The sequence below is a fragment of the Ostrinia furnacalis genome, unplaced genomic scaffold (assembly GCF_004193835.3).
Source record: "Ostrinia furnacalis isolate ACB-3 unplaced genomic scaffold, ASM419383v2 OfSCF0900, whole genome shotgun sequence".
In the NCBI taxonomy this organism is placed as follows: Eukaryota; Metazoa; Arthropoda; class Insecta; order Lepidoptera; family Crambidae; genus Ostrinia; species Ostrinia furnacalis.
This window is the reverse complement of record NW_021131139.1, coordinates 1-50613: the sequence shown is the minus strand read 5'-3', so window position 1 is coordinate 50613 and position 50613 is coordinate 1. Positions and strand designations below refer to the sequence as shown.

The 50613-nt window shown below is 41.2% G+C and overlaps 1 protein-coding gene across 1 annotated transcript; it reads right to left on the bottom strand.

Moving 5' to 3' along the window:
* Positions 1-1770: 1770 nt before the first annotated feature.
* On the bottom strand, positions 1771-39974 carry LOC114350456 (protein hu-li tai shao-like). Its single transcript, XM_028301277.1, has 14 exons — positions 39961-39974; positions 37629-37749; positions 33937-33960; positions 28359-28469; positions 27283-27414; positions 26286-26448; positions 24966-25061; positions 24123-24194; positions 22193-22237; positions 21291-21395; positions 20091-20225; positions 9767-9834; positions 8383-8525; positions 1771-2811 (listed from the first exon to the last, which is right to left on the bottom strand). The coding sequence occupies exons 1-13, from the start codon at positions 39972-39974 to the stop codon at positions 8385-8387; spliced, it is 1227 nt and encodes a 408-aa protein (XP_028157078.1). The 3' UTR covers positions 1771-2811; positions 8383-8384.
* Between the last annotated feature and the right edge of the window lie 10639 nt (positions 39975-50613).

Below are 50613 nucleotides of genomic sequence, written 5' to 3'. Positions count from 1 at the left end.
CCTACACAACAACCTCTGATTAAGCTGGGCGTCATGTCTCTGATCATTTTTTCTTCATTTGATTTACATTTTTTTTACATTTCGCCCATAAAAATCAATTTAGTTGCCGAATAAAAACCAAAAAATGAAATAAGTTAAAAAATCTACAAACGTAGGCTAGCCGAATGAATCTTAACCTTACATAGAGTGCTAACATATATTATATTTTGTTTATCATTTAATAATTATATGTATACAGTCGGTCACACGATATTACATCGGGTAAGAAATAAAAATATATGTAAAAATCATAAGTTTTCGTGTAATACTGAAAACGTTAATATCATTAAGTGTTTTTCGATTTTTTTACGCTAAAAAAATGGAAAAAATGAAAAAAATACCGACGAAATCGTGTGATCGACCTTTCTTAATATTTTTAAAAGCACAAATGGCGATAGGGCCTTGTAAAATGGTCTCGGCCCGTAGAAGAAGCATTTCATGCCAGTAACACTAAAGAATGCACCAAAAGGCCATACTTAGGGATTCTGATGAGAAATTTTCATTGTACTTCCAAAGGCGAGGTGAAAATAACCTTCTTATGTTAGTAAATTGCTTAAGACTTATTTTGTGACATTAAAAAAATGAGAAAAAAAGAAATGAAGATTTTTTGGATTAATTCGAAGCTGAAATTTAGTTTTATGGAACGACACAGTGTAAAATTATTGTCAAGTCATTTTAATGCTAATTTATTAAAAAAATGTACTGTCCCAACATTTCTCATCAAAACCCCACTTAACAGCATGTGAACTAAAATTAAAAATTAGTAGGTATTTGTGTAAAAAAATACAATTCCACATAAGACAGACCATGGCAAGTCGCGTGTTTAAAAAAATCGCCTTTTCCACTCATTTCAACGAAATAAATTAATTTCTGCAAATCTTAACTATTTTCATAGCACTAACACCTACGCTGTGGCGATTCAAGCGCCATCTATGAAACCGTAGCTACCCATTTACCGAAATAGGTGGGTAATTTTTGTATTACATTATTATATTTGTACGATTATCAATATTGATGTTCACCACAACTAAAAAAGTATATTTCTTTCTCTCTTAGAATAATAAAAAGACAGATGTACAGTCGCGGAATGAAAAGGTTCGTCACCTTAGTGTCGGTTTTCGCTTGCACTAGGTACTGTAAGAATCAAACCTGCCAACATAACAGTGCAAGAAACAGTGCTGCTAACATTAAAATAAATGTGACGTTTGCTAACGAATAAGGTTTTGCTTGTTTATTTTTCTATCCCATCAGTGCAATGCAATGATGACATTGACCAATTTTATTGACAATAGTTTTTTTTTTTATTTAATAGAAACAATAATGGCAGGTTGAACCAACAAGAAGGTTTTAGTTTACAATCTAATCGTCTTGACAAGATAAATCGTCACACAACTTTGATCTGAATAATTTTGAACTTTACTGACGAACAGTTAAAGATTATTTTCTCTAACTCGAGATTATTCTATAACATAGTTTCAAAAGGTAATATGTGCTCGCGATTCGTTGAAGGAATCAATTTGAAAACTGACGAACCTTTTCATTCCGTGACTGTACATATTCTGTACCAAAAATAAAATAATATTGCAGTAATATTTATTTTAATTACGGTATTACAGTTAACATTTAGTGAACACTAAAATAAATTTAGTGGATCACCACTAAACTAAATCTAGTGGACACTAAACTAATTTTAGTTTCATTAACTTGATATAAGATTTAGTTTTCTCCAAAACTAAAACTTGAACTGATTTTTCATTTTTAGTTTTTCCTTTTTCGTCTTTTTAGTCTCTAAGCAGAAAATAACTAATTTAGTTTTAGGCTTAGTGAACAATCAAGCAATAGAATTCATTTCACACCAAAAACCATACGAAAAGACATTTCAATACAAAGACTTTTAATAAAATTAAAGTAGGTAAATAATAAGTAGTGCAAAATATATGTACGTGTACGCACACACAGCGTTGTAAATACGCTCTCAACCAAATGTATTGGCTAATATTAAAAGCGAAAAATTAAGAAATGTAAATAAAAATATGTTCACTAGATGTCGCTAGTGGTCTGTTTTAGGTTTTTGCAAAGAACAGGCTAATGCATCTAATATTAAAAATATTTGTCAAATATTTTTTATAATAAATTAGTAGCGGCGCAAAAAATATTCACTGTTTCAAAAATATGTTTTAAATAATATAAACTGTTTTCATATTTTAAATGCAAATGTTCATCATATAAATATAATATTGTAATATCATACACACAGCTAAGAGACAGTTTTTGCGAATACAAGACACTACGGGGTCGATTTTACATTTGTTTTTGATATCGATCCAACATATTTTTTCATTTTTTTACATTTGAAATTGCATATTTTGCTATTTATTGCACACTTAAAAAGTAATTTAAAAAATGTAAATCGGGTGTTTTAATTAAAAATACATTGAATTGATTTCAAAATACAAATTAGATTTCTGCGCTTCACAACTCAATCACATGATATCTCTAAGAACCACAGCTAAAATATATTTTAAAATACATAATTGGGTAAAAATTACTAAAAAAAAATTACCTTTTGGACAGTAATAAAGGAAGCTCAAAATAAGTCTTGCTGGTCGGCTGTACCGATTTTGATAAGACTTTTAAGTGGTGTGAAAGAGATAGCATGCGATTGCCTATTAGCTCACTCTAAGCTTAGTACATCGAGGCGAACCAGAACCTTATTTATAAAATACAAGTAAAACTTGAAAGCGAGATGGCAGTGTGTGTTTGTAGTTATATCTGAAAAAAAAAAAGAACAAAAATTATCAACAAGAATTTTCGATAAATTGACCAAAAAAATAATGATCAAAAATAGGGACTTGGACGTCACTAGTCACTACGTTGCAAAAAGTGTAGCACGGTGTGACGTCACGCACGTGGAATAATTTAGTAAATTATTGACTTGATAGACAAAAAAAAATCTCCAATATCTACACGCGCGAGCTAAAGTATGGAATCAGTCTATTCGTTTTGAGTGATCTTTAGAACTAAATGACTATGAAGGTTAAATAAATAAAAATGGTACCAGTTTAAAAACTTTTACTTGATACCATAGATATAGTTATTAAATTTTTAGCGTTTGGAGTCGCATCTCAAACTAATTTGAAAATTATAAATAACTTGAAAAAATCGAACTGCCTAAGGCGGGAATTGAACCCACGAATTGAGGGAATTTAATCGCCCGGCAAGCGGAAGGTCGTGGGTTCAATTCCCGCCTTAGGCAGTTCGATTTTTTCAAGTTATTTATAATTTTCAAACCATAGATATACTTGAATTCTTCAGATAATAACAAACTCGGAATTCGGAACAAAATACAAAAGGGTGATTTAATACTTTTGCTCGTACGTATGTAAGTTTTTTATGTTTGTTTATTGACAAAATTTTTATTCATAAATTTATTTATTTATTCGTAAAACAATACACTAGCTATTATTTTATGAATAAACTAGCTTTCCGCCCGCGGCTTCGCACGCGTGAAATTTCGTTTGTCACAGATCGTCATAAATTATAGCCTATATGTTATTCTGGATTATGAACAATAATACTGTAAAGTTTCATCAAAATCCGTTCAGTGGTTTTTGAGCCTATTCATTACAAACATACAAAAATAGGTACAAATCTTTCCTCTTTATAATATTAGTATAGACTAGCGGCCGCCCGCGACTTCGTACGCGTGGATCCCGTTTTACCCCCTTCATCTATCTTACGCGGTTTAGATTTTTTCATACAAATGTTTTTTCCCGCGAACTCCCGTTCCCGTGGGAATTTTGCAATATCCTGTTGTAACTAAGCTTTAAGTTTACTAAGATACCTGCATGCCAAATTTCAAGCGTCTAACTTAAGCGGTTTAGATTTTTTCATACAAATGTTTTTTCCCGCTTACTCCCGTTCCCGTGGAAATTTTGCAATATCCTGTTATAACTAAGCTTTAAATTTACTAAGATACCTGCATGCCAAATTTCAAGCGTCTAACTTAAGCGGTTTAGATTTTTCATACAAAAGGATTTTCCCGCTAATTCCCGTTCCTTTGGGAATTTTGCAATATCCTGTTGTAACTAAGCTTTAGGTTTATTAAGGTACCTGTATGCCAAATTTAAAGCGTCTAACTTAAGCGGTTCAGATTTTTCATACAAAAGGATTTTCCCGCTAATTCCCGCTCCCGTGGAAATTGGGGGGGGGGGGGGGGCAGTAGCGCTTGCGAAAGGCGATACGGTGTTGGTCCCTTACAGAGTTGATAAATGATAACACTCTTATTCACAAACTATGCTTGCTTAAGTGAAGCAGAAATGCTATGCGAAGTCGAACGCACAGCGTTGGATAGAACTGCGATTGGTTCGTGTGTGTCACTCCGCTACTCAAGTATCGTCTATGAATAGGTGTGAGACTCGCACTGTGAGACCTCATAGTGTTTGTGAATACGGGTGTAAGTCTGCTATGAGCTCCCATCGACGTCCTGATCGAGGAGGTCAAAGTGGACCCTCCAGACGTCGACATCGACGTCGACATCAAGCGCGAGTGTGACGACGACGCGCCGGCGGACGATGACAGCGTCAAGGACGAGAGGTGGGTAGTTAAAGAAACGTAGCACCATGGGCGTACCCAGGAAGACTCCAGAACAATCCCGCTTCCCTCCCACAGCTTGTCAAGCTGCTTGCGCTGGCAAGCTCACCCACCTCACATCCTTGACTGTTGGAGGGACCAACAGTCAAGGATGAGAGGTGAGTGGTCAGTTGAGGCTTATTATTACTAAAGGACGAAGCACCATGGGCATACCCAGGAGGGGAGAAGAGGGCCAGAGTTGTCCCTCTTCAAGTCGCATTGTACCCAGGGGGGCAGGGAGAGGGCAACTAGCCCACCCTCGTATTCGCTTGAGACCCAGGAAGGACAGGGGAGGGACATTTGCCCCCCTGGAAATCACTTAATACCCAGGGGGGCAGGGTAGGGACATTTGCCCCTCCACAAGTCCCTGTACCCAGGGGCTCTTGCCCCTCTCTTGCTTGAGAGGTGGGTAGTTAAAAAATATTATAGGCTTATTACTAAAGGGCGTAGCACCATGGGCGTCCAGAAAGAGTCCAGAACAACCCCCCCTTTCCCTCCTACAGCTCGCCAAAAGCGATGACAGCTCGCAAAACACGATGACAGCTCGCGAAAGGCGATGACAGCTCGCCACAGGCAATGACAGCTCGCGAAAGGCGATGACAGCTCGCCACAGGCAATGACAGCTCGCGAAAGGCGATAACAGCTCGCCAAAGGCCATGACAGCTCGCCACAGGCAATGACAGCTCGCGAAAGGCGATGACAGCTCGCGAAAGGCAATGACAGCTCGCCAAAGGCGATACGGTGTTGATCCCTTTCCGATTTCGATTTAATAAGTCTGCTATGAGCTCCGTGAAGCAGCAACTCTATGCGAAGTCGAACGCACAGCGTTGAATAGAGCTCTGCGATTGGTTCGTGTGTCAACCTGTGCGTGCACACGCACTGTGAGGCCTCATAGTAATGTTTGTGAATACGGGTGTAAGTCTGCTATGATCTCCCATCGACGTCCTGATCGAAGAAGTCAAAGTGGACCCTCCAGACGTCGACATCGACGTCGACATCAAGCGCGAGTGTGACGACGACGCGCCGGCCGACGACGACAGCGTCAAGGACGAGAGGTGGGTAGTTAAACAATTATAATATAACCCAGGAAGAGTCCAGAACAATCCCCCTTCCCTTCCACAGCTCGCCAAAAGCGATGACAGCTCGCAGAAGGCGATGACAGCTCGCCAAAGTCAATGTCAGCTCGCGAATGGCGATGACAGGTCGTGGAAGACGGTGACAGCTCGCGAAAGGCAATGACAGCGCGCGAAAGGCATGACAGCTCGCAAAAGGTGGTGACAGCTCGCGAAAGTTGATGACAGCTCGCGAAACAGCTCACGAAAGGCGGTGACAGGTTGCGGAAGGCGATGACAGCGCGCGAAAGACGATGACAGCTCGCGAAAGGCGATGACAGCTCGCTAAAGGCATGACAGCTTGATGACAGCTCGCTACAGGCAATGACAGCTCGCCAAAGGCGATACGGTGTTGTTCACTTTCCGATTTCGAGTTAATAAGTCTGCTATGAGCTCCGTGAAGCAGCAACGCTATGCGAAGTCGAACGCACAGCGTTGAGTAGAGCTCTGCGATTGGTTCGTGTGTCACCCTGTGCGTCCACGCGCACTGTGAGACCTCATAGTAATGTTTGTGTAAGTCTGCTATGAGCTCCCATCGACGTCCTGATCGAAGAAGTCAAAGTGGACCCTCCAGACGTCGACATCGACGTCGACATCAAGCGCGAGTGTGACGACGACGCGCCGGCCGACGATGACAGCGTCAAGGACGAGAGGTGGGTGGTTAATTTAGTATGACCTCGCGGTTGACAGCGCGCGAAAGGCGTTGACAGCACGCGTGAGGCGATGACAGCTTGCAAAAATTGGTGACAGCTCGCGAATGGCGAAAACAGCTCGCGAAGGGCATGACAGCTCGATGACAGCTTGCGAAAGGAAATGACAGCTTGCGAAAGGCGATGAGAGCTCGAGAAAGGCGATGACAGCTCGCAAAAAGCGATGACAGGTCACGGAAGGCGGTGACAGCTCGCGAAAGGCGATGACGGCTCGCCAAATGCGATGACAGCTCGCCAAAGGCGATGACAGGTCGCAAAAGGCGATGACAGGTCGCGGAAGGCGGTGACAGCTCGCGAAAGGCAACGACAACTCGCAAAAGACAATGACAGCTCGCGAAATGCGATGACAGCTCGCGAAAGGCGATGATAGCTCGCCCAAGGAGATGACAGCTCGCGAAATGCGATGACAGCTTGAGAAAGGCGATAACAGCGACATAATATGACTTGTGGCGACATCTATCTACGCGCCACTACAGTCGTCACCCAACAGATGGCGCTGGCGTACCTTTCTATGGCACGCGCCACCGTGCCAGGCCTGGCTCACTCCGCGCGGTACATCCGATAATTACCTACAGCGAAGCGCCCCGCCGGCGGGTATTATATCAGTCGAGTGTCACGCGCGCGCCCGTCAGGACGCTGGCGTGCGTTGTAGTATGATTATAATTCTATGATCGAAGTATTATTTAAAAATGGACATAAAGAGAAAGAAATATTGTGCGGTGTTCGGGTGTTTAAATTCGAAAAGAAATCTACCGGATTTATCTNAACACGGTGTATATTGTCCCGGCCGGGAATCGAACCCGGGACCTCAGGATTGGCCCGGCACACCTTGAAAACCGGTGTGTGAGCCTCTCCGCCACGGAGGTCGTCAAAAATGTTACCTAAATCCCAACTAATATTATAAATGCGAAAGTAACTCTGTCTGTCTGTCTGTCTGTTACGCTTTCCCGCTTAAACCTCGCAACCGATTTTGATGAAATTTGGCATAGAGATAGTTTGAGTCCCGGGAAAGAACATAGGATAGTTTTTATCCCGGTTTTTGAAACAGGGACGCGCGCGGATAGTTTTTCTGTGACAGACAAAATTCCACGCGGGCGAAGCCGCGGGCGGAAAGCTAGTGTAAAATAAAATAAAATATTAAAACTTCATTTTCTCAATATTCCCATATAAGAGAGAAAAAAAAATGCACGGAAATTCATTGGATATTAGTATGTATCATCTGTGATAGGTTTCGTTTGTGTCCGCTACTTTTCGAAAAGTGGGGCAAAAAGTTCCCAATGTCATTTCGTTAAAATCCATCGAGTAGTTTTTGTTTCTATAAGGAACATACAGACGGACAGACAGACAGACAAAAAGTTTACTGATTGCAATTTTGGCATCAGTATCGATCACTAATCACCCCCTGATAGTTATTTTGAAAATATATTTCATGTACAGAATTGACCTCTCTACAGATCTATATCTATTATATAAAAGAAAGTCGTGTTAGTTACTCCACTTATAACTCAAGAACGGCTGAACTGATTTAGCTGAAAATTGTCAGGGAGGTAGTTTAGAGCCAGTAGTGGAGGAGAAGGACATAGGATACTTTTTATCATCATCAACAGCCCTTTACAGTCCACTACTGGACTATGAGCCTCCTCCACTATGGTGGAGGGTTTTGCCATAATCCCCACGCTTGGCAGGCGGGTTGGAGATCGCAGTTTAAAAGATTGATGTTTGTCAGAGAGCGCTGCTGCCCGTTCTCTGTTTGATGTGTAGTCCCTAAGTCGCCTCTTACGACACCCGCGGGAAGAGTAGGGGTTGCGGGGTTGGTGACAAATGTATTCTACTCTGCCGTCACCACACGGCTTCGAACCTTAAATGAATCCAAAAATCAGTAAACTCACCTCTAGGCGGGCTGTGGCGTGCTGGACTTGTCCTTCTTTTTCTCTTTCTTCTTCTTCAAGAAGGAGGGCGTTCTCAGGCCTTTCTTCTTCTTCTTATCTTTCTTAGGAGAGTCCTCCGTCGACACCTCCTTGGAGGGTGATCCCTGAACCACCAAAAAAACTTATTGAACTACCAATAGGTGAACGGATATTAGGGGCCATCCATAAAGTACGTCACACGAATTTCATGATTTTTTGACCCCCCCTCCGTCCTTGTCACAGGTGGTCACATTTCTGAGACCCCCCCCCCCTCCCTAGTGTGACGTAACATGTTTTGAAATTTCACATCGAAAAATTATTAAATTAACAGCAGTTCCGAAATTAGTTTTATTTCCATTTAAATTAAGTATTTTTTTTTATGAAATCAACATTATATCAAATATTTGAAACAATTGTAATGTGATTTCACGAAACTTAGGACCCCTCCCACCCCTTGTCACACCATGTCACACTTTGTCAACCCCCTCCCTCCCTCTTTACGTGTGACGTACTTTATGGATGACCCCTTATCAATGAGTCCCGGCTTCTACCAAGGAGGAGCAGAGCGGAGCGGAGCGGAGAAGTCTTTTGAATAACCAATCAGATTTCATTGATTCACTTATAACTTTTTATTGTGTTCCAATTTTCTAGCAAAAAAATCGCGTTATTGCGATGTAAAACGGAACAACCCCATCTATTGGTCGTCAGCAGAACTAAACATATTCAAAATTTCAAATTCTGTATGTAGGCCTGTTGAGAAGAAAAACTCTGGAGCCGATTTGGTAAAGTTGTATTTGTACTACACGCAGTAGATGTTGCTTTCACATATTCAATTCTTTCAGGGTTTTAGACCAGGTTTCCATCAAGGCAGAGCAGAGAAGTTTTTTGAATTACCAATCAGATTCCATTGTATGCACATCTCCACTCAACTCCGCTTCGGTCGAAATGGCTCGCGCGGAAAAGAGTGTTTTCTATAGAATTTGACAGCGGCGGCGGAGCTCATAGATATAGATGACCCACGCTGAACTGTCCCACCAAACTCAATGACAGGGGGGCGCTACCATCGTTAAACTATGGTTTCGAACATGGCAAAAATCGGAAACAGAGATCCGGTATTGACGGTGGCGCCCCACTGTCAATGTCATGCATAGGACAGTTCAGTATTTTGGAACTATAGCAATAGACTGACAGCTGACCGCTACGCACAGCTTACATATCTGTTGTCTCGTCTCCTCTCCGCTCCGCTTTAGTGGAAACTAGGCTTTACATCCGCCCTAAACAGCCTACACCACTCCACTACTACAGGAACTACAGTCAAACGCTACCTGTAGGGATAATATAGTTTTTTTATTTAATTTTGACTCACCTCTTTACTGCTATGCGAAAATGTGCTCTGATGCGCATCCGAGTGATCCCCGTTGACAGTGTGCTCGCCTGTGGAAAACCGAGTAAGTCAGAAAAACGAAAAATAGTTTGCGATAATGGTACAACTCAGAAATTTGTAAAAATTGGGATTATCAACTTACAAGATCAATCTATAATTTATAATGTAGTCTTTATTAAAATAAAAGCACTAATTTAATTTAAAAGAATAACACCTAATGGTTGAAATCCAAAAGTGCAAAAAGGTATTTTTCTGTTCTAAAAAAATTACGGGTGTTTACCCGTAATTTTTTTAGAATTTCGTTTGAAATTTCGAATAATTTGTGACAATATTATTTTAATCTACTAAAAAATCTGAATGACTAAAATGTATAAAGAAGTATTAATTCTTCTACTATCTGTAATATTATCTGGCTATTAAAAAAAGTAAAAGTTTCAACTAAAACCATACTCCTTCTAGCGCAGTCGGGTAAAAATAAAGATATTGTGCTATTTATTTCACACTGGTAAGTAAGATTAGTTGTAAAATTAGCCAAAAAAGGGTGAAAAAAAACCAGAAAGTGCTAGAAAACGTGCAAAAAAAAGTGACTTACCCCGAAAAGTAAAGCTCCTCCCCCGGATCCACGTGAAAGCTTCGCATGCAAGCCACAGGCACGGTAGTGCGAGGCCAAGTTACACAAGTGCAAGCATTTATATCATTGATCTACACCAGGGATGTTATGGATATCCGTAACCGTTACCGAAACTTTCGGATATCCGAAATAAAAAAATATCCGTAACCGTAACCAAAACCGGTATAATATTATTCCAATATCCGTAACCGTATCCATAACCGAAACTAAATATCCGTAACATCCCTAAATTTACACCAATTAATTGTAAAAAGTAAGGTACGCAAATTTTGTACAAGACACTGAGTTATAACTTTTATATTGATTAACATTTTCATTATAGTCACCCGATGTTTTTTCCCAAATATAAAAATTTGACACCTCGTGACGTCATTGCACGCGTTAAAACATGTGCTGTAACGCTCAGTTATACAAGTAAAATGCATTTTTTTTTGTTGTTTTTGTTTTCACAGATCAAGCTGTACCATTACTCTAAATTAATTAATTATTAACTGAAATGTATAATATTCTCCATAATATTGAATGATACAAAGTATCTCTGGAACGCTGTGTTTACGAAAGTTTTGAAGGGAAAGGGATCTACTTTATTTTTCTCCGCTCTTGAAATGAAATCATTTGTAGATCAATGATTAAATGTACGATTGCTGTTAGTTATCACAAAAAGCACAAACATAGAACTAAGTTTAAAAACTAAATTTTACTATTAAAAGAAAAAAAGAAAAAAAATTTTGGCAAACCGTTGAAGTGTAAAAATCTTAGTTCTACGTTTTTATTAGATGTTAAAACGTAAAAAATAACACAAAAAATATTAAAAATAGTTTAATACCACAAACATTCTTACAATAAGCACAAACAAAACATATAGCAAGCGTTACATACAAACCGACATTATAATTGAAGTTTTGTGTTAATGAAAGAAGTAAACCCCGTACTATGAAAGACACAATACTTTCAATATACGCAAAGCTTCTTTAATATTATTTTGAGAAATATGTCAATATTTAGACCAACAACAGGTTTGAAAGATATTTAAAGGTATAGGTCCAGCAATTAAATCGGTAAGTGCCTGAGGTATGAGAGCGGCGCGGGAGGGGTGACATTGACATATCGTGACGTGACAAAGTATACAGGGTGGAAACGATAAGTGATCTCACTCGATTATTTCTAAACTACACAAGATATCGTAAAACTGATTACTGATCCTGAAAGTGCTTCACGAGTTCTATCAAACGGTACCGATAATCGGTTACATAATAAACTGGATCTATCCGAAAATTCAATGTTTCTAGCCTCCATACATTTGGTAAAGCCACAAATTATTGAATACTACACAAGATATCGTAAAACTGATTACTGATCCTAAAAGTGCTTCACGAGCTCTATCCAACGGTATCAACAATAGGTTACAGAATAAACTGTGGGCTAATTCAAATGCATTTGTCGAGAGTAGAAATCGTCTGTCAAATAATTTTCTAGTAATCAATTTTGAACTGATTGTCAAGGTAATACAGTTGAAAATTGAATATCAAAGCCAGACTACGCCTAATGTCAGATCAGCCGATGGTAGATGCCAAATTTCCAATATCGCGTACGAAGACGGAGAACTTTGTCAATATAGTGGTACATAAGGGTCATAATTAGTGGATGCCGACGATTTTCGCGCTGTCATCTCAACGACTGCCCACCCTGGATCTATCCAAAAATTCAATGTTTCCATTTTCCATACATTTAGTACTACCACAGTCATAGCACTCATTTCTTGATAATTATTATAGCAAGTAAAGCCTAAAACTAATGTTTTCCATAAATAATTTTAAATAAGAATGCAAATTATGAGTTTATTTTAAGTTTATTATTTAATTTTTTTAAAAATAGACTTTTAATATTGTGTGGTTGGCATACATTTAGTATGGAAGCTGGAAACATTGAATTTTCGGATAGTTCCAGTTTATTCTGTAACCTCTTATTGGTACCATTTGAAAGAGCTCGTGAAGTACTTTCAGAATCAGTAACCAGTTTTTCGATATCTTGTTTAGTTTAGAAATAATCTAGTGAGATCACTTAACGTTTCCACCCTGTATTATTTAGTCACGATAGCTGAACGGTGAAAGGGTCAAACTGGCCGACTCGAGATCCGAGAAACGCGGGTTCGAATCCTACCGCTGCTCGACTATTGTGGTGAGCCCACTCGTAACACAAGCTTATTAAGCTTACTACGAGGGGCTAATGGAACTATTAGTGATTTGGGCAATACAAATTGGTAATAATCTTTAAAAAAAAATGAAGGAAATCTGACGTCTCGCTGACGTTTGACGTAACAAAAACACCCACCCATTCCGCTCCCAACCTCAGGTACTAAGTTAAACATACCAAAATGTCATTTCATAGTACAGGTTTTATAACATGCAAATAAATTATAGAGTGCTAAGAAGAGCATCGTTAGTTGATGAAAAATTAATTACATAGAGTGACAAAAGGACATTTATAAAGCCTGGTCCGTGAGCACGTAGAATTTTGACCAATGACCCCAAGCTACCCATCCTTATCGCTCGCGCGTAATTATATTGCTGTCGCGACTGTGCGACGGGCGCCCGCAGTGAGTGTGCGAGCGCGACAGCAACATAACTACGCGCGAGCGATAAGGATGGGCTCACGGACCAGGCTTTAGCACAATTTACATTGTTAAATTTTAAACACATGATATGAATGAAAAATTAATATTACATTAAGCTTTAAAATATAGCATTTTAGTTGAAGCAATAAGAGCTAAGATCGTTTCATCTACGAAGACGCCCCACCATTCTTCCGCTAATGTTTGAGTGTTATCGGTACACGCTATATCCATGAGTGCACACGCACACTACAGTAATGCCTTACGGATTGCTCGGACCACACTCCCCGCACCCCGCGCGACCGACACCAAACATTGCTGGGGCGCATCCGAGTGGATGAAACGATCTACATTTTGCGACAAAAATATATAGCTGATGTACTGTCACTGTACAGTCTCTGGCAAATAATTCGTGACATCCAAAGTGGCCAAAGAGTTGAATTGAAAACACAACCGTATTCCAATTGTAACAAAGACGTGTTGCGAATTTTTTGGCTACTTTGGGTGTCACGAACTAATTGAAGATGACTGCTATCCTGCTATGTCCAATAGTAATAGCTCACAGAAAAAAATGGAAGAGTTATTCTAAGCATGTACAAAAAAAACAATACAAACACAAATGTAAACGAACCTAACACAAAAACAGACATTCCCTAAAAATAGCTAAAAAATGAGTTGATACACTATTCCACGCATTGAACAGATGTACTTAAAAATGTTTTAATATAGAAATGTTGAACGCCAATTTTTTAATACTAATACTTCCTAAATAAATGAAAACTTAAAAAAACTTACAGTAATATATTGTTTTAAACACCCCATAGAGATATTTTTATTATTTATGCCCATAATGGGCGCAGAAATAGTCTTAAATAACAAATTCAAATACATAGACGCGATGGCTTCGCTATGTCTCTTTTGAACTACAATTTCGCTATGAGAAGCGATCACGCCATCCTAGTGAGTGCAAATACGATAGCACTTATTTCGACGAAATTATGCAATATTGAAATATTTCAATAGCTATTATCTAGTTTTGTAGCCTCCAAATCGCTCGGATCGAAACTCTCTGACATTCTAAACTTCGATATAATTCTATAAAACAACGAATCATCAATCGGGGGCCAACTCGAATACTTCCTCGACCTCTTCAAATCTCTGGAATCGTACAACAATCGCTTCTGATTCGATTCCATCTCGATTTTCGAATCGAAATTCGATTCGCAAGTGTTATAGTCTGTATTGCTAGCGCATGCTGTTGTGAAGCTATCAGTCGTGAACTGGCTATCATTGTATTTTTCTTGCAAGACGCCGGATCTTTTGTACCCTTCAAAATCTTCATCATCGTTTACGCTGACAAAGCTAGCGACTTTATTGTCGTCAAATTGTCTACTGTACCTCTTGACAGGTGTCATTTCTGTCAAACTATTGTCGAAAGACAGCCAGTATTTGATGCCGCCGCTATGTTCGGTCTGGGACATCGAAATTACGGGTGCTTTTTTGACGAATGGAGACCCTAAAATTGTGTCGTCTTTTTCGTATAGTACGCTCAAATCGTCGCCAGCGAAATTTGTGCTATTGTTTCTTATTGGAGATTCAGTGCACGATTCAAATGCTTTGCTTTCTCTGTTAGGAGACGAACATCTACTGTATTGATCTTCAAAAAAAGCTGTGTTCATATCTGACTTAGAATCCATCACAAAAGTTTCGTTTAGGAAATTTTCTGCGTCCGCTATTTGGTTTATTTTTATACGCTGTTCTTCGGTTTCGGTGTCGTTTGTAATATATGGGATTTCGGATTCATCATTCATTGATGAATTACAATCTGTAGCATCAGTGTCTTCATGGTAATTGTAATTATCTATGTCATGCTCTTCACACAAGTACGTCTTGTCAGTTGCACTTTTTTCAGTAACATACGTAATATTAAAATCAATTCCATTGTACAGTTCGCTTTCATTATCAACCTTAACGTCATGCGAGAAGCGATCACTTTCCATTAGCAGTTTATTATTATTGAGACAGGTTTCTAAATCATTTGCATCTTGTAGGTTACTTTCAGTTAAAACATCTTGATTAACTGTTTGTGTGCTTTCAACTTCTGCTTCCAGAATAGCCAAATCTGTGTTTATACCATCATCGTCCCATAAAGGTATGGCAGTCAACAAAATATCTTCTGAATCTACAACTGTAACAACCTTTTTCGTATCTTTTTTAGCCTTATTCTTTTTGGTGCAAGCGAAAAATGCCGCATTAAAAACATAGTAAATTATCGCTTCTACAATTTTATTCGTTTGGTTAATTTCTAACTCGCTATTTTCAGTGGATACAGTCTCGTTTAGACACACATTCGTTTCAATGTCATCAATTATCTTTTTTATTGAGAAGAACTCAGAACTTGAGTCAGAAGACTTCGTGTCTGAATTTTCTGATTCCACGCTTTCTCTAACTTCAACATTTTCAACTATGCTTTCAATATTATTATTATTAATAGCATCAATTTCGAATTCAGTCCTGATCACTCTATTTTCGACGTTATTAAAGAATTCCTCCTCTTTATTATTGTTATAATCAATCCTGTTCAAAATGGAAGCAATGATATCTGAGATTACCTCCAATTTCTCAAATTCTACCGTCGAATCAAAGCTCAATACTTCAACACCAGAACTGACGCTGTATAGACTGGATCTGACGTCTTTATTATCATTGAAATTAGGGTTATATTGCACTGTAGTTGTGCTCGCAGCCTCACTCGCCAAAATGTCAAAAATATCATCGTACACACTCTCTATGACTTCATCTTCCACAGTTTCAGTTTCTTTATAAGCATCTATAGCCGTTTGAATTATATTTGTTGAAATGCTCTCCAAATCGTTAGTAGTTATGTCAGATTCTTCATCATTAATAAAGTATTCTTGTTTCACGTATTCCGTTTCAAGCATTTCCGTTGTTATTTTAATTTCACTGGTAACACCGATTTCGTCTTTCAATTCGACGGCTGATACTGCTTTAGTTATTACATCTTCAATTATATTACTGACATTGTTCACTGGACCTTTTTCTTTATCTACAGAGTTATTAGAATGGTCGTAAGAACTTTTGGATTCTTCCAAAATTGGCTCCAAAATTGTTGCGTTACTTTTAGCAATATCTCGCCTCTTTTGAGGTGACTTTTTCGGGCTATCTTCTTTCTTCGTGTAGTCGTCGCAGTAGAAATTAATAGGAACCGAATAATCTCTAATGTCTTTTTCTACGAGGTCTTTCACTGGACTCTCATACACCGCTTCCTCAAAATCCAACTCATCAGTAAAGCTGTGGTATTCTCCTTCTATTAACTCCACAGTATTGTTATTTACTTCATCTATTTCTCTATGCTCTTCTACTTGAACACACTCAGCTCTATACACGTCATTTTTATAGACAACATCGATTTTCTTATCTTCAGTCAGCGTATCATCGAACTTCTCCTTTTCTGGAGAATCTTTCTCGATTATAGTCTCATTTTGGGACGAGAAACTGTTTCCTAGTTCACCTAAATAGTTGTCTTCATTGAATTCCTGACTTTCGACGAACTCCTCTTCCACTTTAGCCACTTTGAACACTGGGACAACTTTTTCTTCGACTTTAACCACGTTTATATTGGTCGCTTCCTCGATACACTTTTGGGGGATGTCATCGACGGAGAAGTACAACGAATGGCGTAATTTTTTGTTCTCTCTAATTTCCCACGCGTAGGAATTGTTCGTAGCGCCACAAGAGCGACATCTGGGCAGATGATAATGCGTCGGTTCTGGGTCTTTCACATAATTATTAACAAAACCACTATGTGACCTTGTTCTGTACAACTTGGTAAGTTCAGAAACTCTTTGCCTTGGCAGAGACCTGGTTTTAAAGGCGTATTCTGACTTGCATCGTCCGTCCCACTCTATGGAAGGTATAGAGTAAAGACTGGATCTAGAACTAGCATTGCATTGAAGATCTAAAGTTTCAACCTTAACTTCGTCTGAGATTTTGAGTTTGTTATTAAGACTGATTTTGCATTTGGGGTGTTTTTTCGCGTTTTTTTCGGGGGATTCGTACTTTTTTAAAGCGTTTTCGAAGTTGGCATTGCGTGAATAGTCGTGGTAGGATCGTTTGTGCGATGAGAAGGCGTCGTGGCGGCTTCTAGCGTGCGTTAGGCCTGCAAACGTGTTATGGGTTAACGAGCAAGCAATACGTGCAAGGATAAGGTATGGATTGTTTTTGAACCATGAATTCACCGTACCTGTAGAACAAACTAATGATTCTGTATTATCAATAGCTATAGACCGTTTATTCCCGATGATATGTATTAGAATTATTAGTATAAGATTTACTTAAAATGTTTGTATTCATGAACACAAATAATATAATAGTGGAGGACAACGGACAACTTTCTTCTCAGTGTCCACCAGTAGGGCCCAACGGGAAGATTTCAGTAGCGCTGTCCCCCACTGGTGGACATTGCAACTTTTTTTCTCGATGTCCACCAGTGGTGGACAAATAGTGGGGGACATCGGGAATAAACGCTATAGACGAATAAGTATAGATAGTGTAATAAATTTATTAGACTCCAATATTTACAGAAGAATATTGGGGCTAAGATAGGGCTATTACAAGTGAATATACATGGTTCCTTATTAGCTCTTGTCGTTAACTTTTTTAGAAAAATATTTTTTTTTTAATAGATACACATATAATATGTTAACCCAGATGAACCTACCGACCCATACATGGGTTATGAGAAATAAAAAAATCTACTGTCGTTATTTTATTTTATTTATACAAACCAAAGTATTTTTTTTAAACTTTAGGAGGTACTTGTTGATTATAATGACAACTAAAGCAGTAAACTGAATCATTTCTCTTTTTTATTTGCAAGTGAACAAGTGCAGAGAAAAAAAATTAAAACATGTCTTCAAAAAGGTAAGATTATAATTACTTGATGTTATTATTTTCAAAATACGGAATTATTACTCTAAAATAGAATACATTGTAGATTGATTAAGTAAAAAATAAATAAATCAGCGTTATTTTTTCCCTCTTTTATTTAGCCGTAGATTCCTTGGACCCATACATAGGCCCGTAGGCACAACCATAGTACATTTGATCTATATGAGTAAATATGCTTGATTTTGCTGTTTCAGATCGAAACCTTTGTCCTTGCATGAAATATTGAATGATATAGAAAATAGCAATGATCCGGTCCCAGAATACATTACATTTGAACCACCTGACAACGCAAATACCGTTGTAACTGATGAAGATTCAGCCGTTGGAAGGACCCAAAAATGGGCGTAACCCTCTTATAAACTATTTTGACCAATTATTCAATGATACAGCGATAAATGTTAGTAGAACTTCGAGAAAGAGGTCAATCGTCGAATCCAACTCGGTTGGGCAGCGTCTGGAAAGCTTCGCGATATACCTACTCACGTCTGAAATACCGCAGTGTCTCAACCTCAAGTCAAAATTTTTTGACCAGTGTATGTTGCCAGTCATGGTATATGGATCTGAAACGTGGTCGCTTACTATGGGCCTCATAGGAAGGCTCAAGGTCACCCAAAGGGCGATGGAGCGGGCTATGCTCGGAGTTTCCCTGCGTGATCGAATCAGAAATGAGGAGATCCGCAGGAGAACTAAAGTAACGGATATAGCTCGCAGAATTGCTAAAATCAAGTGGCAGTGGGCGGGACACATAGCTCGCAGAGACGATGGCCGTTGGGGCAGAAAGGTTCTCGACTGGCGACCACGGGCTGGAAGACATCNCTATAGACGAATAAGTATAGATAGTGTAATAAATTTATTAGACTCCAATATTTACAGACGAATATTGGGGCTAAGATAGGGCTATTACAAGTGAATATACATGGTTCCTTATTAGCTCTTGTCGTTAACTTTTTTGGAAAAATAAATGTTTTCAATAGATACACATATAATATGTTAATGTTACACGGCACAAATGATAAGGGATATGTAAATGTATGTATATCGATGATGTATTTGATAACGGCACAACAATACAAGAACACCAAGGGATAGGATACAATTTGTAGCTTCATACAACACAATGCGTATAGTCTGGTCTGTGAGCACGTAGAATTTTGTTCAATGACCCCAAGCGACCCTTCCTTATCGCTCGCGCGTAATTATGTTGCTATCGCGCTCGCACACTCTCTGCGGGTGCCAGTCGCACATTCGCGACAGCAATATAATTACGCGCGAGCGATAAGGATGGGTAGCTGGGGGTCATTGGACAAAATTCTACGTGCTCACGGACCGGGCTTTAGTAACATCAATAACATAATAGCGTAACATCAACGTTGACCTAAGACGAACACAATCGATATTTTGTAGCCACGGACTGATTGTTCGAGTAAAACTAACCACAAATAGCTCCAAACTATACAATAACATGAAACAAACAATAACATATAGGGACATTATGGTAAGCTGAACACAAACAAATATTTCGTAGAGACGGACTTAATTCTCTTATAAAACCAACGACAAAGATCTAAGTAATGACAAAAAGACACACGACAACACAATGCGTAATTAATTACATCGTGTAACATCTCAACAATTGAGCTAAGACAAACAATCGAATGTTTTGCAACGACGGATTTATATTCAAGTAAAACAAAGACCCAACGTAATATCAACAAGATATACCATAACATTATTAACAATAACATATAGCGTAACATTTTAACATTGAGCTAAGAACATAATCAAATATTTCACAGCGACGTACTCAATATTAGAGTAAAACCAACGACAAACCCAACGTAGTATTGTCAAGATGGACAATAAAATTAACAATAACATATAGTGTAACATTGAAAGACGAACACAATCAAGTATCACAGCGACAGACTTATATTCGAGTAAAAAGTCAACGACAGAACAACCAAAAGACGTTATGACAAGACATACACTATAACCCACAACCTGACACATAACCAAAAGGACCTCAAAAACACAGCGTTTAATTGGCAGACTTAATCACATCATCTACCAGACATCACCCCCCTTCCCCCTACCTCTAACGACCACGCGTTGAACTGCGGCGACCTGTTGCGACCTGACCACCACTTCTTTGGTCGGCGGCGGCGCGCTTGACACCGACGAATCAAGGAAGACTTCGTCGTCTGATAACAGGTTCGGATCGCGTGGTGCTTGACGTTAAATAAGAAGAAAATTCTAACAATGACGTCAAATATGAATATTGAAGAACGTATTTTAATTTTTAATGCCCGTATTCACAAACGACGCTTAAGTGAAACAGCAAATCGAACGCACAGCGTTGAAAAGACCTCTGTTCATGTGTGACCCTGTGCGTCCGCGCGCACTGCCAGATCTCTGTCAAGGACAGGATTTAAAAAGAAAAAATAAAGATGTCACTTTCAAACAAACGAAACGCAAAACGGCTTTCATTTTGCTCTGTTCGTATTATAAAGAATTATGAAGAGAATCAATATCATAGTAATGTTTGTGAATACGGGCGTAACAGTTACAAAAGTGATTAGAATAGAAACAAAATATAAATACTTAATAAAATAACGACACAAAAGAAGTATTAGTATAAAAGCAGATGTGGATAGAGCTAAGACAGAAACAAAAAGCATGACAAAGACTGAATGAGATATAAAAAATTATGAAACGGTAAGTGACGTTATACGCCAACGAAAATTGTTGGAACAGCCTATGCAATGAATGAAGAAAATGGATACATTGCTCTGTCTAGAAATCAAGTTAGACATAAGTTGCACCTGTCAAGGACTAACAACCTCCTCGTCGCCACTGAACTCTAAAAATAACGAACAACGCCCTAAATTAAAGGGCTAACTGCAAACACTGTTAAAATCTTAAATACTTTACACTCAATCTTAAAATACTCTGACATCAACAAAGAAAGCCGAACTAAAAATTCTTTATAAACATCCATAACACCAAAATATTATTACACACTAGCAAGCAAAAGTATGGAATCAAATAAGAGGTGTTTGCTTCGAGAGATTTTAGAAATTAAATGACTAGGTATGTCTGTATCCATAGTATCAGTTTAAAGTTTAAAATAAACTTTAAAATGGTACCATTTATATTAATCTCCATTAATCATTTACTTCTTAAGATCTCTCGGATCAAATACATTATTCCTACTTTTGCTCCCGAGTGTATAATGTAAATATAATAATATCGTCAACATACACAGCCGAGCCTAACACCACACCGAACCTTACCTCTGATGGGACCTCGGACCACAACCACGGGCGCCGGAGACGCGGTGCCGGAAGACAGGAACACTTCATCATCAGGCAACAGGTTCGGATCCGGTTGTGCCACTTCTTGGTGTTAGTAAACAATGGGGATTTGATGGAAGCCGTAAGGTAGATCTAACCAGTTGTGTAGTTTTTTGTACATAATTATACATTTATATGCTCGTGGTAATTATAATGTTTTACTTATGTGTGTTTTTGATTTATGTATAATGTGAATATAGAAAGAAGTGTAAGATATGCAGAGAAATAGAAAAAACGTGTATGAAAGGTTAGAATCCACACCTTATTAGTAAAAGTAAAATTAGAGATACATAAAATGGCAATTCGAACATTCTAAAGAATATTTTAACATTAATTATAATAATAAAAATTTTTTTTATAAGATATTCGCATTGCCTTTATGGTTATTTAAAAAATGAATGAGAAGAAAACAAAAAACGTGCATAAAATGCAAAACTTGCTATACAAAAACTTTGAACACATATTTTGTAGCTAAAAATAAGACTTCGTATATTTAGTTAATCATCTTACACTATTTGGGTTTACTACTGGTAAAAAAAATTTGTTAACGATGACGAAAGCAATATAATTGTTATTTTAATAGGATAGGATATTTCTTTCCCAGGGTTTTGAAAGGTCCCCTTTTCTCATTGAGAAATTTTGTAAAGATGGATGTTTACTCTTTCACGAAAAAACTACTGAACGAACTTGTGATGAAACTTTGCAGTATTATTTATTATTTATACGTCAGAATAACATAATAATATAAGGCTTTGTGACAAACTGAATTTCACACGGGTGAGCTAGTACAAAATATGTGTTCATTAATATAATAATTATTAAATAATAATAACAAAACCAACCTTTAGTCCTGTCCGCGTGAGCGCGTTCGGCGTTCAGGAACTCATCTACAAAACCGTACCTTGTTATGGCAACACATGCGCTACTGTACAAGATTGAACAATGATAGTGGCAACACTGAGGCTTTAAAAAAATTTCGTTCGTTTCAGCTGAAAGAAGTCCACTGCTGGACAAAGGCACCCCCCAAGGATTTCCACAAAGACCGGTCCTGCACCTCCCGCGACCTTCACCAGATCGTCGGTCCACCTAGTGCAGTCTTTCCCAAAGTGGGCGATAACGCCCCCTTGTGGGCGCTGCAGGCTTAAAGGGGGGCGGTAAGAGACCCAGAAAAAAAAATCGGGACGTTGTGTTGAGGCTTGGGAGGCGTCATCTACTAGGAGGACTCTTAGACACTGACTGAGCTCGACTCTTGGCTACAAAAATGGGGGGCGCTAAAAAATAATTTATTCTCAAAGTGGGCAGTAAACTGAATAAGTTTGGGAACCGCTGACCTAGTGGGAGGCCTGCCCACGCTACGTCTTCCGGCTCGTGGTCGCCACTCAAGAACTTTCCTGCCGCAGTAGCCATCAGCTCTACGAGCTATGTGCCTACTGCCACTTGATATAAGCGATTCTGCGGGCTATGTCAGTCACTTTGGTTCTCCTGCGGATATCCTCATTTCTGATTCGATCACGCAGGGAAACCAACATTTACCCAATATGATTTTGATTTCGGTTGGTATTATTGATCGCGCAACGAGTTGGAGTGGAGGTCACGTACCAGAAAGCACAACGTTGGACGTCCACCCACAAGGTGGACCGACCTCATAAAGGTAGCAGGAAGGCGCTGGATGCAGGCCGCTACCAACCACCCATTATGGAAATCATTAGGGGAGGCCTATGTTCAGCAGTGGACGTCCTGTGGCTGAATGATGATAATAATGAACGAGATATCTGTATATTTGTTTACCACTATCATTGTTTTTATTCTTACACAGTATAATTTGTTATAGTCGACACAAAAAAACATCGTAAAAAATAGTTTACGATGACAAAAAAGAGATGGGAGATTAAAAACAAATTAATTTAATTAAAAATGTGTCGACTACGCATCATTCATTGATTTTTTTTTAAATTAGTAAATCAACTAACTACTTTTTAAAACTCAAAAACAAAATGCATCCAAATGCAAGACAAATTTTGATGTCAAGAAAATCACATGCCAAAAAGTTTTATAGTATGGATGCATATAAAACAAACTACTCATAACGTTCCTGCCAGTTTTCTCTCGGATATCGATATGTTACAGTCAAAACTCATATTCGGTCAAAACCACGTTTGACTGCAAAAGTCAGTCAAAAGTGCTTTCACCTGATATAAAATTTTACCAATCAGTCCAAACTTCATACAAAGTAATGATTTTACTTATATTTAGCCTGAAAAATACCTAGATTCGTTAAAAATATGATAAGAAATAAATAGCAACATTACTGTGGTACCTAAGGTCACGTTGTATGCACAAATATTAAAATTAGCCTAAAATGGTTTTATAACACAATTTTGATGATTTCCAAGTAATTTTCAGTAATCATAATACTTTGTATGAATTTAGACTGATTTTTTGCAGCTATAGTCTGGTCCGTGAGCACGTAGAATTTTGTCCAATGACCCCAATATACCCATCCTTATCTCTCGCGCGTAATTATGTTGCTGTCGCGCTCGCACACTCACTGCGGCCGCCCGTCGCACAGTCGCGACAGCAATATAATTACGCGCGAGCGATAAGGATGGGTAGCTTGGGGTCATTGGACAAAATTCTACGTGCTCACAGACCGGGCTTTAAAAGTAGTTTTGACTAACGGCCTTGGTCAAACCTACTTTTGACCAAGGCCGAGTGATTATGAGTTTTGACTGTAACATAGATATATCGATATATTTATGATCGATCACTCACCATCACTCAGCACGACCTCCGGTTGACTCCTCACTGGCGCCTGCTTGGTCTCTATTCTCAGCACTCGGTGTTCTGAAAAATATATTTCAGTAATTTTATTTGAGTTTTTTCCATGCTATTTATTTATTTTTTTCATTTATTTATTTGGGTAAAAAAACAGTATTGAAGTACAGTAGCAAATAAATAATACTAATATACCAATATTATCTAAATTCAACACCAGCATCATTTACCACAGTTTAGATAAAACAGTTAATTAAACTTGTGTTGAGAGTGGTCGTAGTAAACACTTATTACGTAGGTACAGGCGGTAGCACATCGAAGGAGACACTGTGGCATCTTATATAATAATACGGAGGTAACTCTGTCTGCTATCCTTTCACGCTTTTAAACTTTCAATCTTAAAAAAAAGCTTTCTTACATGACTTCTGAAAATATAAAAATAGAGCCCATTCATTGACATATTATTTTGGCAATTGAAGAAATAAAAATGTATTTATTTTTCACCACTTAAACAATAAAAATTAACAAGTCTCTAGACGCTTGGCGTTGGTACCTAAACTACACTCGACATCAAATAAATCACACCTCTCGCGACTAATACTTGTGTTCTAAATGTGATACTAGATACTAGATCCAATCACTTGATACTAGACACTAGGTCCTTGTCACGTGATACTAGGTCCTCGTCACGTGATACTAGGTGTTGTCCATGTCACCTTGTTTCTGCGTCACTTACAATCGACTGTCACAACTTTTCTGCCCCAACGGTCATCAGCTCTAAAAGCTATGTGCCCGCCCTCTACCACTTGGTCGTCGGTCCACCTAGTGTAGTGTACTTACCATCCCTGGACTCCTCCTCGGTCTCCGAAGGAGCGCTGGCGGGCGATGTGATTTGCGCCGCGCTAATCGCCTCAGATTCAGACAGGTCGGTGTCATCTGAAAATAATAAATACAAATATTATACTAGGTTCGGGGTAACGTGATTTTTGGTACTAAATGATCTGGGTCACTTTCTAGCAACTAATCCGTGCCTTTTCAAGGCGAGAGGGAATAGGCACTTACAGGGCAGATATGTACCATCCTAGACTGCATCTCACTTAACACAGGTGCGACTGCGGTCAAATACCTGCCTTGTCTTGCATAAAAAAGAACTTAGGCTGGGTTGCACCATCTTACTTTAACTTTGACAAATGTCAAGTCTGTCAAACTCCATACAAAAACACCGGTTATCGTTATAGTTAATACTGGTCCGCGTCGTGATAGTAGGTGCTAGGTCCGTGTCACTTTGTATCTTGGTCACTCATTAGTGGAGTACTAGTCACGTGATATTAGATACTAGTTCTTGGTCACGTGATATTAGATACTAGGTCCGTGTCACCTAGTATCACCTAGGGCACTTACTAATGCAGTACTAGTCACGTGATATTAAATACTAGGTCCTGGTCACGTGATATTAGATACTAGCTCCGTGTCACGTGATACTCACACTCGTTGCCGCGCTGCTTGCGCTCCACCACGCGGCGGTACTCGTCGATCTCCCGGTCGGTCACGTGGTCGAACGGGTTGCGAGCGTACGGCGCGCTGTAGACGGTCGCGTTGTGTTGGTACCCTCGCTGTATAATGCCTTTGGATGCGGCGCCCGGGAGGACCTCCTAGTGGCTTAGTTAGACTACCTAGTATCATCTTGGTCACTCACTAGTGCAGTACTAGTCACGTGATATTAGATACTAGGTCCTTGTCACGTGATATTTGTCACCTAGTATCTTAGTCACTCACTAGGTTCTTCTTAGACACTAGAAGAGGTCACTTGATATTTTGCACTAGGTCCAGTCACGTGATACTAGACACTAGTATATTACTCACTAGTGCAGTACTAGTCACATGATATCTGGTACTAGGTCCTGATCAAGGTAACTAGGGTTGTTGTCACGTGATATTACACACTAGGTACGAGTCACGTGATACCAGATCCAAGGAACGTGATAATAGGTCCGGGTCACGTGACATTAGATACTAGGTCCTGGTCACGTGATATTAGATACTAGGTCCGTGTCACCTAGTATCATATTGGGCACTCATTAGTGCAGTACTAGTCACGTGAAGGATACTAGCTCCGGTCACGTGATATTTGATACTAGGTCCGCGTCACGTGATACTCACACTCGTTGCCGCGCTGCTTGCGCTCCACCACGCGGCGGTACTCGTCGATCTCCCGGTCGGTCACGTGGTCGAACGGGTTGCGAGCGTACGGCGCGCTGTAGACGGTCGCGTTGTGTTGGTACCCCCGTTGGATAATGCCTTTGGATGCTGCGCCCATGAGCACCTGAAAACAAAACAGTTGATTTTGTACCTTATGCCATGGTGATAAGAGTTCAAAATGTAGCGGCAACAAATCGTCCATGACCATATACTTTGGATGAAATACACATAGAGAAAAAATACTATAGTCTGGTCCTTGAGCACGTAGAATTTTGTCCAATGACCCCTAGCTACCCATCCTTATCGCTCGCGCGTAATTATATTGCTGTCGCGACTGTGCGACTGGCACCCGAAGTGAGTGTGCGAGCGCGATAGCAACATAATTACGCGCGAGCGATAAGAATGGGTAGCTAGGGGTCATTGGACAAAATTCTACGTGCTCACGGACCAGGCTTTAGCTCCAACACGAAAAACTTTCGAGTTCGAATCGTTTGCGTATTCGAATCGCCATCAAAAGATTTAGTACGAAAACTACAACAGTACCCTTGTGAACGTGTCGTAAAGTGAACTTAGTATAAGAAATGGTTGCACGAAACTTATTTTGAGAATCAAAATTGCCACGTTATCGTTTAATTCGAAGGTTGAGTATCGAATTTTGTCGAATACGCAAACGCAAAGTCCAAAAAAGCCGTGTGGTTGCGGTTTATTTATTATTTTATTATGCAAGTAGGCTTTAAAAAAGCACTTTTACAACATGAACAGTCTATTTGTCTATGAACTAGCTTAGTCTTTGGATGTTCATTATGTGTATTGTGTTATGGTACTTGTTTAGTCTATGGACGTGGATTACCTTAGGAACTATGATGTGTTTGTGATTTTATGAGGATTTGGGCTGTGTTGTCTTTGGACATGTATTGTCTATGGTCTATGGGAGTGTAATCTATAGTCTATGGCTCACCACGTGGTCCCCAGTGTGCGTATTGGCAGCGTCTTCTCCCACCAGCTTGCTAGCTTCGTCCCAAGTGACTCCCTCGAGGATATGCGACTGAGGTCCAGCGCTTATCTTGTCTGCGCGACGATTCTCTTTAATCTGTTGTTTAGATAGTTATTAGAATATTTATAGTTTTAATATAATTTTATGATAAATTCAATTAAATGCCTAAATAAAAAAAAATAATCTTTTTATCCTCCCAAATGTGTCTTTTACATATTTTTAGCAGTTGAGAGGTTAAAAACAAGTTTATTTCTACGGTTATCCTCTGTGTTGTGCAGGAATCGAACCCGCGACCTCTGTTCATACAGTTCATACGCGAACCACTAGGTCAGGTCACACTATCAGTAATAATGCCATCAACATTACTGCCATTCCTTCCTGCGGTAATGACATTAAAAATGTACCTACAAATATTTTTGTAGCACTGTAACCATTCCTTCATCCAACCACCACTCTGTCAGTAGTAGTGGCATTATTACTCAATTTTAGTTATTTTTTATGCATAACAAGGCAGGTATAGTCTGGACTGCGAGCACGTAGAATTTTGTCCAATGACCCCAAGCCACCCATCCTTATCGCTCGCGCGTAATTATATTGCTGTCGCGACTGTGCGACTGTTGGACAAAATTCTACGTGCTCAGAGACCAGGCTTTATTTGACCGCAATCACACCTGATGTTAAGTGAGATGCAGTCTAGGATAGTACATATCTGCCCTGTAAGTACTTATCCACTCGGATTATAGTGTTTGGGAAAAACAGCAGCAAGCAGCGAATTTCAGTCCCTAGTTTGCATTATAAGAGTTATGCCCGTTTTCACCATCAATCCCTAATTTTTAAGTGACCCCTATGGTAACACATAACAGGAATTTTGTTTTCATAGGGGTCACTTAAAAATTAGGGATTGATGATGAAAACGGGCATTAATGAAGCGCTTAATGACAGTAGTATTACTGATCGTGTCTGGTTCGCTTTCTTAAAGTTTTTTTTTTTGTCTAGTCTAGACTAATAAAAAATCTAATAATATTAAAATTTCTACATACCTGTTGTTGCAACGCCTTGAACTCCTTAGGGTTGGTGTTTTTGGGCACAAATTGTAGTGTATCAATCTTGACTGGCGTGCTCGAATGCGCCGGCGATCCATCCTGAACCCACTGCGTACGCAATACGGTCCACAATCCGACGTAGCGAGAGGGAAAGAGAAACAAATTAGTTAAAATGTTGCCATATAAAAAAAATACAAGTGGGTAAGTGGTTAATGGGAAAGCATGAGAAAGAAAGAGAAAGAAACAGTGCTAGAATGGGATGGGTGTAACCCAAGATTCTCCCCAGGCCTGGTAGATCGAGCGTGTACAGTATAGTATGCATTTATTTATTTATTTGCGATTAGAGCAACGCAACACATTCATCATGCAAAGCATTCGATTTGACGTTAATTCAAAATCCAGTGTTGCCAACTTTAAAAATAAAAAAAATGTTGGCAGCACTGCATCAATGTTTTGACAACCATAATGACGTCAAAAAAAAACAAAATTTGATAAAAAAAATGGGGAAGAAACAAAAAGGTAGTGCAGGATTCGGGATTTTTGTATTTGGCAACATTTTTGGCTAATTCATTTCTCTTTTTTCTTTTTTTTAATGGTAACATTTAAACCTCTTTCGCTACACTGTACAGACTCGATTTTTTTGAATAAAATTAATTTATGTATAGTTAATTTTATTCCAATACCAGGGTAGGGTAAATGAAATGCTGTTGATATAATGTTTGATATCAATTTTGTTTTCAAATTCAAAAGTGCACCAAAGATTAACACCGCCAATATTAATGTAATGGTATGAAGCTTACGTTATGAGTACCACGTTAGTATAAATTATATAAAATCTATATAAATAAAAAACATTTCAAAATATCTTGCTAAGCTCAAAATTAGACAATGCCCTAGCTAGACCAAATCTTTAATAAAATTTTAACAATTATGAAAGTCGGAGAAAGAAGAGAAAAAAATAAGAAATTGTCCCAAAAAATCTGAGGACGCGAGCAAAGTCGCAGGCAGAATTATAAAAACTTTTTCAATTCATATTGGAGATCCACACTTGAATATAAATCAAAATAAAATTATGAAGACTCCACAAAAAACAAATCATGTAAATCTTTAGTGAAATTGACGAATTGGATAGTAGGTATTATAACAAATTATTGACTCTGGGAAAAAAGGCTACCTTTTTATTGCCTAAATTAAACATAATAATATTGAAATCAATTTGTTAGGACCGCCCAATACCTTAAGAAACAAAAATAAATAAAGATACACCGTTAAAAATACTAAAGAATAATTAGAATTGGCCTAAAGTTGAATACGCTAGAGAGTTGCGATTTATAGAGAAGATTTATTTGCTTGAATTTCTTAGAAAATGAAGCAATAAATACCAACAACTATAAATAATACTTCAGCCGTGTGAATCTGGCAGAATATAAAAGAAAAATACAGAGTCTCACCGTGGATGTCGTAAGAGGCGACTAAGGGACAAATATGCGAACATCAGGCCTCCCCAACCCGTCTGGCCAGCGTGGGGAGTGTAGGACAAATCCTCTTGCCTCTGGTCAATTAGAGGGTCGGACTCCTGCAGTGGAGACTGAATGACCTGATGTTGACGACTAACTTAATGAGGGCTATCGTTTTAGCGCTCACCAGTTGGCGCCACTGTAGAGTAAGGTCCTGTCACTTGCTAGTCGCGAAGACAGTGGCGCCAACTTGTGAGCGCTAAAGTGGTAGGAGGACTATCGCATTTGCACTCATCAAGATGGCGCCACTGTAGAGTAAGGTCCTGTCAATCGCCAGGGGTGCCAACTGTTAAGTATAAAAACGATAGCCCTCATTGTCTTTATAGACCAGTAGTGAGAATATGAATAATATTTTTTCTGGCGTTTCTTCTCAGTACTTGCCATGTTTGTCTCGAAGTGCCCTTTAAATGCTACCTTTTCTTTTTTTAATTACACATTTCTGACGTTCATAACTGCCAAAATATTGGTCAAACTAAATAAACATTTTTTGATTTGATTTGCTTTTGAAAAAAAAATATCTATCCAATCGCAACTCCGTAACGCACACCTTTTGCCGAAGAACAAGTGTCAGTGGAAAGAAAATAAAAAAGAAGAAGAAAGAAGAAATAAAAAGAAACGTCACGAGTCAACGTGTTATTACCTCGTCGTTGTTAGCGTCCACCCACTGCAAAAGATTATTGAATTAGTCACAAAAAAACAACACAAAAAATCCTCAAAAAACTTCAAAAAATCCATTATATCAAAGCATTTCATCGTGAGAGAAGCCAGCTTCATTGAAAGAGTTATTTTTGATTTTTTTGTAAATCTTTTTCATTTATTTTTTAATTGTAAACATAGATTCTATAAGCACATTTTAAATACGCGAATAAAAAGGGCCGATTTTTTCAGTTTTTTTTAAATCAAATTAATTTTTTGAATAAAAAAATCGGACCTTCTCTAATAAAAAATCTTTGATTACTACACACAATAGCAAAGCGTTATAGCTATGAAAAACAATCACCATATTTATATATTAATATCTTTATAATATCTTTTTAGTTATAAAAAAAATGTTCGATGATTCCTTGAAGTATAAAAAAAGAGAAAATAATAAAAAGTCGTAGAAAAAGGTTATTCTTGAGCGGATTTGAGCGCACTATTTTATGGAAATTCCAAAAAAATATAGCATGTTGTTTTGAGACATTTTTTTAAATAACTGTCATCATCCCGCGGTTTTACCCATTTTTCCCCCTTCTACTATACTCTCCCCTTCTCTCTCTGACGAACTACCCTCTTTCTCTCTTTCTCACATTCATCTATTTATAAGCAAATAAAGAATTTATTTTTATCTCTCCCTTTTTTCTCTCATTCACTCCTTATCTCTCTCATTCCCCCTTTCATTTTATAATTTAATTAGTAAAGACAAAAAAAAGTTAATTTATATTGCACAACCTTTCAATATAGCTGCTCTGATTTTATATCGATTATCAGTCTTCAAATAATAGGAAGAAATTGAGAAATAATAAAATTAGTATTTTTAATTCACTTTTCACATAAAAAATAAACAAAAATACTTCCAATCCCGTGATATGTCAATGTAAATCTGTATTTTAAAATCGAACTAATTTATCATCATCATCATTCATCGTTTATATGATTTTGTTCAACGATTCATTTTTTGATAAAAAATGTATCTGATTCCCAATTCTAAACTTATGCCACACAACTGTCATTATCAGATCACTTTCACGTCACTCCCGCGTCGCAATCACGTCTCGCCACGTATTCTCAAAACAACATGCTATAGTTTTCTTGTAACGTTAGTAGTGAAGAAAACCTACATTATTATATTTATATTGAACGACCGTAGCACTATAAGATAAAACTGTTAACATGGCTATTGAACGCGTCGGTTTCTGTCAAACTGACATTTTGACAGCTGTCAATTGCTCACATTTTTTAAAAACTAGCTCAATTGATTTTTGAATCTTAAGCAAAGGGCATGATGTTCAAAGTTAAGGATTATGTAGCTCATTATTTAAGTTGTAGGTAAGATAGCCAGTTCCTCTGTGGTTAATTCCGGGTGAAGCTCGCTTCCACCTTCGTTCGGCCTGATCATCACTTACCATCAGGTGAGATGCAGGCCAAGAGCTTCCCCTAAAAACTACCTAATTGAGCTAAAAATGTATAGCTTATTAAGCCAATGTCTGTATCTTTAGTTGATAGATCAGTAGCGAGTCAAAAAATCTTGACAATAATGTCAAATGTCAAAAACGTCACATGTCATTTTGACAGAAACCGACGACATCTATTTCTAAATAGTTGTCTATAGAAACAGTTAATACAATAATGAATAAATTGTTTTAATTCCAAAGATATAAAAGCAAAAATATAAACAGTCTAATATTTTTTTTTGGTTTTAAAATTAATTGGGGGGTTCCATAACATTATTATAATTTATTTCACGATTTCAATTGATTCTATAAGAAGCATAGACAAAATAAATAATACTTGTTTCAATAAAAATGCTGTCTTTTTAATTTGAAAACAGCTTATAAAGTTTTTAAACTTAATAACCGAGGTTTAGACTAGCAATAAAACTATAATAGATCGTTTCATCCACGAAGACGCGCCCCACCATTCTTCCGCTAATGTTTGAGTGTTATCGGTACACGCTAAATTATCCATGAGTGCACACGCACACTACAATAATGCCTTACGGATTGCTCGGATCAAACTCCCCGCACCCCGCGCGACCGAGACCAAACATTGGTGGGGCGCGTCCGAGTGGATGAAACGATCTATACACAGTGGTGACATCTTGCGGTCAAGTCAACTTCTGCAAGTTTCATTGCTAGTCTAAACCTCACTATAGAAATGATTTGATTTTAAAATAAAACATTTGGAACCCCGCCGTACGTATAAATACCACTAACCCAAAATATTATACAGGGTGACAGGTAAAGCGATACATTCCTTGAAAGGGGTTAAAGTAGAGCTTATTTGCAGTCATTTAAGTCATATGACACCATGTCCGAAACTTGTTCATTTCCAAGTTATTCAAGATTTAAGTATTTTTTAAAAAATCTCCAGTTTTTATGTTAAAATGTATCCTTGTAATGAAGAATACGGAATAATCTTAACTTTTTTGTTGTATTCGTATAGCTAAATAATAAGATTGACATTTTAAATTAAAATTTGCAAGAAACAATCGTCATTACTCAAGTAAAAGCTAAAAAACCATGTATTATTTTGCAAAAAAAATATGTTTTAGGTAATTAAACGAAGAATTTCCAAGAAAAAATGTATGGAATGTTGTGTACAAATTACAGAATTTAGTTCCTTGATTCATTAGCTATTCAAAAAGGTACAGGTGTTTAACAAACACTACATAATTATTTTTTTATTTGAATTTAAACGTCTAGTAAGATACTTTCATAAAAAAATAAATAAATAAAAAAGTCACACTAACAACTGTTCTTGGGTCTCAATAAATGAAAAACTTAGTATTTTAATAATAATTGTATCACCTAATTTTATCTAGGTACATTATTTTAAGTCCTGCTCAAACTGTGAGCCCCGTCTTCTAATACAAGCTCGTAGTCTGTTTCTCACTTTTGTTTTTGTGACTCTTAGTGGTAGGAGGACTATCTATTAGGACGCATTTGCACTCATCAAGATGGCGCCACTGTAGAGTAAGGTCCTGTCAATCGCCAGGGGTGCCAACTGTTAAGTATAAAAACGATAGCCCTCATTGTCTTTATAGACCAGTAGTGAGAATATGTATAATATTTTTCTGGCGTTTCTTCTCAGTACTTGCCATGTTTGTCTCGAAGTGCCGTTTAAATGCTACCTTTTCTTTTTTTAATTACACATTTCTGACGTTCATAACTGCCAAAATATTGGTCAAACTAAATAAACATTTTTTGATTTGATTTGCTTTTGAAAAAAAAATATCTATCCAATCGCAACTCCGTAACGCACACCTTTTGCCGAAGAACAAGTGTCAGTGGAAAGAAAATAAAAAAGAAGAAGAAAGAAGAAATAAAAAGAAACGTCACGAGTCAACGTGTTATTACCTCGTCGTTGTTAGCGTCCACCCACTGCAAAAGATTATTGAATTAGTCACAAAAAAATTTTTTTATGAAAGTATCTTACTAGACGTTTAAATTCAAATAAAAAAATAATTATGTAGTGTTTGTTAAACACCTGTACCTTTTTGAATAGCTAATGAATCAAGGAACTAAATTCTGTAATTTGTACACAACATTCCATACATTTTTTCTTGGAAATTCTTCGTTTAATTACCTAAAACATATTTTTTTTGCAAAATAATACATGGTTTTTTAGCTTTTACTTGAGTTATGACGATTGTTTCTTGCAAATTTTAATTTAAAATGTCAATCTTATTATTTAGCTATACGAATACAACAAAAAAGTTAAGATTATTCCGTATTCTTCATTACAAGGATACATTTTAACATAAAAACTGGAGATTTTTTAAAAAATACTTAAATCTTGAATAACTTGGAAATGAACAAGTTTCGGACATGGTGTCATATGACTTAAATGACTGCAAATAAGCTCTACTTTAACCCCTTTCAAGGAATGTATCGCTTTACCTGTCACCCTGTAGTATAATAAAGAATATAAAATATAAGAATAACATTGGAATGTTTTAGAATTATACCGCATTATTTGAGACCTAAAATTTAACGGATAGTATTTATTCTTAAAATCTTTGATATAAATATAAGAATAAAGGATGTTAACAAAAACTTCTTGCAAACTATTTTGTATTTGCTTGGATTTTTAAAAAGTAGGTTTAAATAAATTATATCATGTATAAGCTATACTCTTGTAGTTTCATCAAAATCCGTTGAGCAGTTTTTACGTGAAGTGACAAACATTCATTCATACTCAGAAACTATCTATATGATATTCGCATATAAGTTCACCATTTTAGTGCTTGAAAACCTTATAATTCTTTTTGTGTGAAGCTACATCCATATTACAGCGGGGCATATAAATCGTATGCCCCGCTAACGCCCCACACATATGTGAACAGCCTCTATAATTCCTCTTTTAAAACTTTATCCACAGTATAGCGGGGCACACAAATCGTACGCCCCGACAACGCCCCACACAATTGTGAACGCCCCACAACAAGATTTTAAGAATAAAAACTGTCCGTCACATAAAATCGGCGGTGACAACGCTATAAATTATATGAATATAGAACGCTTACATAATACATTAAGACTTCTCATATTTGTGATAGAATAGGGCGTTATTTGATTTTATAATACGGTGCAAAAAATGGATACTTGACACCATTAACCAATTTCTTTATAAACCACACTACAACTATCGGAAATGTGACGTCATAACTCAAGAGTTGCTATACAAATGATGGGATTGGTGTGTTTTGACAGCTAAAAAAAGTGAATTGACTGTGGTGCCAAGTACCTACCCATTTGCAGCGTATGAAGGGCCTTAGGCAGTTGTTCCACGACAAGAAGCGACTAACTGTCGATTATTTTCTCGCTCAGAAACGTCACGCATGTCAAAGCTGGCAAACGTCATCCGCACTGTTGAGTGGAATGATGGCTTTATGGCCTTCTTTATTTTATTTTATTTTTTTTCAAAATTCTCGAATGTAACTACATATGTAATTTTGCGTAGGGTAGTGTAACATTTTTTCTTTGTTTTGAGGAAAACGGAGCCCGTATAAAGACCCTGCCACTATCAAATGTGCAAAAGCGACTACGTTTCTTGACCGACAAAATCAGTAGTAAGTAAAGTCCGGTCGCCGAGCAGATACAATTTTGTACAATGACCCCAAGCTACCCATCCTTATCGTCATTGTACTAAATTCTATCTGCTCGGCGACCGAACTTTAGGAAGTTCATATTAGTCTGACTTGTTGTGTCATGATGACACATCAGAAATCTGTTTCATACATTTAGTATGTGACACATCAGAAGCCATCACGACACGGCACGACACACAAATTTAAACGTTACTTACCATACTGAATGTATGAAACGGGGCAACTCCCCGCTAATCCCCGCTAAATTTTGTCATTGTGTGCGTGCGCGCCGCATACGTATTGGCGCGCTTACATACAAAGCGCGCTCGGTGCGTTTCTATGAAGATGACCTACTCATTTGTATTTACTCTGTCTGTTCGGATGCGTCACGACACAACGCGTCTGACTAATATGAATCCGCCTTTACTCGTCGAAGGTACAACTACCTAATTCCACTTTGTCTCTACTCGGCCTCGACTCTAAGATATTCTACCTTGGTGATCTTCTTGGGGTCGCTGGTGCCGGTCTCCAGAACCTCGACCTTCTGGTACACATGTTTAGGTCCGATATAATAACCCATTCACATTACTTTTAGTGTCATTCGCCCATGTTTATTTACCAGCTTAAATTATTACGACATACGTTTTTAGAGCGAGAAAAAAAGTAGTACCTACTAGTCGCTTATTCGTCGTGGGTAAAGTCGCGCAGCGAGAGTTGAGGCGATCAACACGCGTCACTTCACGCTTAATGTCGCGTTGCGTCGCTTCATGTCGCGTTGCGTCGCTTCATGTAACGTTGCGTCGCTTCATGTCGCGTTGCGTCGCTTCATGTCGCGTTGTGTCGCTTCATGTCACGTTGCGTCGCTTCATGTCGCGTCGCGTCGCTTAATGTCGCGTTGCGTCGCTTCATGTCGCGTCGCGTCGTTTAATGTCACGTTGCGTCGCTTCATGTCACGTCGCGTCGCTTAATGTCGCGTTGCGTCCCTTCATGTCGCGTCGTGTCGCTTTAGCGATAGCGCACACTGGGTGACAAGTTGCGTTGCCTAATCGCCGCGATTGTCAATTTCACAACGCGACGGAGCCACGGCGATTAGACACCGCGACTTGTCGCTCAGTGTGCGCTGTCACTTGCTTTGTCGCTCACCTAAGACAACGGGTTACATCGTTCGCTTCAACTCTCGCAGCGCGAGTTGTAACTACCTAGCTCCCTAGTGTCCCTACTCGGCCTCGACTCTAAGATATTCTACCTTGGTGATCTTCTTGGGGTCGCTGGTGCCGGTCTCCAGAACCTCACCCTTCTGGTACACATGTTTAGGTCCGATATAATAACTCATTCACATTGCTTTTAGTGTCATTCGGCCATGTTTATTTACCAGCTTAAATTATTACGACATACGTTTTTAGAGCGAGAAAAAAAGTAGTACTAGTCGCTTATTCGTCGTGGGTAAAGTCGCGCAGCGAGAGTTGAGGCGATCAACACGCGTCGCTGCACGCTTAATGTCGCGTTGCGTCGCTTCATGTCACTTCGCGTCGTTTAATGTCGCGTTGCATCGCTTCATGTCGCGTCGCGTCGCTTAATGTCGCGTTGCATCGCTTCATGTCGCGTCGCGTCGCTTAATGTCGCGTTGAGTCGCTTCATGTCGCGTCGTGTCGCTTTAGCGACAGCGCACACTGGGTGACAAGTCGCGTTGCCTAATCGCCGCGATTGTCAATTTCACAACGCGACGGAGCCACGGCGATTAGACAACGCGACGGAGCCGCGGCGATTAGACAACATGACGGAGCCGCGGCGATTAGACAACGCGTCGGAGCCGCGACGACAGCTTTTATTATATGAAATTGACAAGTCGTATTTCGTCGCACATCTAGGACATCGCGTTCGTCTCAACTCTCGCTGCGCGAGACACAACTACCTAGCTCCCTAGTGTCCCTACTCGGCCTCGACTCTAAGATATTCTACCTTGGTGATCTTCTTGGGGTCGCTGGTGCCGGTCTCCAGAACCTCGACCTTCTGGTACACATTGGGCGAGTTAAGCCAGCGGGTGCGCTCGCCGGTCTTGCCTTGGCCTTTCTTCCACAGGCTGTGGAACAGATAATATGAATTAAAAAATCAAATCAAAAATTAACAAAGCATGACACAACAAACAAAACCATATTATGTGCATCCCACTTAACACCAGGTGCGATTGCGGTCAAATACCTATCTTGTCTGGCATATAAAAAAAGACTTGTGTCTCCTAGTCACGCTGCGACACCCTAATGTGTCACGCGCGTTAAAGGTCGCGCCCTAGTGTCTTGCTTGCACCCTAGTGTCACAATGCAACGTCTTACTCCTGTCCTAGTGCCTCGCTGGCGCCCTAGTGTCTAATAGTGTCTCGCTGCGACACCCTAGTGTGTGTCGCATTATAGTGTCGCGCTTTAGTGTCACACTGTAACGTCTTACTCGCTTCCTGGTGTCTCGTTTGTGCCCTAGAGTTTAGTTTCCTCTGTGATTGAGGATTCCGGGTGAAGCTCGCTTCCACCTATGGCCTGATCATCACTTACCATCAGGTGAGATACAGGCCAAGAGCTTCCTTGTTGGGGATAAAAAAAAAGTATCCTGCTCGCGCCACGTTGTCACGCACTAGTGCCTTACTGACACCCTCGTGTCTCGTTTACACTCTAGTGTCTCAATCGCGCTCTAGTGTGTCGATCGCGCCCTAGTGTGTCGATCGCGCCCTAGTGTGTCGTTCGCGCCCTAGTGTCTCCTAGTGTCTCGCTGCGACACCCTAGTGTGTCACTCGCATTATAGTGTCGGGCTCTAGTGTCTCGCTCGCGCCTTAGTAGCTTGCACTCGCCCTAATGTCACTGTAACGTCTTACTTGCCTCCTAGAGCCTCTAGTGTCTTGATCGTGCCCTAGTGTCTCGCTGAAACACCCTAGTGTGTCACTCGCATTATAGTGTCGGGCTCTAGTGTTTCTCTCGCGCCTTAGTAGCTTGCACTCGCCCTAATGTCACTGTAACGTCTTACTTGCCTCCTAGAGCCTCTAGTGTCTAGCTCGCGCCCTAGTGTCTCCCTGAGACACCATAGTGTGTCACTCGCATTACAGTGTCGCGCCCTAGTGTCACACTGTAACGACCTTCTTGCCTCCTGAGGGCTTAGTGTGAGTTTACATCAAACTGCGTCACTGGTGAGCGCATTTAAAAAAAATCTATAAAGATTTTAATTCTTGAAAGTATCCGCTAGGGTCGCTGTACAATCCGTCATACATTTAATGTCATTTGACAAAACGTTTGATGTAAACTCACACTAAGCCCATTGGTGTCTCGCTTACGCCCTAGTATCTCCTAGTATTCTGCTCGAGCCACATTGCACGAGCACATGCTTCACTCGNTCTCGGAAACTATTCGGTCTTTTTTAACGGGGTTTTTTGCAAATTGGTTAGCTATCCGAGGGCTACATTTTTTATTAACAACTTTTGACTCTAGGTAGAGCCGGGAGAGAGTTAGTATTAAGGGCTCTACAATCCGGGTACGCTTCAGGCAAAATAACATCTGCCACCTGTCCTAGCACCACTAAAGGACACCCACTCTACCAAAATATAGAGCACCCAAATTGGGACTCTACCTATTTTGGCGAAGCGTACGGGCGTGTAGAGCTCGACGGGGCGAGAAGAACGAGCCCTCGCACGACTTCCTGCGACCTCGGACTCCAAAGTTACGGGCACTTTAAAATCCGGCAGCCATCTTGGGCCGCCATCTTGTTTTTATAAAACACGCCATAACTTTGGACAGGAGTGTCGTAGGAGGACGGGGTTTCGAGTGGCAACATCGGCGCGGCTTACTCTACCGAATCCACGTGCTTAGGAGCGATTTTGACGCGACTCTACTTTTAGTAGAGATACCCACGGATTCGTGTAGAGCTCGCGAGGGGAAACAAGAAGAGCCGTCGCTCGGCTTCCTACGGCCAAAATTAGGGAAGATAGCGGGGTTTTAATATTTGGTCGGCCATTTTGACCGCCATTTTGGAAATATAAAAGCCCCGATAACTTGGCTTCTAGACGTCGTAGAGGATCAGGACTTGGGTCATTAGAAAGCCCATAAGTAGAGCCATCCGGTGACATAGAGTCTGAAGCTCTACATAGAGCCAAACTCTACAAAAATTTTTTTGACTCAAAAATTTTTTCTAGAAAATAATTTTTAGGTAAATTAGTATATAAGGACAGGCTTATAGCCAAATATTATAGTAAATAAGTAAGGTAGAGCATAGGGAAACTTGCGCTTCCCAAGGCAAAGTAAGAAAATTGACTTACCAACTGTTGGACATCCGGGTGAGCTTCCCTGCTGGAACTGACGCGTAGGTAGAGCGCGACCTGAAAGAGAAAAAACACAAGGTTAGTACATAAAATAGTTGCATACATACACAAAAAGCTAACACACACACACGCATACACATACACACACACATATACACATACAAAACACATTCACACCTACACATACTTACACACACACACAACACACAAACACACACACACACACACACACACACACACACACACACTTAAATAAAGCTTTATCACTCTACATTACCTTACCTGTTCCTCCGACGCACGTGAACCGAGTCTATTGACCGGTACACCTAGGATAAGTACTTACCTTTACCTTTATATTTTTTATTTTTTATTTCTACTTTTACTCTACTGTATATTGTTGTTTTATAACTTTTGTACTGGAACTCTATACCACTTTTGGGTATAGATAGCACGACAGTTTTATTGAACTGAGTTTTACATATACAATTGACAAGGCTCAAACCCCAGGACCAATGTTCGCCATCGCACACACACCTAAAAAGAAGATGGCAGACCAGCCCACCACATCCCCAACTGAGAAGGAGAGGGCAGGACCCTCACCTAAAAACACGACTACAGCCTCCAGGGTGAGGCGCAGCACAGGGGAAGGGGAGAGCGGTAGGACTGACCCAAAGCCGTGTACGTCGGCAACGCATCCGCACTCACAGGTGATAACTATATCACCACCACCAACAAAAACTACCACCAAGACGACTGGTCAGCCTAAGTTGAAGCTGAAGATAGCGCCAACCGCCGAGACGCGGCCAGCAGCTCGCAGACCGTCGGTAGAGACACCGGCTTCAACGACAACCACGACGACAAAATCGCCACAATCGGCGAAATTGACAGGTAGAGCTCACGAAGGACGGGTCTGGCTTCAGAGGGCGAAATCTCATGTTAATGAGTCTCGCAATCTGAGGACAGACCTAAAAGAGGGCATGATTATGGCCGTCGATAAGCTCTACCAATTGTTGAAGGAAGCAGTGGCGGAATTGGAAGAGGAAAAGAATAAGAACAAGGAACTCAAGGGCAAGGAAAGAGAAGGAAAGAAGGAAGGGAACGACGAAAAGGACACGGAGGACTCAAGAGCACTTAGCAAGGAAATGGTAGAGCTCATAAAGGAGCAGAGCAACAAGATAGAGCAGACGAACATCGAACTGTCAAAGCTCAGAGAGTCCGTCCTTAACAACCAGGCCACCCAGAGAGCGTCTTACGCTGAAATAACCGCGGACCAGAGCAGAAGGCAAGCCAACAATAACAACGATAGGAGCTCTTTACACTCCATCGTTGTTACGTCCCGGAATGAACAAGAGAACAGCGAAGAGGTCCTCAAACAGGTCCGACAGGCTGTGAACGCAAAAGACGGCTGGGTGACTGTGGAGAGGGTCAGGAAGGTGAAGGACAAAAAGGTCATCATAGGATGCAGAACAGTAGAGGAACGGCAAAAGGTTCAAGACAGGCTAAAGAGTGCAGAAGATCGACTCCTTGTCGAGGAGATGAAAAACCAGGACCCGATGCTGGTCCTCAAGGATGTATTGTCGTACAATACCAATGATGATATCATCACTGCCTTGAGAAACCAGAACGGAGGGGTTTTCCAGGGCCTCGACAAGGGGGACGATAGGATGGAATTTAGGTATCGTCGTAAGGCGAGAAATCCGCTCATGAACCATATCGTCATACGGGTGTCACCTCAGATATACAACAGGATGATGAGCTGCGGCACGGTCCACGTCGACATGCAGAGGGTAAAGGTGGACGATCAATCTCCCTTGGTGCAGTGCTCCATGTGCCTAGCATATGGACATGGCAGGAGATTCTGCAAAGAGACCGTGCCGAAGTGTAGTCATTGTGGCGGACTGCACATGAAGCAGGACTGCCCGGATTGGTTGGCATCGGCAGCACCAACTTGTTGCAACTGCATGACCGCGAAGGTTGACACCCCAGTAGAGCATAACGCTTTCAGCGCCGAGTGCCCCGTACGTAGACGGTGGGAAGCGCTAGCGCGGGCAAAAATAGCGTATTGCTAAGGGCGACGATAGCTGTTCCGGGGCAGGCAACCCCACCAGACGTTATACAGTGGCCCAAGCTAACCTCCAGAGGAAGGAACTGGCGACCACAGAACTCATGATTGAGGCCAGTGAGCGTAAACTCGCACTAGCACTGCTCCAGGAGCCGTATGTGGGTGGGGTGAGAAGGATGAAGGATTACCGTGGGGCGAGACTCTACCAAAATGCGACAGTAGGAGATGGGACTGTGAAGGCGGCAATAGTTGTCTTCGACGACAGCCTTGACGTCATCCAGTGCCCGAAACTCACTAACAACAATATTGTTGTGGTGAGGATCCGAACCGCAGCTTGGGAAATCGCGGCGGTATCCTTCTACTTCGAACCGGACCAGCCCATAGAGCCATACTTGGAGCAGCTTCGGACCATCAGAGAGGAGTTGGGCCCTATGTCACTGCTAATAGGAGGAGATAGCAACGCTAAGAGTACCTGGTGGGGTAGCACCGTAGAAGACCACAGGGGGAAAGAACTGTCCGGGACCCTGGAAGAGTCTGGGCTTCAGGTACTAAATACTGGTGATACGCCTACCTTTGATACCATCAGAGGTGGAAGAGCGTTCACCAGCCACGTGGATATAACAGCCTGCACCACAGATCTACTGGACCTGGTAGATAACTGGAGGGTAGACCAGAACATGACGAGCTCTGACCACAACGCCATACTTTTTCACATTAGTCTCCGCAAAAGTCGAGGCCTGAGAGTGGAGCGAACCACCAGGCTCTATAAAGCCCTCGCGCCAACCCTTCGCGCCTGCCCCTCGCGCCCGACCCGCGGCCCTCGCGCCACGGTACCTAGCCCTCGCGCCAAGCCTTCGCGCCCGCCCCTCGCGCCCGGTCCGCGGCCCTCGCGCCTAGGTACCGAGCCCTCGCGCCAAGCCTTCGCGCCCGGGCGTGACTTGGGTTATCACCTGATACCGGTGGGCGACCCTCGGCTGGCCCTCGCGCCAGCCCCTCGCGCCTTGCCTTCGCGCCTGCCCCTCGCGCCCGACCCTCGGGCCTGGCCCTCGCGCCAAGCCCTCGCGCCAACCCCTCGCGCCACCCCTCGCGCCACCCCTCGCGCCAACCCTTCGCGCCTGCCCCTCGCGCCCGGCCCTCGCGCCGTGCCCTCGCGCCAAGCCCTCGCGCCAACCCCTCGCGCCAACCCTTCGCGCCTGCCCCTCGCGCCCGGCTATCACCAAGTGCCGGTGTAACACACATCGACGACCGTGCGGTCCTCGCGCCCGACCCTCGCGCCCGGTTATCACCAAGTACCGGTTTCAACTTCATCGACGACTGCGCGGTCCTCGCGCCAGACCCTCGCGCTCGGCTATCACCAAATACCGGTGAAACATCGGACTGTGTGGGACGTTGTGTTGCGACTTCCAACTGTGTGGTGAAACATTGTGTGGTGACTTTGCGATAGTGGAACCGTGTTGTGATTGTGACATCCAAGGATTGCAGTGATACCTGGATTACAGTGTACACTTTGGACATTGGACAAACTGTAAGTGTTTAAGATGCCACTAGCCAAGTCATCACCACTTCCCTCCCGAAGACTGACCCGCGCGCGATCGCGGGAAGTCACCGAGGCACCAAGCACCCAGCCAGCATCTCGCTCTCCACCCCTCAGCAGTCTTTCTGAGGCGCACTCCGCGGACAACTCTTTCGTGTCTGTAGAGAGCGAGAGGTGCCTGTCGCCAACCAGCTCAGCGGGAACTGTCCGAGCGGACTCACCGCGCTCTCTTAACTCTGCGGGCCTTGGGGGTTTTGGGACTTACCGACCCCCGGCGGCGACCACTCCGCGCCCGCGCAACACTCTTAACACTCTTACCACCGGCGATCCGCGGTCAGCCTGCAAGCGCAAGACACCTGCGAGCTACTTCCCCAGCGCTGACTTCGGAGACACTCCCTTCTCCTCGCTACTTTTGGAGCTCCACGGCCTTATGGCCACCATACCAGTCTTGCTCAACGAGGAGAAGAGTGTGAGAAAGGAGAACAGAGAGCGGGCGGTCCAGTGCAGTGTGGATGCGGCTCGACTACTGCATAAGGTACACCTCAAACACCTGGAGGAGGAGTCTTCGGCATCTGGCCGGGGCAAGGGCCTCGCTACACCTACCACCACCGCCGCCGCCACCACTAACAGCCACTGCTGCGAGGAGAAGCTCGCAGCCGCCGTGACTAAGGCTGTGACTCAGGCGGTGAGAACCGAGCTCGGGCGCATGAAGCCCACTCTGCCCGCCCAGCCCACCAACACCACCAACGGGAAGACCTATGCCGAGACACTTGCCTCCTCAACGCCGGCTCGACCTGAGACCGGGGACACTCAACCCCGGCGACGGGACGAGAGAACCTCACGCCCGGCGCTCATCATGGCCTCCAAGGACCAAAAGGCCGACAGGCAGGCCGTCACCAAGACGTTGCGAGCCACCATCCCATTCCGTGAGGTCAAGTTCACGGCAGCCAAAATTGAAATGCTCTCGCGGGGGAAAGCGAGAGTGGAATTCGACTCGACTGACCACCTGAAGGAGGCAATGAGGCGCATCAATAACACCACGGAGACCTCCGGCGTCAGTGCTGAACCGGAGCGGAAGCTGATGCCGATGATCGCCCTCAAGGGCATCTCCAAAGAAACGGCAAGCAAGGACCTCATTGCCACCCTGAAGGAGCAGAATCCCGAGCTGGGAAACGACGAGCGCATCAAACTGCGATTTCTGCGGAGGAACAGGAACCCCAACCTCTACAACGCGGTCCTCACGGTGCCGCCCGGGGTGTTCCACATCATCCTCTCCTTGGGCCGTGCACGCCTCGACCACCAGAGGGTGCACGCCGAGGAGTTCTCCCCGTTCCTGCAGTGCCGTCGTTGCCTTCAGTTCGGGCACACGCAGACGCGCTGCCCCGCCGAGTCACCAGTCTGCGCACACTGCGCGACAGCCGGTCACCTGCCGTCGCAGTGCCCCAACAAGGCGCTGGCCCCGAGCTGCGCCAACTGCACCACATACAACGCCAGGTTCAAGTCCAACACGAGCGCCAAGCACACAGCACTCGACCAGGCCTGCCCTAGGCAAAAGGCCATGAAGGCCAGAGTCCTGGCCAAGGTAAACTACATTTTGTAGACCTCCAGCCACATAACACCTGTGGACTGGTCGTGGGCTGTGCCTTGGCGACCGTGTGACTGCCTTTTTAGATTAACTTTCCTTCTTTTGTGTTACATGTTTGTCTTGTTTTTTTTATATAGTATAGAGTGTTCATAACTGTACCTGGGATGGGCACCGCTCTGACAGGTTGACCTACGCTGGGTTGGGGGCCGTGGGTCGGGCGCGGGGACGGTCGGCCTCGGTCCTTGGACCTGGCTTGCTGTCCCCGCGCCCGGCCTTCGGCTTCTTGACCGGTGTGGGCGTCTAGGCCTGGCGGAGCGGTGCCGATCACAGGATTAAATTTTAATGTGTAGTGTCTTTTCTATTCTTAGTAATATTGCTCTATTACTTAATTGTCATTTGTATCATACCTTGCGTGGCCCTCGGGATTGCCCTGATGGCCCTCACGGTCTCGAAATCCTGAAAATCAATTAATTAACGACATCAATTTGCCTCTCTATTAATAAATTTGTATATTCATTACTAAGTCTACGACCCAAGGGCCCGACCCGGGGCTCCGCCCGCTCACTGCTGGCGCTGGTGGGACAGGCGATCTGAGGGGCTCAAGGGGCTGGCATTTTAATAGGAGTGGCCCTTCACTGGGCTAGCCCCAGCCTCAGTGGCCTATTAGGATCTGTGCACGGTCCCGGCCCACAGGGTGAGGCTGGTGGCCCTCGGGGCTGGCTCGCGGGTCTGGACTGCCTTAAAAGCCAAACATTTAAACAGCCAAGTCCCAATAATTAATTGATTACTAAATAATTCGAGCAGAACTTAGCCCTTTTTCTGTTTTATCATCTAATTTTGCCTGTATCTGACTAAAACTTTAACCCTTATTTTATTGTCACAATTACATTCTATGTTATGCTAATCAAGTATTGTGTAAATATTAACTTGTGTGTGTAGATTAACTAACTAATTATATCAACTAGAAGTGAGTAATTATCTGGTAACCATGTATATAACTATGTAAATCAGTACTATTAATTAGAAACTAACGGATAAATTTGTATTAATCAGTATCTCTTGTAATTTAGTTTATAAGTTAGGATAAGTTCATGTTTATATAACATCAGCACTGGGCGGCCTACTTTTATCTCTGTAAAGGCTAGTGCTGGGGGAAAATTCTCTATTTCCTTCCCCCAGCACTCCCAGTCCATCTTTTTCTGTCCCCCAGGCCCTCCGTGAGCAGGCATCCCTAACCGCCTCGGAGGGCCGCGAGCCCGGTTCGTAACTCCACCCACTCTTGGTGTGGCACGCCTGCCGGTACCTAAGTGTCGAACTTTAACTTTAAGAACAACTATGTACTAGCGTAAGTTAGTTAGTTTTAGGTCCTAATGGACGTCCCCTAATATAACTTAATAAAGAAACTTTTGTGGCTAAAATGGAGACAAAAAAAAAAAAAAAAAAAAAAAAAAAAAGAAAAGACGTCATATGCTAGCGTGGCGGCTTCCGTGCCCAACCAGCAGCGTCCAGTCAGGTCGGCCCTCCACTCCGTCGTCGTCTCATCAAAAGATGTGACGGAGACGGGGGAGGAGGTGCTGCGGAAGGTCAGGGAGGCCGTCAACGCTAAGGAAGGATGGGTCCGAGTAGAAAAAATACGCAAAGCTAAAAACGCCAAGATTATCATGGGCTGTGGAAGCGAGGAAGAGAGACAAAAAGTTAAGGAAAGGATTGCGGGCACGGGTGGCCTCCTCATCGCGGAGGACATGAAAAATAAAGACCCGCTCCTGGTGCTCAAGGACGTCCTGTTGCTGAACAGCGACGCGGACGTTCTGAAGGCACTAAGGATGCAGAACGGGAGTATTTTCCGTGACCTCCGCGAGGGGGAGGACCGTGTCACAATCCGGTATAAGAAAAAAGCAAGGAACCCGCACACAAACCATATTGTAGTGAGCGTTTCCCCGATGGTTTGGAAGAGAGCAAACGAGGCGGGATCCGTGCATATCGATCTACAGCACATCAGAGTGGCCGACCAATCACCGCTGGTGCAGTGCACAAAGTGTTTGGGATACGGCCACAGTAGACGATTTTGCACGGAGCCCGCCGACGTTTGCAGCCACTGTGGGGGGCCGCACTTCAGCGCCGACTGCGCCGAGAAGCTCGCTGGTGGGGCACCATCGTGCAAGAACTGCCAGCGAGCCAAAGCGGAGCATGTCGCACACAACGCATTTAGTAGCGACTGCCCAGTGCGCAGGCGGTGGGATGCGCTGGCCAGGTCCACAGTGGCATATTGCTAAAGTTGTCCCGGGGATCACCAACCAGCTCACGATCTATCGATCAACAAAATTCCTTTTAAAATACGTTAGGTGGTTAGGTAACTTTTAAAACTCTTATATTTAAAAACTGAAGTTAGTTGAAAACTCGCTCACTTGATCTCACACACAAAATAATATGCACAAATGATTGGGGGGCAACGGGTCAAGATCTATAAATAGTTTCAGGATGTGCATTAGTGGAGGTTTGTTGTAAGACGTAGGAACCTTACTCGATATGGTATTCGTGAGAGAGTGTGCGCATCTTCGCAGCGCGTGGTGCATGTCAGCAAAATTTCCTTATTAGAAAGATAATCGATATCTTTACTATACTAGTATTATCATATGACTTTCCTCGTGTGTTTAATTTATTTTATAGAATATGGGATGATAAATTTGAAAGAAGTAGGTTACCACTTAGGTACCTTGCAACAGATTTACAAAGAGTAACAGTTTATATGTGAGTAATGTTGTAGAAACAATAAGAATATGTAAGTAATATACCACTTCGTCAATATTTTATTAGTCTCAAAATATTGTCAGGTATAGTCACACGTACTTGCAGGCACCTATCTGTACGAGTAGAGCTAAATCAAGATCATAACAAAAATGTCGGTAAGTTCAATGCAAATCAAACTTTGTGAACTTAATTCTAATGAAAAGCATTTTTATGTGAACGTATTTGTTCTTAATTTCAGGATTCCGAGTCTCTGTTCAATTTCAATGTACCTAATCAAGTGCAAGAAAATTATGGGAAACAAGTTGCTGAAGGATCGGGTGCATCAAGAAAGCGAACAAAAGAAAACGAAACATATTCGTACATCAAAATTCCTGCCGTTGGGCGAAAAGTTATCAAATTAGAAATTTATGATGCAGACCAGTTTAAAAGCGAAGGACCAGTTTGTAAATGTAACGCTGAAATATGTGGACAGCATATCGTTCAAAACATTTTTAAGGATGAAATATACCAAGCTGCCCGTGAAATAATTGATAAAATGAGTGAGAAAATGTGTAATGCAAGTGATAAGTATTTTTAATATTATTTTGACATCTGTAAAAACTCCTACAATAAATATTTATTAGTTTTACTTTGCTGTTTTATTTATTTATTTGTAATTATGATAAAAGTTTGCAATATTTGGAAATAATATAATTCGAGTTCTGAATTGTAGTCTTAAATAGAAGAAGTTTTAGTTTTCAAACTACATACATAGTACCTAAGAATAGTTTTACTAACCTACCTAGGTATACTCATCTTCTGCACCTCATGAAACTACCACACTGGTGTCTTAAGAGTTTTACTATTAACTCTTTCTGAAAGCTAATAACTATCCTAATATCAGTTACTAATGTAGTTTTCAATATATTACTCATAGTATGCATAGATCAGCTCATAGGTTCACTTAGTTGTCTTAAAAGTTTTACTATTACGTTCACTGAAAGCTTAGAACTACTGAGGTACTAGGGTATACACTAATCTAGTTTGTGAGTGTGATAATAGGGAATTGGGTTCTCTGGATCGCGGTCGTTCAACATAATCGAAGTTTTAGTTTTCAGTCTAGGTGAATCAGTCAACTCGTTGCGCGCTTAAGAGGCGCTGTAAAGCGCCTCTCGAGAGCGCTCTATAGTTGAACGATTCACTTAGACTGAAAACTAAAACTCCGATTATGTTGAACGACCGTGAGCCAGAGAACCCAATTCCCTACTACTTTTATTTTTTTTTTTTTAATTTTATCTTTTTATGTAACCTTTTCATCTCTTTTGTTCTGTACATAAGTTCGTCCTCTTATATTCTCTCTTTGTATTAATGTAGACTGCTCATAACTCGCATCCTTTGGGTACCTGTGATGGGTTCCGCTCCGACAGGCTGATCTGCGCTGGGTTGGGGGCCGTGGGTTGGGCGCGGGGACGGTCGGCTCTAACCTTTGGGCTTAGCTTGCTGTCCCCGCGCCCGGCCTTCGGTTTCTTGACTGGTGTGGGAGTCTTGGCCTGGCGGAGCGGAGCTGATTATGGAACCCTACTTAATAACCGCATCTTCTTTTACATATATAACGTTTAATGTTAACTAAAGTCTCCCTCCTTTTTCTGGAAATCGATTAATTTACGACAACCAGCCCATATATTTCGCTAGCAAGTTTTACTTATGTATTGCAATGTCTATGGTCCGCGGGCCGGCCTGGGGATGGCCCGCCCACCGCTGGCGCTGGTGGGACAGGCGATCCGAGGGGCTCAAGGGGTCGGCAATTCAAAAGGATCAGTCCTTCACCGGGCTGTCCCCGGCCCCAGTGGCCTATTAGGATCAATGCACGGTCCCGGCCCACAGGGTGCTGCTGGGGATCCTTGGAAACGGCACCGCGGACCTTGACTGTCTAACAAGCCTAAAACAGTCTATCATAACGAATTGATCGATTTCAGTCACTTAAATTTGAAATTGAGAAGAACTTAGCCCTCTCTTTTTGTAACATATATCTGCTGAAATTGTTTTTAAATTTGACTCTACTTAACAACTTGACAGTCTGTAATCATTTAATTAATCTTTGTACTAATAATATTTAATTCCTAAATCGAAAAGAACTTAGGACTTCTTTTGTAATGTATAACTGCTGATTTTGTTTTTGTTTTTTTTAAATTTGATTTTATTTAACAAATTGACATTTTGTAAACAATTCACTAATCCTGTACATATAAAATTTGTGTGTGTAGAATCTGACAAATCATAGCTATAATAAGTGTATAACTTCATGGTAAACAATATAAATTATTAAGTTGAACAATGTAACTAGTTGAAATCATGTAAAATTCTGTGTACCCACCATGCTCCTATAACTAGTTTGTAAGTTAGGTTAAGATCCTTTGTATTTAACATCTGTACTGGGCGGCCTATCGACCTCGGTCTATTACTGTAAAGGCTAGTGCTGGGGGAAACTTTCTCACTTCTTCCCCCAGCACTCCCAGTCTATTTGTTGTCTGTCCCCCCAGGCCCTCCTTGAGCAGGCATCCCTAACCGCCTTGGAGGGCCGCGTGCCCGGCTCGCAACTCCACCAACTCTCGAGTGGCACGCCTGCCGGTACCAAAGGGTCAATAATGTGAATAACTGTAACTAGCGTAAGTTAGTACCTAAGTTTTTTTTTGTGAACGTCCCTTCCCATAATAAAAATCCTCTGAGTGGCCAAAATGAACG

What these genes read in the sequence shown, in the direction of transcription:
- LOC114350456 (XM_028301277.1), bottom strand. An exon ending in TGGACGCTAACAACGACGAG is followed by an intron (nt 28,470 to 33,936) that starts GTAATAACACGT and finishes TTGCGTACGCAG; the next exon opens with TGGGTTCAGGATGGATCGCC. An exon ending in CGAGGAGGAGTCCAGGGATG is followed by an intron (nt 24,195 to 24,965) that starts GTAAGTACACTA and finishes TATATTTTTCAG; the next exon opens with AACACCGAGTGCTGAGAATA.